General features: G+C 38.1%; 1 protein-coding gene across 1 annotated transcript; it reads left to right on the forward strand.

Annotated features, from left to right (window-relative positions):
• The first annotated feature begins 25,854 nt into the window (after positions 1 to 25,854).
• On the forward strand, positions 25,855 to 51,398 carry LOC311067197 (galactose-specific lectin nattectin-like). Its single transcript, XM_084088891.1, has 6 exons — positions 25,855 to 26,040; positions 26,422 to 26,457; positions 35,184 to 35,263; positions 35,543 to 35,674; positions 51,026 to 51,134; positions 51,244 to 51,398. The coding sequence occupies exons 1-6, from the start codon at positions 25,983 to 25,985 to the stop codon at positions 51,300 to 51,302; spliced, it is 474 nt and encodes a 157-aa protein (XP_083945017.1). The 5' UTR covers positions 25,855 to 25,982; the 3' UTR covers positions 51,303 to 51,398.
• The last annotated feature ends 20,691 nt before the right edge of the window (positions 51,399 to 72,089 follow it).

The following is a 72,089-nucleotide window of genomic DNA, read 5'->3' on the forward strand; positions in this document are numbered from 1 at the left end:
ACTCTAGATTAAATACATAGTAACAGGCGAAGAGAGTGGCCAAGGCAGTGGTGAAGTCCGCCATGTGAGCACCAGGTGGGATTACGACCCTCCCCTCGATCGACAGCATCCATTTTTTGGCAGTCAGGATTGTCTCTCCTTAGTAAAGACAATAGTCATCACAAACATTATATTTCATAGCAATACATTCTATAAAAGATTTTCTCCACATAAATTATTGTAAAAACAGGGCAGGGAGCATACATATCACATATGCATTGCATTCAAAGGATTCGTTAACATTGAATGTGAAACTTACCGAGCATGATGATCCTTGGAGTGATTGGGAGAGACAGCTGGGCCTCTGCGTCTGCGGGAGTGGTAGTCTCCTATGCCAGCAAAGAAAAGAGTTACTTGAAACAAGGTAGACGGTATATTATCTCTAGGATAGAAAAATTTCACTCTAATCAGGGAAAATGATTCTTCCGCAATAAATGTGACAATTAATTGCTGAAAACTCCAAATAAAAGATTTAAATAATTAAGGAACTTACATCAGTATTGAGAAAAAGTGACTCCTCTTGCTCTTTGAAGTGTGCCAACATCACAAGCATCGCTGCTAGACCATCAGATCCTTCTCGGTCCTTCTTGGCTTCCTTCAAAACAGCTCTTACTTCTTTCCTCCACTTTGTAATCTGACTACTGAAAAAATCCAGGAGTCTTTTACCCTTTTTGTCCATATCTTCATTTAGTCTTGTATATAGTTCAACATTGGTGAGAGTGGTGAAATGTGACAATAAAAACTTTTGTGAAAAGAGAAATGGCCACTCTTTACCCACATCCAGAATGCTTGGGGAAGGCTTTGTGTTGATGTATTCCCGCTGTTTGGCATAAGTGATTGCCTTTAGGTCTTCTACCCTTCCTCTCTCAGCGCCCTTGAGTCCCTCTCGGCTGAATATATCCATCATCTCAAGCTTCTTTTCCTCCAATGATGCTGATGTTTCCCCATCTGGATAGTCCTCTGGCTGCCAACGAACACATCCATAACTGTCAATTTTTGCACATGTAGCTACTGCTGGCTGGTCATCATCACCATCCTCATCATCTCTCTGGGTGCTTCCTCAGACGGGAAAGAGTGTTGCCTCGATTTAAATACTCTACTCTGGTTTTGAGCTTATTTATAATGCTGAAATACCCACATCCAATTAGCTCCCCCTCTTCATTTTTGTCTAAAAAGCTATTTGGATATTTTTTAGTTATAGCTTTAGCCACTACCACGCACTCTCTGCGAGTAGGGTTCAAGGAACGGTCTCTCATCGCATCAACAGTGACTTTAATCAAGTGTCTGCGCTGCGGTCATCCGGAGCTGGCCTCTCACCAGCATCTACTGCTCTTCTAAGAGTCGGCCTGACTTTGTTCCATGGCACCTCAAAACTGTTCACCCATGCAGAGATGGGACTGATAGATGATATGGGGCATGTGCTGGAAGGGGCAACTGCCAGTGGCTCAGACGTTGAAGGGCTCAGCTGGGGATTGGAAGGGCCTGCATTATACACATATGAGTGAAAGCACAGAATAGTCAGGTGAAAATAAAGTTTGACCCTAAAAAAAAAAAATATCTAACAAAAGGTTTCTTAGTGGTTTACAATAGTATCAGATGTACTCAGATGTAAACCTTTAAAAAAAATTCTAAATGTAGGGCCCTATGATTTCCGTGATGCGGAAAACGCGGACGGAATCACGGAATTTACACATGAGAACGGAAATCTCTTATACGCGCGGAATCGCACGGAATACATATATTTACATTTGCATATATTTTGTTGACATTAAATAAACTTTTTTTTTTTTACTTCCTTCTCATTTTTTCAGAGCCATATAGAGAGACATCTGTCAATACAGTTAATATACAGGGATGCAAACAGCACGCTTTTCAGTATGCACGCAAGCGTGAACCACTAGTGTTTCTTCTTGCTGCGTATCTTTTACGGTCTATGGCAGGGGTCTCCGTGGCCTGATTGGAGGTAACTAGCTAGCATCACATGTCATGTCTTTTGCACGCTCAAGTTCTTTATTTCAAATGTAGGCGCGCGGCAAGCTCACTCATAATTGAAGCGACGCGCTCATTTTATCCAGGCGCAGTGAGATAAAAACACCTCAACTGTTCAGAATGCCGCAAGCGCACCGCAGTTCATGTGATAAGAACAAACATATCAACTTCACCCTTTCCGTAATAACACTGAAAGCTCAGTCAACATAAAGGATGTGTCATGATCCTGTCATGATCCTGGCTTTTCCTTTCTTTACTCTGTCTCCCCCTTTTGGACACACACACTCATACACACTCCCACGCTCTACACGCATTCATTCATGCCGCTCCTTTACATTCTGATCATTTCCAGCTGAACCTCATTACTTTCTCTTTGTCGCCTCATTACTCTCTCACCTGCTCTCTCTTTCCCTAATAGGATTTGCTATTTATTGTTCTGACCTTCCCTTGTCTTGTCGCCAGATTATTTCATGTGTTTGTGCATACGTTGCTTCTGTGCAAATTCTGTCGTGCCGTGTCTTGTCTTGTCTACGGGCATTTTGTGGTGAGATCGTGTCCTAACTAAGAGGTATCTACTCGTGTGATTGTCATCTCCACTGAGCTATACTGTGTGCAGAGTTTCCGACTGGTGGCCGCTCCTTGTAGCTGTTCTATCCTGTTCGCTGGAGCGAATCTGTGGGCTAACGCATCTGGGCGAATACCTCTCACGCACACTTCATGCAACGGGACTTTATGTTTTCCATGTGCTTTCAACCCTGAGTCTACGGAAGGAAGTCGTTCCGATTACCCGAAGTCTACGGAAGAACTTGTGTTATCTGTTTAAGAAGTGTTTTTGTTCTTACCGCTTCCTTCTGCCAGCATACCTAATTAAAGACTGTTGAATGCTTTCTCTGCTTTTGGGTCCTTCTCTACACCTTATCACAGGATGGGGGTGAACCACAAACGCTACAGGAGCATGGTTGCATAGCAACGACAGACGCCACTGGAAAATCGGACCGAATTTCACTTTTTAAAAGATAATTAAAAGATAAGCTAATATGCACTTTATTTGTAAATGTCAGTAATTTATCTTTTTTGACTAATTCTTTTTATAAAAATGATTTAAAGGCTTAAATATGTGGTTTGTCTTTTTATAAAACATTCTTAGTGAAAAAAGATTTAAAGGCTAATTTAAAGGTCCCGTTCTTCGTGATCCCATGTTTCAAACTTTAGTTAGTGTGTAATGTTGCTGTTAGAGCATAAATAATATCTGTAAAATTATAAAGCTCAAAGTTCAATGCCAAGCGATATATTTTATTTAACAGAAGTCGACTACAGTGAACGGCTCGTTTGGACTACATCCCTCTACTTCCTTCATTAATGATGTCACTAGAACCATTTTTTGACTAACCTCCGCCCACAGGAATGCTCCCTCATCTCTACTGGCTACTTGCGCACTTCTATAACTTAGCCTACTGTGTTTACTCAGCTCTTACGGTGATTTTCTGAAGTAAAACTGACGCTTCATCTTTTGTGTGATGTACAATAAATTTTATTAAACTCTTCAGTATATGTTTCATCATCATTCAGACAGCAGACTTGTAGGCTATTAATAAATAATGGATACATAGCCTACAAGCAGATGACAAATAAGTTATAATAACCGTAATTAAACTACTAAACTATACCTGTTTCATCTCTATACAGCACTCTGACTCTGTAGGCATTATTGTCCGACTCGAAATGAACGCCGTTACTGAGCATTACTGATATTATCATCATTCCATGAGATGAAATTGTCCTGACAGACTGAGCGCGAGCTCATGAAGCTCCGCCCCCTGGGTCATCCAGCAGCACCTAATTTGCATTTAAAGGGCACACACTAAAACAGCGCGTTTTTCTGTGCCCCAAAAAATGAAAATTTAAACATGCTGTAAAAAATGATCTGTTGGGTATTTTGAGCTGAAACTTCACATACACACTCTGGGGACATCAGAGACTTATTTTACATCTTGTGAAAAGGGGCATAATATGGGACCTTTAATCTTTAATTTAATATTCATCAATCCTACCTTGTAAATGTTACCTTCATGTTACTGTTATTTTTGGCCGGAGATTTGTTGAAGGTTTGGCTGAATTTGGGAGAATTTTGAATGTGCTTTGCTGAATATATTAACAGTTTAAATAAAATAGCGGAATTGTGAGTTTGTGTAACTGAATTTCTAAAGGTCAATACTGCTTAGAAGTGAAAAGAAAACAAGCAAATCCTAAAAATCCAAAAGGGCTGAAAATACATCCCAAAAAAAATAAAACGGAATTATAAAAAAAATAAAACTGAATTTGAGAAAAAATAAAACGGATTTCATAGGGCCCTAAAAATGGTGGCCGTCAGGTCCTTATAGGTGGGTCAATATAGGGTTAAACTAACAAAATTTATGCAAAATGTTTTTTTTTTTATGGATTCTAGTACAGTTCAAATATACTAACTATAAAAAAATACTAAATAACAGACTAAAAATCTATTTAAATCTGACCTTGGGAAAAAGGTAATTTTCAAAATGGTTGCCATGGCTTTATCTCAATTACTGATCAGCCTAGATGGATGATTTGAGGTCAACTGATGGTCAGAACAAACAAGAAAATTATTTTACTTGTGAACATTGAAATATTTTTGATGATGTGCTTTTTTCAGCCGCATTGCAGGTGTATATTAAAATCAACGCGTTTTTTTTAAAAAAAAGAGCAAATGCAATGCATGACTATGTGATCTGCATGGGGGAATATGGGAAATATCTTCAATGCTGTTTTCAATTGCTATGCGACCACTGTCCTTCTATACTGCATTGCACTGTTCTTACATTTGGGCCTATAAAACAAGTGATTGGGCTCTTTGGAAAGCTGTGGGTCTGTAGTTTTGCGTGGAATAACTCTACTAGTACAGATACAGCATAACAGAGGCATGACTATAGTTTTTATTTTTCCCAGATATACCATCTTTTTTCCCTTTTTTTTTGTCTTTATATGCTGCCATTAGCAAACAGCAAACTGCACACCCAGGAAGGCATTTATTGCTGCGGGGGATTTCAATCTGAAACCTCAATCTGTCCTCAAGTTTTATCAACATGTCACCTGCCTGACCAAAGGGGACAGAATCTTGGACAAGGTATACACTAACATCCACATATAATAAGCTGGAATCAGAGAATTTTTTTTTTATTTACAAAATTATGATTGAATGATTGTTGATTTATTTAGTTATTAATTGTAGCGGATCAACTAATATATGTTAATTAAAACAAATAATCTCACCTCCTTTCAAGAAATGAATAATTTTTCTGCACTGAATGGCTGTGAGCAGATGTTTGATGTCATCTTCTTGAATAAACTGCAGATCATCTGGTCCTTCAACACCTACTTTCACCAACTCATTGACTAAAGTTTCAAGCTTTGCTTCATCTAGCTGTGGTAGCACAGTCTGTATTGCCTTCTCAATGGAGTCCATTACTCATTTGTCTGAAACACAGAATGATGCAGAGCAACAAGATTAAGACCAAATTGATTATATACAGAAAGAGGATAATAATCTGCGAGCTTCTCTACAGTCAAACACTGATACTGTGCTTCTGAGTTGCTTTGTAAGCAATAAACACCAAGATCCACAACAGGCACAGACTGATACTGCTGGACAACAAAATGCACGTTTGCCTCATTTACCAGTATCAACAGTATTTTCCCAAGTAGATACCCTGTGTCATTTCGGTCCACTACAACAGTCATGCCTCTTTTGTACAGAGTGCCTTTGAAAGTGACAGAGGGTGTTTCAATAGTGTGTTCTGGGCGGAGACCCTTGAGACTGACAGCTCTCTGAATGCCAATCTGGTAAAGTTGGTCATCAAATTTACTTGGCTGGCCCATTTGCAGAGTTGGAGGAAATAAGTTACCAGCATGTAAATATGCTTGTAGCAACTGGTGTCTTTCTGCTAAGGTACTGCAGAGGTTTTTAAAGTTATGCAGTTTCCTTGCACACTGCTTAAAATATGAGTGCTTGCTTTCAAAGCGCAATGTCCACAACCTAATGAGGGGACCAAACTGAAGAATGAGTTCTGGGTAATGGACAAGATAGTGGTGTTTGGGTTTGATCGTCTTTTCTGGGAATGTGGCAGTTCTTAGTTGGATGTATTCCTCAATGAGAATCTTAAGGTATGCTACTTGGTTGGTATGGATCTTGGGTGCACATATCAAATCCACAATTTCTCTGAGCTTTAAACACAACTGCCACACCTCATCATCAAGTGGATTTTTGATTCTGTCTCCAACCAGAATAGGAAAGAGACGTAAGAGGCACCAGTTTTGAGCAGCATGTCCTCCCAGCTTCTCCGCATTAGTTTTAAACTCACATGGCTTGTTATTTGCATCACTGCCTAGGTATGTGAACTGTGATATAGTCCAAATTACCTCAATAAGTTTCATTTTTCAGATCACAACATTATTATGTCTAAACATAACCAACACCATCAGATCACATTAGATCTTTGTTCATCTGACTGTTATAAATCAACAACAGCAGACAAGCAAAATCTAAAGTAAACATATAAGGGTCAAGAGCCCAACTAAAGCAAACACTATTCTCCATAATGGTAACTTACAATGTGTGATTTTCTCCTTCAGTGATTCTGCTTGTTATCATTAGGTGTCTTCAGTAATGTTCAATCATCACTAATTTAATCACTTAATTAGCTCATTAACTTTAACACTGCTTCAGTGTTCATTTAACACTCTGCTCAGAGTTTATATAATCCACACTCTCAGTGTTAATTTAACACTCTCAGTGTTAATTTAACACTGGGGGATTTTGCTGTGTATTATCAGAACCTCACCTGTATCTAGTCATTTAGCAAATAGAACTCCGTGAAGTCCCTGATGAAGGAGATTACATGGGGGTTCATGTATGAAGTCTTCGGCTTCACCACTCTCCCAGTTGTCTTGCTCATCTGCTCCTTGGCAGTGCACTTGTTGGAGTCAGGATTAATCCTGACTAAAAACCTATGAACATGAGTATAGGAGTTAGGGGATGGTACAATATGTACACATTAATGAATAACTGTAAGTGCAGTGAGCAATGTAGAATCATACATAAAGACCAGCAGACAGAGGCATTACACATCTCAACAGGAGTTAGTCAAGGCTGTCTACTTTCTCGATTATTATTCCTCTTCGATGGTCGACTAGATCATGCGGCCGACTAGATCATGCGGCAAGCCACTGACAACAGGCGCAATGGGATCCAATGGCATAAACAAGCATTACTCCCAGCTGGAATGTCACTGTTTGAACAGGCGAGCACACACATCACTTTTGAAGAAAAAATTTAAATTGAGAATGCGGTGCATTGCGATATCGAATTGAACTGAATCAATGACATGATAATCGTAATCGAACCGAACCGTGAGACCAGTGTCGGTTCACATTCACAACCTTAATTTTAAAGGGAGAAGATGATTTTGAACAGCTTTTCAATTGTCAATTTGCTTTTACACTGCAATCAAACTATTTAAGATAAAAAAAATACCTCTGAACAAACTCCAGTGTTGTGCTGGCTTCCAACTGATACTCTAGATTAAATACATAGTAACAGGCGAAGAGAGTGGCCAAGGCAGTGGTGAAGTCCGCCATGTGAGCACCAGGTGGGATTACGACCCTCCCCTCGATCGACAGCATCCATTTTTTGGCAGTCAGGATTGTCTCTCCTTAGTAAAGACAATAGTCATCACAAACATTATATTTCATAGCAATACATTCTATAAAAGATTTTCTCCACATAAATTATTGTAAAAACAGGGCAGGGAGCATACATATCACATATGCATTGCATTCAAAGGATTCGTTAACATTGAATGTGAAACTTACCGAGCATGATGATCCTTGGAGTGATTGGGAGAGACAGCTGGGCCTCTGCGTCTGCGGGAGTGATAGTCTCCTATGCCAGCAAAGAAAAGAGTTACTTGAAACAAGGTAGACGGTATATTATCTCTAGGATAGAAAAATTTCACTCTAATCAGGGAAAATGATTCTTCCGCAATAAATGTGACAATTAATTGCTGAAAACTCCAAATAAAAGATTTAAATAATTAAGGAACTTACATCAGTATTGAGAAAAAGTGACTCCTCTTGCTCTTTGAAGTGTGCCAACATCACAAGCATCGCTGCTAGACCATCAGATCCTTCTCGGTCCTTCTTGGCTTCCTTCAAAACAGCTCTTACTTCTTTCCTCCACTTTGTAATCTGACTACTGAAAAAATCCAGGAGTCTTTTACCCTTTTTGTCCATATCTTCATTTAGTCTTGTATATAGTTCAACATTGGTGAGAGTGGTGAAATGTGACAATAAAAACTTTTGTGAAAAGAGAAATGGCCACTCTTTACCCACATCCAGAATGCTTGGGGAAGGCTTTGTGTTGATGTATTCCCGCTGTTTGGCATAAGTGATTGCCTTTAGGTCTTCTACCCTTCCTCTCTCAGCGCCCTTGAGTCCCTCTCGGCTGAATATATCCATCATCTCAAGCTTCTTTTCCTCCAATGATGCTGATGTTTCCCCATCTGGATAGTCCTCTGGCTGCCAACGAACACATCCATAACTGTCAATTTTTGCACATGTAGCTACTGCTGGCTGGTCATCATCACCATCCTCATCATCTCTCTGGGTGCTTCCTCAGACGGGAAAGAGTGTTGCCTCGATTTAAATACTCTACTCTGGTTTTGAGCTTATTTATAATGCTGAAATACCCACATCCAATTAGCTCCCCCTCTTCATTTTTGTCTAAAAAGCTATTTGGATATTTTTTAGTTATAGCTTTAGCCACTACCACGCACTCTCTGCGAGTAGGGTTCAAGGAACGGTCTCTCATCGCATCAACAGTGACTTTAATCAAGTGTCTGCGCTGCGGTCATCCGGAGCTGGCCTCTCACCAGCATCTACTGCTCTTCTAAGAGTCGGCCTGACTTTGTTCCATGGCACCTCAAAACTGTTCACCCATGCAGAGATGGGACTGATAGATGATATGGGGCATGTGCTGGAAGGGGCAACTGCCAGTGGCTCAGACGTTGAAGGGCTCAGCTGGGGATTGGAAGGGCCTGCATTATACACATATGAGTGAAAGCACAGAATAGTCAGGTGAAAATAAAGTTTGACCCTAAAAAAAAAAAATATCTAACAAAAGGTTTCTTAGTGGTTTACAATAGTATCAGATGTACTCAGATGTAAACCTTTAAAAAAAATTCTAAATGTAGGGCCCTATGATTTCCGTGATGCGGAAAACGCGGACGGAATCACGGAATTTACACATGAGAACGGAAATCTCTTATACGCGCGGAATCGCACGGAATACATATATTTACATTTGCATATATTTTGTTGACATTAAATAAACTTTTTTTTTTTTACTTCCTTCTCATTTTTTCAGAGCCATATAGAGAGACATCTGTCAATACAGTTAATATACAGGGATGCAAACAGCACGCTTTTCAGTATGCACGCAAGCGTGAACCACTAGTGTTTCTTCTTGCTGCGTATCTTTTACGGTCTATGGCAGGGGTCTCCGTGGCCTGATTGGAGGTAACTAGCTAGCATCACATGTCATGTCTTTTGCACGCTCAAGTTCTTTATTTCAAATGTAGGCGCGCGGCAAGCTCACTCATAATTGAAGCGACGCGCTCATTTTATCCAGGCGCAGTGAGATAAAAACACCTCAACTGTTCAGAATGCCGCAAGCGCACCGCAGTTCATGTGATAAGAACAAACATATCAACTTCACCCTTTCCGTAATAACACTGAAAGCTCAGTCAACATAAAGGATGGGGGTGAACCACAAACGCTACAGGAGCATGGTTGCATAGCAACGACAGACGCCACTGGAAAATCGGACCGAATTTCACTTTTTAAAAGATAATTAAAAGATAAGCTAATATGCACTTTATTTGTAAATGTCAGTAATTTATCTTGTTTGACTAATTCTTTTTATAAAAATGATTTAAAGGCTTAAATATGTGGTTTGTCTTTTTATAAAACATTCTTAGTGAAAAAAGATTTAAAGGCTAATTTAAAGGTCCCGTTCTTCGTGATCCCATGTTTCAAACTTTAGTTAGTGTGTAATGTTGCTGTTAGAGCATAAATAATATCTGTAAAATTATAAAGCTCAAAGTTCAATGCCAAGCGATATATTTTATTTAACAGAAGTCGACTACAGTGAACGGCTCGTTTGGACTACATCCCTCTACTTCCTTCATTAATGATGTCACTAGAACCATTTTTTGACTAACCTCCGCCCACAGGAATGCTCCCTCATCTCTACTGGCTACTTGCGCACTTCTATAACTTAGCCTACTGTGTTTACTCAGCTCTTACGGTGATTTTCTGAAGTAAAACTGACGCTTCATCTTTTGTGTGATGTACAATAAATTTTATTAAACTCTTCAGTATATGTTTCATCATCATTCAGACAGCAGACTTGTAGGCTATTAATAAATAATGGATACATAGCCTACAAGCAGATGACAAATAAGTTATAATAACCGTAATTAAACTACTAAACTATACCTGTTTCATCTCTATACAGCACTCTGACTCTGTAGGCATTATTGTCCGACTCGAAATGAACGCCGTTACTGAGCATTACTGATATTATCATCATTCCATGAGATGAAATTGTCCTGACAGACTGAGCGCGAGCTCATGAAGCTCCGCCCCCTGGGTCATCCAGCAGCACCTAATTTGCATTTAAAGGGCACACACTAAAACAGCGCGTTTTTCTGTGCCCCAAAAAATGAAAATTTAAACATGCTGTAAAAAATGATCTGTTGGGTATTTTGAGCTGAAACTTCACATACACACTCTGGGGACATCAGAGACTTATTTTACATCTTGTGAAAAGGGGCATAATATGGGACCTTTAATCTTTAATTTAATATTCATCAATCCTACCTTGTAAATGTTACCTTCATGTTACTGTTATTTTTGGCCGGAGATTTGTTGAAGGTTTGGCTGAATTTGGGAGAATTTTGAATGTGCTTTGCTGAATATATTAACAGTTTAAATAAAATAGCGGAATTGTGAGTTTGTGTAACTGAATTTCTAAAGGTCAATACTGCTTAGAAGTGAAAAGAAAACAAGCAAATCCTAAAAATCCAAAAGGGCTGAAAATACATCCCAAAAAAAATAAAACGGAATTATAAAAAAAATAAAACTGAATTTGAGAAAAAATAAAACGGATTTCATAAGGCCCTAAAAATGGTGGCCGTCAGGTCCTTATAGGTGGGTCAATATAGGGTTAAACTAACAAAATTTATGCAAAATGTTTTTTTTTTTATGGATTCTAGTACAGTTCAAATATACTAACTATAAAAAAATACTAAATAACAGACTAAAAATCTATTTAAATCTGACCTTGGGAAAAAGGTAATTTTCAAAATGGTTGCCATGGCTTTATCTCAATTACTGATCAGCCTAGATGGATGATTTGAGGTCAACTGATGGTCAGAACAAACAAGAAAATTATTTTACTTGTGAACATTGAAATATTTTTGATGATGTGCTTTTTTCAGCCGCATTGCAGGTGTATATTAAAATCAACGCGTTTTTTTTTTAAAAAAAGAGCAAATGCAATGCATGACTATGTGATCTGCATGGGGGAATATGGGAAATATCTTCAATGCTGTTTTCAATTGCTATGCGACCACTGTCCTTCTATACTGCATTGCACTGTTCTTACATTTGGGCCTATAAAACAAGTGATTGGGCTCTTTGGAAAGCTGTGGGTCTGTAGTTTTGCGTGGAATAACTCTACTAGTACAGATACAGCATAACAGAGGCATGACTATAGTTTTTATTTTTCCCAGATATACCATCTTTTTTCCCTTTTTTTTTGTCTTTATATGCTGCCATTAGCAAACAGCAAACTGCACACCCAGGAAGGCATTTATTGCTGCGGGGGATTTCAATCTGAAACCTCAATCTGTCCTCAAGTTTTATCAACATGTCACCTGCCTGACCAAAGGGGACAGAATCTTGGACAAGGTATACACTAACATCCACATATAATAAGCTGGAATCAGAGAATTTTTACAATTTTTTTTTTATTTACAAAATTATGATTGAATGATTGTTGATTTATTTAGTTATTAATTGTAGCGGATCAACTAATATATGTTAATTAAAACAAATAATCTCACCTCCTTTCAAGAAATGAATAATTTTTCTGCACTGAATGGCTGTGAGCAGATGTTTGATGTCATCTTCTTGAATAAACTGCAGATCATCTGGTCCTTCAACACCTACTTTCACCAACTCATTGACTAAAGTTTCAAGCTTTGCTTCATCTAGCTGTGGTAGCACAGTCTGTATTGCCTTCTCAATGGAGTCCATTACTCATTTGTCTGAAACACAGAATGATGCAGAGCAACAAGATTAAGACCAAATTGATTATATACAGAAAGAGGATAATAATCTGCGAGCTTCTCTACAGTCAAACACTGATACTGTGCTTCTGAGTTGCTTTGTAAGCAATAAACACCAAGATCCACAACAGGCACAGACTGATACTGCTGGACAACAAAATGCACGTTTGCCTCATTTACCAGTATCAACAGTATTTTCCCAAGTAGATACCCTGTGTCATTTCGGTCCACTACAACAGTCATGCCTCTTTTGTACAGAGTGCCTTTGAAAGTGACAGAGGGTGTTTCAATAGTGTGTTCTGGGCGGAGACCCTTGAGACTGACAGCTCTCTGAATGCCAATCTGGTAAAGTTGGTCATCAAATTTACTTGGCTGGCCCATTTGCAGAGTTGGAGGAAATAAGTTACCAGCATGTAAATATGCTTGTAGCAACTGGTGTCTTTCTGCTAAGGTACTGCAGAGGTTTTTAAAGTTATGCAGTTTCCTTGCACACTGCTTAAAATATGAGTGCTTGCTTTCAAAGCGCAATGTCCACAACCTAATGAGGGGACCAAACTGAAGAATGAGTTCTGGGTAATGGACAAGATAGTGGTGTTTGGGTTTGATCGTCTTTTCTGGGAATGTGGCAGTTCTTAGTTGGATGTATTCCTCAATGAGAATCTTAAGGTATGCTACTTGGTTGGTATGGATCTTGGGTGCACATATCAAATCCACAATTTCTCTGAGCTTTAAACACAACTGCCACACCTCATCATCAAGTGGATTTTTGATTCTGTCTCCAACCAGAATAGGAAAGAGACGTAAGAGGCACCAGTTTTGAGCAGCATGTCCTCCCAGCTTCTCCGCATTAGTTTTAAACTCACATGGCTTGTTATTTGCATCACTGCCTAGGTATGTGAACTGTGATATAGTCCGATTCAGTTGACCATAGGTGAAGTGTTTGCCCACTGTCACTAAGTGCTTAATGTACATAGCAAGATCAAATGAAACAACCCCTTCAAACAGGTCATGACCCAGGCATGGAGGGAGCCCTGGCTGGCAAACATGAAAATATTTCAACTGATTGAAAATTGAGTCAAACTTTACTCCACTGTTCATTTTCTGGTCTACCAGGTCTGCCACACTGTTTCTGTAACTCTCTATGGTTCTTTTAGGACCAGATTTGCAGGGATCTGTTTGAAAAGACACTCTGTTGATGACACAGTACCGGCAAAAATGTGTGCTTTTACTGAAGTTTTCAGTAAACCCGCCAATACTGTGTGACCCCATATTATCTCCAGTAATGGCAATCACAGAGCCTTTTATTTTCTCCCCAGCACCATTTTCAATTCCATTTTCCTCCATTTCTTTTAAGTCACTGACTAAAGTGGAGAACACTTTTTCTTGTCCAAAAAATTGGAAATCCTCCTCTCTGCACAACATGACTAGTTGCATTGGATCAATGGAAGACCTGTTGTGTGGTGCAATCTCTGCAAGTGTCATGTACATGGCCAGTATTTTGTGTTTTTTTCTGCCTGAGCCGAGTGGGTTCGCAACTTCGAAAGAATCCTGATACAAGATGAGAGACAATGAAGATGGTGAATCTCGTAAAAGTATATTCTCTTTAAAGTTTCTACCATCTCTCACATCTTCCAGAACATCAGGATTTGTTTCTGTGTCAGCTTTAGCTTGGGCATACTGCTCTTTAACAGAGTTCTGAGAGAGGAGTGATTTTATTGTATCTTTGATGTATGTTTGATTGTATGTTCCATACTGCACAGCAAAAACTCCAGTGTTAAATTAACACTCCTAAATATAACCAACACCATCAGATCACGTTTTTTCTTTGTTCATCTGACTGTTATAAATCAATAACAGCAGACAAGCAAAATTTAAAGTAAACATATAAGGGTCAAGAGCCCAACTAAAGCAAACATTGATCGCCATAACGGTGGCTTACAATTTGAGATTTTCTCCTTCAGTGATTCTGCTTGTTAACATCAGGTGTCTTCAATAATGATCAATCATCACTAAATTAATTACTTAATTAGCTCATTAACTTTAACACTCTTGAGTGTTAATTTAACACTCATATTTTAACACTTTACACTCTTGAGTGTGGACTCATATACACTCCCAGGAGTGTTAATTTAACACTGGAGTTTTTGCTGTGTTATTTCATTTGAAACCACAACAAAACTATTGTACACATAAAGATATTTCCACTGGATCAGCAACTACACAGTCACCACCTGTTAAATAAAGCAACATGCAGCATATCATCAATGTTTGTAGATCTTCTCCTGGACTGAAGCACAGGCTCTACTCTTCTGCACAATGGTGACCCAAAAAACGAAATTTTACAGTAAACTACTGGCAACAGTGTTGCCAGTATAAACCTGTTTTATAACTTACAGTTTATTACTGTTAAAATACATTTTGTGGGTGTGTCTTTTTATCTTACACTGTTAACCCTTTCAACCCCACAGGGAAATCCACACTACAAAGAGTAAAAAGTAACATTGAGACAGTGTTGCAGTGAGATAATTAAGAGAATATGTAAGTGATTGTTGAGCATTAGTGATTGTGGCAATGTTAGGGCACCTTTACGTTTACTCGTTAGTTTTTCACGATTCGGACATCCAGGAAATGCACACTTTCTAACCATTGTAAACAATTACTTAGAGCGAGACCAAAAGCACGATCAATGTCGAATGCAATAGCTTACATACTGCGCGCGCGTTCACCTGCTTGTAAACAAAGTTTAGCGCTCCCGGCTATGCCAGCACGTCATCTTGTACCCTAGGTGGCGGTAATACTCCTAAGGAGTGAGCAGCCAGCAACAAATAGTAGTAGAAGAAGACCGTCGTCAGTTCAGTTCTCGCGTATGCGTCATGGAGCTCTCGTGAACTAACGTCAGAGGCCTACAAGAGAGAAAATAAATAGCTGAATAAAGTCGTTCTTTTGTTTGTTTTTTTTCGCTCGAAAAGTATTATCGAGGCTTGAGAAACGTATGGTTGAGCCACTGTAGTGGCATGGGCTATTTAAACATTTTCTTCACTGACTTTCTGGACGGACAAGTTTGGGCCCCCTTAAAGCCAATGGAGGAGTATTCCAGTGCTCATATTTAATCACAAAAATATTAATTTGTGATCCGAAGATGAACGAAAGACTTACATGGTTGGATCAACATCAGGGTGAGTAATTACTGACAGAATTTTCATTTTTGGGTGAATTATCCCTTTAAGGTAATTCAATTTCACTAAAAATATCTGTGCCTTCAATTAAATAAGTCAACAGGCTGTATCAGTTTGACATTTTATTTTCAACACAGATGTAACAATTATACCAACACAAAAGTACAATATATTCACCATCATCTGACCCATATACACTGCAGATCAAAAGGCCTGTAGAACTTCAAGCTGTTGGCTTTTACAAGATCACCCAACTCACAGCATCTCTGTACTTTAAATGTAGGGCTGGGCGATTTAAATCGCGATATTGTTATGTGCATCTTGTCAGTAAAGCCGGTTCCTTGATTAGTAGTAAATCGCCATCACCTGCTTTCAGATGGAGCGGCATTTACTACAAAGAGCCGTAGTTAAATGACAAGCTGAGCCAAATCACATCAATATCGCGGACGTATCGCCAGCGATAATTAATGCGATATGGCTCAGCTTGTCAGTTAACTACGGCTCTTTGTACACAGCAAAAACTCCAGTGTTAAATTAACACTCCTGGGAGTGTATGAGTCCACACTCAAGAGTGTTTAAGTTAATGAGATAATTAAGTGATTCATTTAGTGATGATTGAACATTATTGAAGACACCTGATGTTAAAGGTCCCGTTGCATGCGATTCCATGTTTCAAAGTTTAGTTAGTGTGTAATGTTGTTGTTAGAGTATAAATAATATCTGTAAAATTATAACGCTCAAAGTTCAATGCCAAGCGAGATATTTTATTTAACAGAAGTTGACTACTAAAAACGGCTGGATTGGACTACATCCCTCTACTTCCTGCATTAGTGACATCACCAGAACCGTGTTTAGACTAAGCTCCGCCCACAGGAACACAGGTGTATTGATGGCGAAATGTCAACAGACGGTTGATGTTTATCTATAATCGGATACCGCAAAAGTTTAATTCGAAGTTGTTAGTTTGCTCTGTCCATTTCACCACGGACTGTTTTTCTAACCTTGGATAATATCAAGCAGGCTTCTCTCAGCGTTTCATACTGACGAAGGGGGCAATTTCAACTATATTCCAGCAAGCGGTAAGTACAAGTAGTGATTTAATATGGAAGTAGCGATCAACTCCACATCGTTTCTCTTAGTAGGATGAAAATAATCTTACTTAAACTGTGATTAATATACAGAAAGCGATCAAAGAACAATCCCTTTCCAATCGACCAAGCTGTCAATCAATCACACAGCGCGAGTTTATATGGACACTTGCCAAAACTCGTTATGAAATCAATGACGCTGTTACACTGCACAACGAAGCTCTTACTGTATTTATATGCCTCATGTTTGCATTGGTGAAATCATTAGTGAGTGCAGAAACTGCGTTGCAATGATAAGATCTTTTTTCACGCGATCAACAGACTGTCATCTGTCCAACGCTCACTGCAATTTTTTATGTGATTGAAATAGATCTAAATACTTAAAAAACTTCTCACGATTCGTTAATCCCGATAGTTGTAATAGTAAAAACGTATAATAGCTGTAATAGTAAAAGTTTTCCAGATAGTTCCACATGTAATGCCAGATATTTCATATGCAAGCATGTCAGCCAATCACAGCAGAGGGCGTTTACACTGAAGTCTCACAGCAGACACACCCCTTCAAACAGAGTGTTCAAACCAGGGAATGAAATCAGGCTAGGAAATATGCCTTTTATTTCTAAATTCTAACAATTTTTGATCTAAAAAACATACTAACATTATAAGGGCACCCCTGGAAACATGATAAAATAATAAAAATAATCCATGGAATGGGACCTTTAACAAGTAGAATCGCTGAAGGAGAAAATCTCAAATTGTAAGTTACCATTATTGTGATGGGTAGTTGCTTTAGTTGGGCTCTAGACCCTTTTATGTGTACTTTAGATTTTGTTTGGCTGTTGTATCTGAGTTATAACTGCCAGTTGAACAAAGAAAAAAAAAGTGATCTGATGCTGTTGGTTATATTATGACATACATCATTTGAACTTGATCACTGAACTCATTAAAATCCTCTTTCTGACTTCGATTTATGTTGTTGGTTACAGCATAACTGTGAATCTGCATAAATGCCCAGAATTTTTGATATAATATAAAGGATTTCTTAAAAGTTGTTTTAAAAAAAAAATCATTCTTTTAGGCACACACAGATCATTCAAGATTCAGTCTATGTATCTCAACAATGGCGACGAGCAGAATATTCAATTAGGAAAAGTAAATTACATAGACAATTCAGATCATAATTTATTCATACCGCAATGCATGATGGGAGCCATTAATGAGGTGTGATTGGTGGCAGCCACTGCAACATGTTTTATTATTGTCACCATTGTTGAGATTCACAGGCTGATTATTGATGTCTGTGTTTTAAATGAATATGTCTGAATGTCTTTTGATCAGAACAATGTTTATTAAATATTTTGAATTATAAGTAAAGTACTGATAATCATAGGCTGAAGAATCACAAAACTGCTGCTAACAAGTTAAACCAAACAATCTCAATATGTTTCATTTTTCAGATCACAGCATGATTATGTCAAAACATAACCAACACTATAAGATAGCATTTTACTTTGTTCAGTTAACTGTTATAAATCAATAACAGCAGACAAACAACAGTAAATATTAAAGTAAACATATAATGGTCTAGAGCCCAACTAAAGCAAACACCCATCACCTTAATGGTAACTTACAATTTGTGATTTGTTCCTTCAGTGATTCTGCTTGTTAACATCAGGTGTCTTCAATAATGCTCAATCATCACTAAATTAATCACTTAATTATCTCATCAGCCCTAAATGCCGCTCCATCTGAAAGCAGGTGATGGCGATTTACTACTAATCAAGGAACCGGCTTTACTGACGAGATGCGCATAACAATATCGCGATTTAAATCGCCCAGCCCTATTTAAATGCATGACGTTCTAAAAAATGTTCTGTGAAAAGTTTATCGACAATAAAATACACAGTGCTGTCAATGAAAAGTAATTTCAGAATATGACTGAAAACAGGAATTTCATCCTCACATTGCATTGAGGTCTTGTCTATATTCTGTCTCATCTATTTGGACCCGGTCCATGAAATGCATGCTTGTCTGTTTGGGATTCTGTAGCATTCCTGCCAACTTTTCACCATTGTCAACATCATTCCAACAAAATGTTTTCATTGGTCCACACTCAACTCGAATCAATAGTGTTGTTTCCCAAAGATTGACAACTGATGACTTTAAAGAATTTCAAAAACATCACCAAATCTGTCAGTGTAAATTCTTTACCTCATGCTCGAAACGTGCACTGCTTGTCTCTTTTTCTGTTCTCTTATTTCCTTCAGTGGTTCTGCTTGTTACACAGCAAAAACTCCAGTGTTAAATGAACACTCCTGGGAGTGTTAAAGTTAATGAGATAATTAAGTGATTAATTGAGTGATGATCGAGCATTATTGAAGACACCTGATGTTAACAAGCAGAATCACTGAAGGAGAAAATCACAAATTACAAGTCCCCATTGTGGTGATCAGTGTTTGCTTAAGTTGGGCTCTTGACCCTTATATGATTACTTGAAATTTTGTTTGTCTGCTGTTATTGATTTATAACAGTCAGATGAACAAAGAGACAATGTGATCTGATGGTGTTGGTTATGTTTTGACATAATCATGTTGAGATCTGAAAAACAAAACTTATTGAGATAGTTTGGTTTAAGTTGTTAATTACAGCAGCTCTGTGATTCTACAGCATACGATTATCAGTATTTTTCATATAATCCAAAATATTGAATAAACATTGCTCTGATCAAAAGACTTTCATATGAATTTATTTAGAAACACAGACATCAATAATCAGCCTGTGAATCTCAACAATGGTGACAATAATAAAGCATGTTGCATTGGCTGCCACTAATCACAACTAATTAATGGCTCCCATCATGCATTGCAGTATGAATAAATTATGATCTGAACTGTCTATGTCAGGGGTGCCCAACCCTGCTCCTGCCGATCGACTGTCATGCACAGTTTATCTCCAACCCTAATCAAACACACCTGAAGCAACCAATTAACGTCTTCAGGATCGCTTGAAAATTAAAGGCAAGTGTGTTTGATTAGGGTTGGAGAAGAACTGTGCAGGACAGTCGATCGGCAGGAACAGGGTTGGGCACCCCTGGTCTATGTAATTTACTTTTCCTAATTGAATATTCTGCTCGTCACCATTGTTGAGATGTGTAGACTGAATCTTGGCGTCTGTGTGTGCCTTTTTCAAAACAACGTTAAGAAATCCTTTGCATTATATCTAAAATTCTGGATATATATGCAGAATCACAGTTATGCTGTAATCGACAACATAAATCTACGTCAGAAATAAGAGCCTCAATGAGTTCAGTGATTAAGTTCAAATGATGAATGTCAGAACATACCCAACACCATCAGATCACTTTTTTTCTTTGTTCAACTGGCAGTTATAACTGTTGTTTGGCAGATACAACAGCCAAACAAAATCTAAAGTAAACATATAAGGGTCAAGAGCCCAACTAAAGCAAACACTGATCGCCATAATGGTGACTTACAATTTGAGATTTTCTCCTTCTGTGATTCTGCTTGTTAACATCAGGTGTCTTCAATAATGATCAATCATCACTCAATTTATCACTTAATTATCTCATTAACTTTAACACTCTTGAGTGTGGACTCATATACACTCCAAGGAGTATTAATTTAACACGGCAGTTTTTGCTGTGTACAAAGAGCAAGCATGTTCTGAGAGGAACGAAGGTGACATTGAGACTGATAAGGGATTAAATATATTAAATAATAAATACATATGAACACAGTGTTAAATTTCACTGACAGTAGAAATGATGCACCCTCTCATAAACTACCCAGTTGGGTTATAATAACCAACTGCTGGTTTGACAAACTGGAATAAACTGGATTGGTAATTTTGTCTTCTGTTCTAAGAGAAAACTTCTTGAGGTGAGTTAAGGTTTCTGCAAGTCATGCTTAATAAGCTGGATGTCCTTCCTCTGTCGTTTATGCTGTTGTCTTCTTCTAGCACTCTTGCTCTTCTTCACTGTAGTCTTCGTCTATCTCATCTCTTTCAACACGTTCTCTTCACACCCATGTTATCCTCTTGATAATCTCTGTGGTTGATTACAAACATTAAGTTCAAGAACTTATCTTTCAAAAATTTTGCTCATCTCATCCTGCTCTACAAAAAAGAGGAAGTCAAATGCATTTGTTTCTACATTAACTCCATTTTCAGTAGTGTAGGATCTTTCCAAGCCGCATTCAAGCATATTTATATGGCATTAATTTAAAAGCAAGCCAATTATATTCCTCTGAAACAGGTAAATAGCAATATCAATATCCAAAACACCTTCATCAGCTGGAGAAAAATAATTCTGAAAGTGATTCCAACAATATCGCTTCTCTATGCCTATTTTCATTATAGTTGTGGTGTGAACTCTACTATCTTTAATATTTAGAACGATTTTAAGAACTATATCTTTATCGTTATCTTAATAGTTATCGTCCTTGGTGTGAACGGGCCTAATACTGTTATTTCTCACAATATGACATCTATAAAACATCAGTAACACAAAAACAAACATTAATGACACTCATCTTCATCAACCAGTACAGATAAATAACAACAGCAGCATAATATGTATTGAGATTCATATTAGAAGCAGACATATCATAGAAGAAGACATGCTGATGTTTGTATGTGTATCTAAAGTTTTTTTCTTACAATGTATTTAAAAATTTAATTCAGAATGTTTGATATCTGGCAAGAAAGCATTGCTGGTGAAAATCTAATAATAACAAGCGATCACTTTTGATCACATTAGTAATTTTTTTCTTTATGATGATGAGTGATGTGTCACCTGACCATCTTTGTTAGCTAATAGTGAACAGAGTTTCTTGTTAGTTAATAGTAGCCACTAAGCAAAATTATGTTCAAAATACATCTTTTCAATAGCTTTGTCACAAAAGCGTACAGTCAACATACCTTATTCATCATCACGTCTATATCAGACGTGCAGAACACGTCAAAAAAATACGTCATAAAAACTTTTATTCTGGCTCCTCAGTGGTTGTCTCTTCAACGTGTGACAAAGACATCGAAAAGACGTCTTTTGAACATCATTTTGCTTAGGGTAGTTACTAGAATGTTAATAGTGCATTACTCGTTTGTTGCAGTGTAGTTATTCATTAATGAAGGAACAGTATTCAAAGGTGTTACCATTCACAGTTTATTCCAGTAGGCTTTCTCGAAAACAAATATTACCCAGAATTCATTGTTTTCTAGGGTATCTAGGGAGAATGGTACACTCTCAGAAAATAAAGTACATAATTGTACCTAGTGACATAATTGTCATTTGCCTGAAAGTCCATTTCATGTCCTTTCATCTCGACGCCGGTTACTTCTATGCCTGCTTCTGATATTTTCTGAAGGACCTCCTTGGTTGAAAGCCCTGTAAGAACCATGAGTAACCGTGCTATGACTTCTTCTCCACCGATGGCCAAAAGAAAGAAAGACCACAAACTGGACGTTCTTTTAAATGGAGATTCAAGCAGCCAATCAGGGCTGGCTCTACATACACTCTCAGAAAATAAAGTACATAATTGTACCTTTAGGGGTACAATGGCTTGTCACTGGGGCTGTACCCTCAAGGGTACAATATTGTACCTTAACCTTTAAAGGAAACGGTACATATATGTAACTTTTAATGCTTTTTGATCCTCAAAAACAATATTGTTTTCAATATTGTATTTATTTTCTGAGAGTGTACCTTAAGGTCCAACAGCAAACACTCCAGTGTTAATTGAACTCTCCTAGGAGTTTATATGACTCCAGACTCAAGAGTGTTAAAGTTAATGAAATAATCAGTTGGTGTTGGTTATGTTTTGACATAATTATAATTTGACCTGATTCACTGAACTCATTTAAAGTCTAATCTCAGACTTAAATGTTTATTGTTGATTACGGCATCACTGTGATTCTACAGCAAAATATTTTTAGCATTTTCAATATAATCTAAATATTCGTAAAAGTTGTTCTGATCAAAAGACTTTGAAAAGTCCTTTATGTAGACACACAGACATCAATAATCAGCCTGTGAATTTCAACAATGGTGACAATAATAAAGCATGTTGCAGTGGCTGCCACCAATCAAAACTCATTCATGGCTCCCATCATGCATTGTGGTATGAATAAATTATGATCTGAATTGTCTATGTAATTTCCTTTCCCTAATTGAATATTCTTTTTGTCACCATTGTTGAGATTCATACACTGATTATTGATGTCTGTGTGTGCCTAAAAGAAAGATTTGTTTTATCAGAACAACTTTTAAGAAATCCTTTAGATTATTTCGAAACTTCTGGATCTTATGCTGTGGAATCACAGTGATGCTGTGATCAACAATAAACATTTAAGTCTGAGATTAGACTTTAACCTGTTAAACTGCAACCCCACTTTTGAAAAATCCCCAGAAATGACGTACCCAAACTGAAACAGATACAGTTCATGAACCCTTTGTTCTAAAAGCACAAGTATGATCTCATTTGAAAGCTGACACCTGGCAGTTTATTGTCAATGTAGAATTAATTATTGTCATAATGACAAAAATTGTTATAAATAGCTTCAAAGTTTTGTAAAGTTATTAGAAATTATTTTTTATTAAACATCCTCATGAAAATAAAATTGAAGTTGGCACTGGAGCAATCTAGAAATGCACTACAGCTAAAGTCACATGTCTGAAGATAATAGGTCCAAAACTCTGTATTTAGTTAAATGTTTTTCAAGACCATGTCAAATTAATTTATTTTGATTTGAGCTAAAATGCTACTGATGTTTATTGTCATCTTCTAACCATCTATCCAGTATATTGTCTTTATTGTTTTGTGGTGCAGACGATCCCCATTCAGTCTCAGTGTCCCCCATGCACACATTCACACCTCTCCAGCCTGGTTATGGCTCTAAATATGCATTTCTTTTGTCTGCATTATAGTTACTAACGACTGGCTATTCACAGGCTATTCATATGGTTTCAGTCCTTAATTTCTTTTCTCAAAGTTCACCTCACATTTTAAACTGTATCAAATGCATTTCTTGAATAAAGAAACATTTCAGTAAGCATTCAAAAAATAATAAAAATATAACTTCTAGGTGGCAGGTGCACCTAGAGCTAGCTAGCATGTTAGCTTAGCACACCATCAATACACAACAATTTATGAGATTAAAACCATGTTTGTGCTACAAACTTACTTTATAAAGCAAATCGAGTATTTTAAATAATCTTCTGTGATCTAATTTGGCTTCAGATAAAAAAAAAAAATCAGACAGAAAATATACTATTGGATAGTGTTCTGCACAATGCAGTCTATAGATAGATTAGCATTACATATTATAATCTATTGTTATGAAAATACCTGGCATGGCTTGAAAAACACAGGTAACTCAAATATCATTGCAAACATGTTTATTGTCTTCAAAACGTCCGTATCTGCATGTTACAGCGCGATCTCTTGTTAGCTTTGTGTGTATCAGTGACGTCCTGGAATGTGTCACATGATTATGGCACTTCTTCATGTGTCCCATATGGAATACTGTGCACAGGGCGGCGAGGGCGCCCTCAGGCTATTGGTATGAATTGAAAAAACAATATCAGATTATATAAGCGCTCATAAAGATTACATCGACGCATTTGGGTATAAATTCAATAAATATTATTCCTGTCTATAGAAATATTATGTAAATCTATGAGAATCTATCAATATTTCTCCAAATCTGCACATTTTTGAGCTAAAGCCCTGAAGGACGTTGTTTTGTGTATCGCTGTCATGACGACAGCACGGAGTTTTTTATGAATGAAAGCGGCTGACGCGCATAATTCATATTAAAGGTATCGACTCATCTTTTCATTTCATAACTCCTGACACAAATTAAGACATAACTGTCACTATGAGTTTCTCAGAATACAATAGTGGTCAAATACTGAAACTTGAGTATTATATATTTTTAATTATGTATAGTTTGTCAAGGTATAACATTAAATCTGATAGTAATTTTGAATTAAATAAATAAAAAACGCTTCAGTGCGCGGACGCACTGGCAACGGTTAACAGGTTAAATGAGTTCAGTGATTCAGGCAATTTATGATTATGTCAAAACATAACCAACACCACCTCATCAACTTTTCTCTTTGTTCATCTGAGAGTTATAACTCAGATACAACAACCAAGCAAAATCTAATGTTAACAGTTTAAGGGTCAAGAGCCCAACTAAAGCAAACACTGATCACCATAACGGTGTCTTAACAAAATTATATTTTCTCCTTCAGTGATTCTGCTTGTTAACATCAGGTGTCTTCAATAATGCGCAATCATCACTCAATTAATAATCACTTAATTAGATCATTAATTTTAACAATCTTGATTGTTAATTTAACATTCATATTTTAACACTTTAACACTCTTGTGTCTGGAGCCAAATAAACTCCCAGAGAGTTCAATTAACACTGGAGTTTTTGCTGTGTTTAATATTTATCAGTATTTAATATCAGTAAATTGACTTACAAAACTTTTATTTCCTTTATTTCAAGGCTACTCAAATATAGTGATGTTAAAATATACCTTAAATGATTAAGGTATCATTAAAACCTTAAAAAAACAAAACAAAACAAAAAAAAATTACTTAGCAGAGGCTGTCTTTTGATATTGTACCTTAACCTTTAAAAGAAACGGTATATATTTGTACCTTTTAATGCTTGGGGACATATATGTACCTTGGGGGACAGAAATGGACTCCTGCTGTACCCCTATTTCTGAGAGTGTATGTTACGGTCAGAATTTGGCCGTTTATTTTACAGCAAGGTTTTACAGTGTGCATATTTGCTGATGACCGCAACAATCCTCCATTCATTCCAGGTGAACAAAGAGCATCTTATGAAGAGTGTGAGAAATGTATAAACCATGTACATAAAACATGCACACTAATGCAATTACAAAATTACACTACTGAGTAGATGAATAATAAACATTTATTCTGTATTAAACACACATAAAACAAAAATGCTATTATAACAGAAGTGGCTTAAGCACAAACTATACAAAAACATTGTTTGTACAGGAAGTGAGAACATGAGCATGTGATGGATGATGCTGATAAACACACTCCCCTCCAGTATATAAAGATAAACCAGGGCTCTGCTCTACAACGCAATATCCAGACGTTGTTATTGATCTACTGGACTGGTTTGTGTCACAAAAATACAAAACTTTGTAATAATTCATTCTGAATATTTCTGTTTCAGTATTCTTTGAGGAACAATGGCGGTCTGGACTGTCTACCTGTCTCTCTGTCTTCTCATAGCTTTGGATGCTTCAGGTAAGAGCATTATTCAACGTTTCACATCATTACTGTTATTTTAACATGAATTGTAGCACACCTGGGACTCTGTAATGACTAATCAGAAGAATGATCTAATACAGTATGTGCACTAAAGTTAACCTGAGATTGTTTCTTAATTATTATGATAATATTTAGACAATAAAACAACAACAATTATATCAGCTAAAGTTGATTCATATTAATGTATTGTATATTTTTATTGTTGACAATAAAAAAAAACAACAACAAATACCCATGTTAAATCTGTAGTATATTTATTATTATTAGTAGTAGTAGTAGTAGAATAGCAGTGCCACTACTACTGCTGCTGCTATTAGCAGTTCTGTTTTAAAAATGTACTATTTCTTTCTTTTTAAGTGGAAGCAAAACCTGTTGAACATAAAGCTTGTAGCGGTAAGGCTTCTCTTGTCTTCTACTTCTCTTGTCAGTGTGTATACAGTCCAAAAGTCCAAAACCTTTGCATTTCTCTATCTTAACAAGTGTGTGTGATACCTGATGATCATGTTCTCCAGCATGCTTTAAAAATGTCCTAAAGAGCATCTTGGAAACAAGAAAATTTGACTGAAAAACAGGTTTGCATGATTAATGTAAACAAAAACTAAAAAATACTTATTTGATTAGTGCAAAATCTTAAATGTCTTTTCACATCATGATGTTTCTCTATTAAAAACAATGTTAAACAATGTTTGTTTATTTAAGGTACACTATGTAGCTTTTATACAATTTTAAGTTTTGAGTCAATACATCATCAATCCTTCTTACAAAACATGATTCACTGATTCACTATGGTAAGCCTGTTATAAGTGTTTATATTTTAGACCTGTCGGAATGGTTTTCATGGGGAATTTCGTACATACATCACTCGCCCGTGCGTGTCTCGTCATATACGTAAATAGAGAAAAGTTGCTCCGGCTACTTTGCCATGTGTCTGGTGTGTGAGTGGCAGGGGTTAGCTTTCACATGAGCAAGAAAGGAAAAGATGGCGCAGCAAAAACCCGTTTTAAACAAACACCGAACAGAGGAGAAAAGAGAACGCGACAGAACTCGTAATAAAACAAGAATCAACATCAGCGTTATGAGATGGAGAGAACCGAGGGATTTGAAGTGTTGTAAAAGTGAATTGAATTGAATTGAATGCCTTTATTGTCATTGTACTTTACAATACAACGAAATTGAGAGTGCTCTCCATTTGGTGTGTACAATAAATACAATAATAGTCATTACAATACATTAAAGAACATATAAATAAAACAAAATAAAAACAGAATAAAATCAAATTAAAACAGTAATCGCAGTGCAAAAGGCATGTATGAAGAGGGGTTGATGGTGTGTGTTACATCTTCTAAAGTCTATTATGAGTTCTTTTGTTTTTGCAATGTTTAGGATTAGGTTATTGGCAGAGCACCACTCAGACAGATTCTGTACTTCTTGTCTGTAGGCGGACTCATCCCCGCCCGTTATAAGTCCTACCACAGTAGTGTCATCTGCGAACTTTATGATGGAATTGGTTGGAAACGTTGGTAAACAGTCAAAGGTGTACAGTGAATAAAGGAGAGGGCTCAGCACACAGCCCTGAGGTGAGCCGGTGCTAAGTGTGATGGTGGAGGAGAGGTGGGGGCCAATTCTGACAGTCTGTGGGCGATTTGACAAAAAGTCCTTTATCCAGCTGCAGATCGGTGGAGGAAGGCTGAGAGTCAACAGTTTATTTATCAGAATGTCGGGGATAATTGTATTAAAGGCGGAGGTATAATCCACGAAAAGCATCCTGATGTAGCTGTTTCTCTGTTCAAGATGGCTCAGGGCAGTATGGAGAGTAATGGATAAAGCATCATCTGTGGATCTATTAGGCTTGTATGCAAACTGATGATTATCCAAGGAGTGAGGTAGACAGGGTTGCACATGTTTGAGTACCAGTCTCTCAAAGCACTTCATTATGAGAGGAGTGAGGGCCACAGGTCTGTAGTCTGCAAGGCTGTTTGATGCTGAATTCTTGGGGATAGGGATAATAGTTGCTGATTTCAGAGAGGAGGGGACAATGGCCTGAGCGAGAGATAAGTTGAAAATGGTGGTAAAAACAGCAGAGAGTTCATTACAACATGCTCTGAGTACCTTCCCGGGTACCCCATCAGGGCCAGCCGCCTTCCTGGGATTCACTGCTTTAAAGGTGACATATAAGGCTAAATGCACTTTTTTAGCCCTTAAATGCATTTTGTTGTATATTTGGAGTGTTTAGAAGTACAGAAAAGATTAAATTATTCTCTTCAGGTGCATCGTTGATATCTTTATATTCTGTTTTGGTCATATTTTTCAACCGGTTCAGATTTTTCTGTTATCTATGACGTTTTTCGAACTAATACGTCACAGTATTTGCAGTGGAACTGCCAAATAAGGACATTGACTTCCGACCCAACACTTCCAGCAATCCGCCATTATTATTTCTCGCTGCAATTTTGTAATCCAAGCTAAAGGGTGCAGAAGTTACGAGAGGGTAAGTTAAAATGTTCGGTTGTTGGATGTAGTAACCCACACGCTTCATTACACCGTCTAATGTAGATAAACTGCCGCATGTTTGAACTGCCGCATGTTTGACTGAAAGAACGAGCAAAGAGAGAGAGAGAGAGAAATACCAGGTCGCGCGGGCGCTCTCTTTATCTCTCGGAGCCAGGCGAAAATGTAAACATGACTTCACCGTCTCCAAAAGACGCTGCCTTGCTCTCTCTCCCTCGCACATATTAATCAAAATAAATCGACACGGTGGTAAAAGGTCGGAAGACCAAAGTTTCATGTGTAAATACAGTAACATACCATTGCAATACATCCATATGAAGACGTTGTTCTTCTGCAGGTTCGTCGTCTTCATTTTCATCTCACTCCAGCTCCGACTCTGGCTCGAACATGTAAGGCTGGCTGGACAAGTCTTCCGTTGTTGACATTTTGTTAATAACGTGTGAATAAAAAGTTTCTGTGCCGCTAGATAATCCTATCTCTGCTATCAGACTACAAAAATGGCCGAACGGGGTGGAGTTGAACCTCTGCAACCTGGAGAGGGAGCGGGGTATGAAGTGTCTCAATATTATTTAAAGAGACCGCAGTAAAACGGGTTGCTCAGAGACGCACATCAGAAAAGGGGTAAAAAAGAGGCTTGTGGAGCTATAATAATGAGGAATTCAGACCCAAGCATTGCAGTTCCGCTTTATATAGACTACAAATGTATGATTTATATGTAAAAAGGAACAATTTAAAAGCATGATATGTCTCCTTTAAAAACCTGTCTCACTTCATCCCACATAGCAACATTGTGTCGGCCCAGATCCGGCCCACATCTGGCACACGTGGAAAGATGATCTGGCCCACATGCAGCGTGGAATTACGGCACTTGAGTGGGCCGCTCCTGTTTGCCAAATCTGGGCCACAAGCAGGCCATAGCAATGCCACATCTCAGCCAAGAGCAAATAAATAAACCAGAACTGGATCTTATCTGAGCCACAAAGTCTGTGTATATTAAATATGAAGTCATCTCAGCCTTAATAAGCCTGTTAACAAGCAGAATCACTGAAAGAAAGAAGAGAACAGAAAAAGAGACGAGCAGAAACACAAGAACTACAACTGACTTCAGACACAGTCTAAGATGAAATCAACTGAAGAGAAAAGAAGACATTAAATCTGTGAAGATCTCAGCAGAGGAGGATTAAACAACTCCACAAACAGCATTACCAGCTTCACTTATTACTAACCAGACTGACTTTATTTCTGTCAGACGTCTACACAAGTTTTATTGAGAATTAACAGAGTTTAACTCTAATGTGTTTCATTTGAAGTCACCATAACAGTGGTTAGTGCTTCCATTAGTTGGGCTCTTAACTCTTATTAAATCTTTTGTCTTCTTTGGCTGCTGTGACAGTGTGTTTGTAAAACACATTTATAGCAGCAAAGAAAGCTAAAGTGAAATGAAATCAGTTGATGATGGTTACTTGTTGATGGTTTTATAATCATCATGAAATAGCCTGAATCACTGAGGTAATCTGAATCTAACAATTGTGTTGTACCATTAATATATTCTCATCACAAACCCTGCATTACTGCAGCGTGAGGTCCAGCAATATTATAACAGTCAGTTAGAAGATTTTAACAAACATGAGAATGCAAAGTAAGTCCATGGTGACACACAGAGATATCAAAAATCAGCACATGAATCTCAACAAGGGTGACAATATATATTTTTTTAGATAAACAGAATTCACAACATCACTGAAAAGCTACTAAATGTCACAACAAAAACAACAGCAAAAAAAAATAAAAGCACATATTTAGAATTAAACAAAATAATAGGACAATTCAGCTGCATAATTTATTCATGTTGCAATGCATGCTGGGAGTTTTGTACAATGATGGTACCCAGCATGCATTGCAGCAAGGTACTTTTGATTGTCACCATTGTTGAGATTCATACGTTGATTATTGATGTCTGTGTTTGTCATCGAACAGTAATGATTCGTGCTCATGTTTGTTTAAGTATTCTAACTGATTGTTATAATATTGCTGGACATCACGCTGCAGTAACACAGGGTTTGTGGTGGGAAGATATTAATGGAATAACACAATTGTTAGACTCCAAAGACATCAGTGAAACAGGTTTTTTTAATGATGATTATAAATCCATCAACAGGTAACCATCATCACCTGATCTCATTTCACTTTAGCTTTCTTTGCTGCTGCAAATGTGTTTAACAAACACACTGTCACAACAGCCAAAGAAGACAAAAATATATAATAAGAGTTAAGAGCCCAACTAATGGAAACACTATTCACTATTATGGTGACTTCAAATGAAACACATTAGAGTTAAACCTCTGTTAATTCTCAATAAAACTTCTGTAGACGTCTGACAGAAATAAAGTCAGTCTGGTTAGTAATAAGTGAAGCTGGTAATGCTGTTTGTGGAGTTGTTTAATCCTCCTCTGCTGAGATCTTCACAGATTTAATGTCTTCTTTTCTCTTCAGTTGATTTCATCTTAGACTGTGGCTGAAGTCAGTTGTAGTTCTTGTGTTTCTGCTCGTCTCTTTTTCTGTTCTCTTCTTTCCTTCAGTGATTCTGCTTGTTAACAGGCTTATTAAGGCTGAGATGACTCCATATTTAATATACACAGATGTTGTGGCTCAGATAAGGTCCAGTTGTGGTTTATTTCTTTGCTCTTGGCTGAGATGTGGCATTGCTATGGCCTACTTGTGGCCCAGATCTGGCAAACAGGAGCGGCCCACTCAAGTGCCGTAATTCCATGCTGCATGTGGGCCAGATCATCTTTCCATGTGTGCCAGATGTGGGCCGGATCTGGGCCGACACAATGTTGCTATGTGGGATGCTGTTGGACTGTGAGAACAGGCATGTCAGTGACCACAGATGGGGGTAAGTTAAATGAGCTCCTGGTCTCAAAACGGGCAAAGAAGTTGTTAAGTTCTTCTGCCAGGAGGGTGCCATTTGTTGTTTTTACTATTTTCTTTCTGCCCTGATAGTAAGTGAGATGTTGTAACCCCTTCCACACTCGTCTCGGGTCATTATCCAAGACATAGTTCTCAATTTTCTCTTTATAGGCCCGTTTAGCGGTCCTAATTCCCCTCTTCAGATCAGTCCTAGCAGTGGAATATAGGGCTATATCCAGGGTTCGAAATGACTTAGGACTCTTGGGGGGTCCCCTAAAATTTAATTATTAAATTATTAAAAATTCTTTAAAATCTAATTAAAAAGACTTTTTTTTTTCTTTTTTTTTTTGGTTTAACCTCAGAATAGTTTATATCTCGCAATTCTGACTTTATAACACGCTATTGCGACTTTATATCATGCAATTATGACTTTTTATCTCAGAATTACGTGATATAAAGTCGCAATTGCGAGATATAAACATGCAATTCTGAGAAAAAAAAGTCAGAATTTCAAGTAAGTTATATTCCTCGCAATTGCGAGTTTATATCTCATAATTTTGACTTTATAACACGGAATTTTGACTTAATAACACACAACTGCGACTTTATATCACGCAATTCTGACTTTATAACCTGCAATTGCGACTTTATATCACGTAATTCTGAGATAAAAAGTCAGAATTGTGAGATTAAAAAGTCGCAATTAACGTTACCTTGTTTATTTTTCACTCTGTGGCGGAAACAAGCTTCCATAGTCTGCTGTTAGCTGGCAGATAACGTTACAGCTAACAAGAAACGTTGACAAACGTACTCTTCTAATCATTACACTGGATATCTAGTTAATGCAACTTTTGATATAGGAACTCGAACTCCTAATATTTTACTATAAGCAATTATGAAGATAAACATAATCGAAGCACTTACAGGATTTTCATTCAGGATTTCACTCTTTGTGAGGTTTCGTTTTGCCGCGTTCAGCTACAGTGCGTGTCTGCGGGAGCACCACAACAACAATCTGTGACGCTAGAACTCACTCGGCTAATAGCTGCCCTGATTGCTGTCTCGCGCTAGGAAATAAATTAATTACTGTTATAAATATAAAACGTCACTAAAGACCTATAATTTTCACAATCATTTTTAATGTTAAAATATATTTGTCGGGGACCCCCCAAAATCCAAAAATAAATTCTTATGGGGGGTCCCTAATGACTTATGGAGGGTCCGGGACCCCCCCAGACCCCCCTCATTTCGAACCCTGGCTATATCCCCTGACCTGAAGGCCCAGTCCCGTGCTTTGAGAAGTTTGTATACTTCTGAAGTCATCCATGGCTTCTGGTTAGAAAATACCCTAATGCGTTTATTTACAGTCACATTGTCAATGCAGGTTTTTATATAAAAAAGTACTGTTTCTGTATACTCCTGAAGATCTCCTTGTTCAAAAAGGGACCATTCAGTGCTTGAGAAGCAGTCTTGAAGTTGTGACAGTGCCCCCTCTGGCCATGTTGTAATGGTTTTAATACATGGCTTTGTTATCCTTCTAAGAGGGATGTAGACAGGGAGGAGGAGCAGAGAGAGGTGATCTGAGAGCCCCAGGTGAGGAAGGGACACTGCCCTGTAGGCATGCTTTAAGTTACAGTAGACATGGTCAAGAGTGTTATTTCCCCTGGTAGCGCAATTCACACATTGATTGAATTTGGGGAGCACTGACTTTAAGCATGCCCGATTAAAATCACCCGCAATCACATGGACTCCGTCCGGGTAAGATTTCTGCAAATTACTGATGGTTTGGTAAAGGTGAGCCAAAGACGAGCTAACATTTGCATCCGGTGGAATATAGACGGCTGTCACAATTACTACAGTTAGCTCTCGTGGTAAATAGAAGGGTCTGCATAACACTGATAGAGACTCCAGATCACGGGAACAGTGACTGTCTATAACGCGGCTCTGCTCGCACCAGTTTTCATTCACATAAACACACAGCCCCCCTCCTCTTTTCTTACCGGCGTCTCTGGATCTGTCCTGTCTGTGTAGCGTCCTGTCATTCAACTCGACGGCAGTATCGGGGATCAAAGAGGTAAGCCAGGTTTCGGTGATTATCATAGCGTTGCAATTCCGTATTGAATTATTTGTGGCTAAAAGTAGCTCCAGATCGCCGACCTTATGGACAACAGACCTGGCATTTGAGAGGAAGAGGCTGGGGATCGATGGTCTGTGTGGGTCTTTCCATAATCTGACACCAAGACCCGCTCTGCAGCCCCGCTTCTGTTTTCTCTCATGCCGTCGTCTGCGTCGCTTTCCTGGGATAACAATCCACTGAGAGCCCGGCTCTCTAGTAATGGAGTCGGGTATGTTGTGAGTCCGATGAAAAGATGACATAATTGCCCTACTTTGGGCAACGCCAATGTTTATTAAGTCCTGACGACTGTAGAAGTTTGTTGACTGATACATATCTATCTGTAGCAGCGACCAAATAAACAAAATACAACACCAACTTGGAGAGCAAAGAGCCGCTGCACTCGCGCGCGCCGCCATTGAAAAAAAAAAAAGTGGAGTGGAGATGATGGTGTTTTTATTAATCAAAGGTGTTTTATTGATAGATAGAGGGCCCTATTTTAACGATCTGAAACGCAAGTGTCAAAGCGCAAGTAACTTTGTGGGCGGGTCTTGGCGCTGTTGCTAGTTTCCCGGCGGGATAAATGACTCTTGCGCCAGGCGCAAATCTAAAATGGGTTGGTCTGAAGAGCTTCATTATTCATAGGTGTGGTTTGGGCGTAACGTGAAATAAACCAATCAGAGCGTCATCTCACATTCCCTTTAAGAGCAGGCGCGCTTGTTCTAAAGCGGATTCCTATCATAACGGCGGATTTGCCAGGCGCGCGCCAGGAGCGGTTCACAGCCAAGGAGAGCAACGCTCTAGTCAGGGACGTTTGGGGATGGAGAAACCCACCCAAATTAACTTCGGTTAAAAAGGCGTATGATAATTTGGGTAAATGTGTAAGCTAGATGTATGCTTTTATAATAAATTGTCTATCTATCTATCTATCTATCTATCTATCTATCTATCTATCGTAATAATGTATGATTTGCAAAAATTAAAACTGCTGCTTCTGTGTAGATGAGAGAATCAAAGTGTATGCGCGTTGTGCACACGCTACATTGATTATGGCCAAGCATGCGCCCTTAAAATAGCATATAAATAACATGCGCAACGCGCCACTGACTTTAAACTATTTTATCCTGGTTAGTGGCGCAATTGTTTTCTAAACCTGCAAAATAGCATGAAGGAACGTTTGCGCCGGAACACGCCTCCTTTTTTGCGCTGAACCGCCCAATGAGCGCAAGTTCATTCCCTAGTTTAGCGACGTGCTTCTGTGGAGGGAAAAGAGCGCTGTGCGTCGGGTGCAAAATAGGAATGATACATGCGTCGTGTACAAAGTCAATTGCGCTGGGTGCAAGATAGGGCCCAGACTGTCTAACAGAGTTCACTGTAAAGCATCTATTGTGAAGCGTCGTCTTCATCTGCACTGTCATGCAAAGCTGAAGCACAACCAAAACAATGTTGCATGCCTTTTTGTGTTTTAACCGGTAAAGGGACAAAAGTTACATACTGTACCTTAAAATTATTAATTTAATTACATGAAAGGTCATTAATGGTAAAAAAGAAATAAAAAGTAATAACACACAAAACTTCCCTTTAACAGTGTGTCGGGCTGGATGGTCTTACTATGAATGCAGATGCTTCAAGTTTTTCAATATCGCTTACAAGTGGATTGATGCCGAGGTATAATACATTCATCTTCTAATATGACATAAAAATCATGCAAGTCAATTATCACAGGAAAATAATTTATATATATATATATATATATATATATATATATATATACATACACACACAGTATAAGCAGAACCTTTTCTACAAAAGTAGTCCCGCCTCAAAAGGCAGATTTTAGACTTCATGGCTAAAATAATACATTTGAAAGCATCACAGATTTTGGAAAATATATATATATATATTTTTTATAAATAGTGGTGTTTGTTGATGTCTCTGTCTCTACAGAAATTCTGTTTTCACGTTTATGGGAACCTTGCCTCTGTGCACAGCGATGGGGAGCACACTTTTATAAAGAAACTGGTTATTGGATCCGGACAGTCTGGCTTTAGCTGGCTCGGAGGCCATGATGCTGTTCAGGTATGCAATTCTTTTTTTTATCATGTTTTTTGTGCTACTGGGCATTAACAGTTACATTTACATTAAAACAAATTTTACATTAAAACATTTTTCAAAATGCATGAAGGTAGATGTGTTTTTATTAGTGGTGGGCCGTTATCGGCGTTAACGTGCTGCGTTAACGTGAGACTCTTATCGGGCGATTAAAAAAAATATCGCCGTTAATCTATTCTCAAAGTTGGGTTGGGAGCTGGGTCTATACTACGCAAGCTATGATGGCTTTCACCTTGATATTTTAGCATGGATTCAGTTCAGTGTTCGGTACACATTTTCAAACCGAACGGTTCGTTGGACCATTTTTCCTGCCGACCAACATTTCGTTACTTCAAATGTAGGCGGGTCGCGCGTGGTGTAAGGCCCGTGAAATTGGTCCAATTGCCGGTTCACCAATAACACAGGGAAGGTTATCACATGTTCGGTCCTTACTCATGCAACGTATTGGTTTGTTAAATTTATAATACATTTAGTTATGTATTCTCTCGTTAATTTCATCTGACTCCATAAATGAAAGGTTTTAATAATATCTGTGCCTCACTGAAAGTGAGCGAATGTTTGAATATTCCTTTTAACCATTAAATGAACAACGTCAAGATCAGTTGGAATAATCACGTAACAATTTATTATGTCAGGTAAATGTATCATGCCAATTTCATAATCAATTCAAAGGTTTTCGATACAAAACATCAAATTCTCCGGAATAAAGAAAAGATGCAAACCCAACATTAAGAAATACATGAGGCTGAGAGATCTCGGTCTCTCAGCCTCACGGGCCATCTGAAGTACAGAAAAAGGCCCCAATCTCCCTGCTGTACTCCATTAAATAGCCAGACCTCTTTCACATGTAAACATGTGCTAACAATAGAAATTTGCATTCAGAGGTACACTGTAGCACCTCTTGGGGGTGCGTGACCATTTGCTTGAGAGACCAACCCCTCCTTGTCAGAGGTGGGTAATCCAGGGCCAAAGAGTAAAAGTCCTTGCCATATGTTTATTCCACCCATGAACTCAGTCAGATGATTTCACTAATTAGCTCTCTCTCCTGTCTGAATTAGCAAATCCAGGTGATTGGAACAAAATACTGAGGAGGAATTTTACTTTCTGAACCTGGACTTTACACCTCTGCATAGCAATGCCACATGTCAGCCAAGAGTAAAGAAATAAACCAGAACTGGACCTTATCGTAGCCAAAATAATCTGTGTATATTAAATATGGAGTAATTTCAGCCACAGCCACAGATGAAATCAACTGAAGAGAAAAGAAGACATTAAATCTGTGAAGATCTCAGCAGAGGAGGATTAAACAACTCCACAAACAGCATTACCAGCTTCACTTATTACTAACCAGACTGACTTTATTTCTGTCAGACGTCTACAAAAGTTTTATTGAGAATTAACAGGGGTTTAACTCTAATGTGTTTCATTTGAAATCACCATAAGAGTGATTAGTGTTTCCATTAGTTGGGCTCTAAACTCTTATTATACCTTTTGTCTTTTTTAGCTGCTGTGACAGTGTGTTTGTCAAACACATTTGCAGCTGCAAAGAAAGCTAAAGTGAAATGAGATCAGGTGATGATGATTACCTGTTGATGGATTTATAATCATCATGAAATAGACTGATTCACTGATGTCTTTTGAATCTAACAATTATGTTATCACATTAATATTTTTTCACAACACAAACCCTGTGTTACTGCAGTATGAGATCCAGCAATATTATAACAATCAGAAGACTTTAACAAACATGAACACGAAAAAGCCAGTTTATGCTGACACACACAGACATCAACAATCAGCGTATGAATCTCAACAATGGTGACAATCAAAAGTACTTTGCTGCAATGCATGCTGGGTACCAGCATAGTACAACACTCCCAGCATGCATTGCAACATGAATAAATTATGCAGCTGAATTGACCTATAATTTTGTTTGATTCTAAATATTTGCTTTTATTTTTTGCTGTTGGTTTTGTTGTGAATAAGTAGCTTTTCAGTGATGTTCTGAATTTATCTGTTTATCTAAATATTTGTGCTTGTCACCATTGTTGAGATTCATACGCTGATTGTTGATATCTGTGTGTGTCAGCAAAAGCTAATTTTTAAATTTCATGTTTGTTAAAAGATTTAAACCGATCGTTATATTTCTGGATCTAATGCTGCAGTAACACAGGATTTGTGACGTGAAAATATTAATGTGATAACATAATTGTTAGATTCAAAAGACATCAGTGAAACAGGTTATTTCATGATGATTATAAAACCATCAACAGGTAACCATCATCACCTGATCTCATTTCACTTTAGCTTTCTTTGCAGCTGCAAATGTGTTTGACCAACACACTGTCACAGCAGCCATAAAAGACAAAAGGTATAATAAGAGTTAAGAGCCCAACTAATGGAAACACTAATCACTGTTATGGTGACTTCAAATGAAACACGTTAGAGTTAAACTTCTGTTAATTCTCAATAAAAACTTCTGTAGACAGAAATAAAGTCAGTCTGGTTAGTAATAAGTGAAGCTGGTAATGCTGTTTGTGGAGTTGTTTAATCCTCCTCTGCTGAGATCTTCACAGATTTAATGTCTTCTTTTCTCTTCAGTTGATTTCATCTGTGGCTGTGGCTGAAATTTCTCCATATTTAATATACACAGATTATTTTGGCTACGATAAGGTCCAGTTCTGGTTTATTTCTTTGCTCTTGGCTGACATGTGGCATTGCTATGCAGAGGTGTAAAGTCCAGGTTCAGAAAGTAAAAGTCCTCCTCAGTATTTTGTTCCAATCACCTGGATTTGCTAATTCAGACAGGAGAGAGAACTGATTAGTGAAATCATCTGACTGAGTTTATGGGTGGAATAAACATATGGCAGGACTTTTACTCTTTGGCCCCTGGATTACCCACCTCTGCTCCTTGTATGCTAGTTATCCATAAACCTTTAAAAACCTTATTACCTTGTGTTTTACTTATTCTGAGATGAGAGTATTGTACCAGTCGCACTGTGACATTTTAAAACGATACCAAACATGAAAATACTCTGTGATAATCATTCACATTAAACTATACATTTTCTTGGGTGAAATCAGGTGATCGTCTGAGCATGAGAGAGGGGTGAGGGGAGAGGGAAAGAGATGTAGATTAGGATGACTCGGGGGTGAGACTTCCGTCTCGATGGTGCATGAGAGTCAGTTCAAATGCTAATCTCCAGAGAGGTCCTTTTGTCCTCTCATGGCCTGGTCACCCCCAAAAACAGACTGCCTGGAATTCCTTAATTTATCAATTCTTACAGTGGCAAGCGCGCTCATAATGTAAGAGACAATTGTCCGACATCAAATGGCAAACGTAATGTAAGCGGAACGAAACTGAGCTACTCGTTATTGTGTGGTTGATGGACCATTGTTTATCAGTTTGGACCAAAGCAGCGCAAGCCGATCTTGATCAAGCAACACTGTTAGGGGAGAGCCGGGACATTTGAAACATTTTTCAGATAAATGTTGTTTTCTAAGATAAGGTTACAGATAGATTTTTAATTTTTTTGTGATTAACATCTCACATATGTGTTCTCTTACACAGCAAAATCCCCAGTGTTAAATCAACACTGCTCAGAGCAAATATCGTCCCACTGTACTGAGTGTTAAAGTAACACTAAAGCGGTGTTAAAGTTAATGAGATAATTAAGTGATTAATTGAGTGTAGGGCTGTCCCCGACTATGGATTTTCATAGTCGAATCAGAATCGTTATGTCTTGCCTATAATTGACTAATAGTCGAATCATGTGTATGGGGGCGGGGCTTTAACGTTTCAATGAAATGTACAGAAAATCATACAGAAAATCACAAAAAGATATAGAAGAAAATGTATAAAAACATTTTTGATCCATAAAACTAAGAAATAACATAAATGACTCCAGAAAGGCCACACTGCAGATTTGCATTTCACATGCAAATCAAATTAAATTGGCTAAATTACCTGTGCGAACAGGCCAGCCTACACTGCAAAAAGAGATGTGTTAAAAATGACACATCATGTGTCAAATTTTAACACATGTGGTGAGTGTGTTCAGGGACTACACATGTTGTGTCAAATTTAACACAATAAATGTGTAAGTCATTTTAACACACAAATTGTGTCATTTGAAAAAATAAAGCGAAAGGGCCAGATGCAACAATATTAACCGTTTAATCAATAGACGAGTACAGAATGCATGTGCACACAAAGTACAACACAATGTTTCAAGCTCAATGACTGACAGACTCACTGTACTGGACATTATTCAGTTATTCACGCTTCAACCCCTAATTGATAATGCTGCTTTTGACAAAAGTTCATGAAGAGATCACAGTTAACAGAGTTTGCACTTTGAATTTAATTAAATTAAAATGTAAAAACTGACAAAATATTGTATATTAATAACTTTTATTTCCACTGGCCTGTTTGTTTGAGAACATAGCAAACACTGCATACCATTCACAGTGATGGTGAGTGTCGGTGCGCTCTTATAAAATGATGAGTTGAAAACAACACAACCTCTAAAAAGAGATGTGTTAAAAATGACACATGTTGTGTAGATTTTAACACATGTAGTGTGTGTGCTCAGGGACAACACATGTTGTGTAGATTTTAACACATGTTGTGTAGATTTTAACACATGTTGTGTAGATTTTAACACATGTAGTGTGTGTGCTCAGGGACAACACATGTTGTGTAGATTTTAACACATGTTGTGTAGATTTTAACACATGTTGTGTAGATTTTAACACATGTTGTGTAGATTTTAACACATGTAGTGTGTGTGCTCAGGGACAACACATGTTGTGTAGATTTTAACACATGTTGTGTAGATTTTAACACATGTAGTGTGTGTGCTAAGGGACAACACATGTTGTGTAGATTTTAACACATGTTGTGTAGATTTTAACACATGTAGTGTGTGTGCTCAGGGACAACACATGTTGTGTCAAATTTAACACACAACCTGTGTCGATTCTTAACACATCTCTGTGTTTATAAGGACTACACATTTTGTATTACCTTTAAAGGAGAAGTTCACTTTCAAAAAAACTTTTGCTGATAATTTACTCACCCCCATGTCATCCAAGATGTCCATGTCTTTCTTTCTTCAGTCGCAAAGAAATTAAGGTTTTTGATGAAAACATTCCAGGATTTCCCCCCATGTAATGGATTCTATTGGGACCCAAACGGTACAAGGTCCAAATGACAGTTTAAGTGCAGCTTCAAAGGGCTTTAAACGATACCAGACGATGAATAAGGGTCTTATCTAGCGAAACGATCGGTCATTTCCAAAATAAATAAAAAAGTTTAAGTTTTATAAGCACAAACACTCGCCTTGCTCTGTTCTGTGATGCGCGTTCGTGACGTCACGTAATACGCAATTACGTTGAAAAGGTCACGCTTGACGTGTTTACAAATGTGCGGAAGGAGGACCATATACACATTTTCAAATGTATTTGTGTCAGTTTATCGTTTAAAATGCCCATTTCGTGTGCGTATCCTGGGTGTTTTAATATTAAAAAGCCAAAAAGAACATTTTCTTCAGGACAGAAATTTTTCAAGCGTGACCTTTTCAACGTAATTGCGTATTACGTGACGTCACGAACGCGCATCACAGAACAGAGCAAGGCGAACATTTGTGCTTATAAAACTTAAACTTTTTTATTTATTTTGGAAATGACCGATCGTTTCGCTAGATAAGACCCTTATTCATCGTCTGGTATCGTTTAAAGCCCTTTGAAGCTGCACTTAAACTGTCATTTGGACCTTCTACCGTTTGGATCCCATTGGAGTCCATAATATGGGGGGAAATCCTGGAATGTTTTCATCAAAAACCTTAATTTCTTTGCGACTGAAGAAAGAAAGACATGGACATCTTGGATGACATGGGGGTGAGTAAATTATCAGCAAAAGTTTTTTTGAAAGTGAACTTCTCCTTTAACACAACTAATGTGTTATTCCTCTTACACAGAAGTGTGTTGAAACCTTTTACACACTAATGTGTTATAGTTACACAACTTGTGTCAGATATGTGTCACATGTGACTGTAGTCGGTGTGTATTTGCCAGAGTCACTTCCTGTGTTTTTACAACTGAGTGTTTGGACGAACACTGAAACGTATTGTTAACTTGTGTTTATGTAGTCCAGTGACGTTTAATAAAGAGTTTGTTTGAACATTTGGATGTTTTAGACATCATGAATCTACATAGACAAGCTCTTATTGAGAATTAACTGAGGTTTAGATGTTGATGTTTCATTGAATGTTTTACTGAAGTCACCAGAATCGTGATTAATGGCTCCTTTATTTGAGCTCTTGACCCTTTACTCTTCTTTTAGTGTTTCTCTGGCTGCTTTAACTGTATTTAAGGCGAGACACGGCAGGCAAAAACATAGATTTTCATGCAGTGGTCAGTTTTGAGATTTTGGGCTAGTTTACTCCTTCAATATGTGTTCTTTCAAGCTGCTATAAAGAAAACGTTGAAAATATACATTAAGATGTTTATTTTATTACATTTTGTTTACTTGCGGCTGTAAGTTTCTCCCGAATTTACCAGGAAGTTAGCATTACAACGCGACACGCCGAGCTCCGTGACGGCGCTGATCCACTTGTCCGTGCGTCACTTCTGTCGCGCCGCGCTCCACTATATTCCTATGGGTGACGTCAAGCGACTTTGACGCGCCCGCAAAGCATTCCGGGAAGGCGGCGCTTCATTTGGAAAAATGCTGCGCGTCAAAAAGCTGGCCGATGCCCATCTTTATGCAAATGGAGTCCGTTAAACGCGACGCGTCTATCCAATAGAAGTAGAGTATATGGAGACGGAGGGAAGTCTCTCGCAGGTCCTCTGTTCTAATACGCTACATTTCCCGCTCGGTCAAAACCACGCCCATAGCGGTTAACGCCCATCAACGTACCAATGTGGGGAGGCGTCGCGACACCACGCGACAGTCGTGTCGGACAAGTGGATCAGCGCCGTGAGCCTCCGTCTGTTTACTGAAGTCTGTCATGACCGGTATCTTTGTGAGGCTCTGAGTCTCCTGCACAACGCTATGTAACCCAAATATGGGCATTTCCTTTCCATCAGTAACCAATCGTGAATGTCCAAAGGGGGATTTAAAGCTAACGCCGATTTCTCATTTAGAGCTATTTAAATCTTTAACTGCCGTTTTCTCAAAATTAGTTTTTTGTCATTCTCCAGTAGAAACATCTCAGCCTATGTAGCACCTATGTACACCAAACTTTCCAGTTATACACTTAGCAGTATTCTGAAGATATTTTCAGAGGGATTTGTTAATAAATCATTCCTGGCCTGATTTATGTGATATTTTAATAAAAAAAATATGGCTAAAATCTATTTTTTATGGCTATGGACAGTATATTTTGATTCCCTAGGTAATGAAAGCATATATCCTGAAATCCCTCTGAGTTTTTATTTTCATCTTGTGTGTAAACAAAATGAAAAAAGAATTTTGCACCTGGCTTTATCATATGTTCAGATCTATCTACCGAAAATATATGCAAAATTGTGCATATTTAATGAGATAATGCCTAATTTGCATAATTAAACATACAAATTTCTAAAACTTGTAATACATTTTTTTTATATACTTGTGGAAGTAATCAACTGAGGAAGTTTCATGGTGATATCTATTATTTAAAAATTTTACCCTATTCACCTGTAGTGTCTCGCCTTAATAAAATACATTTGTTATGGTGAGAGAAAATATGATCAGATGTTTCTTGATGATGCTATAATCAGCAAGTGCTGATCTGGTCAAGTTTCTGAGTATATCGATGGTGCACATTATTTTAATTTATTTATGTGCTATTATGTATAATGATCTTGTGACACTACATCATGCTATCCAGCAGTGCAGAATAAAAAAATGTTTTCTGTAAATTTTCATCTGCAGCAGAAATTAGTCAAACACAGACCTCAAGAATCAGCGTATGAATCTCAACAATGGTGACAAGCTAAAAGCTTCATGCCGCAATGCATGCTGGGAGTCATGGATGAGATTTGTACTATGGTGGCACCCAGCATGCATTGCGGCATGAAGCTTTTAGCTTGTCACCATTGTTGAGATTCATACGCTGATTCTTGATGTCTGTTTGATACCATAGTCTGTAAGGTTCTGTTCAACATGTGTATTTAAAATTTTAAGCTAATTGCAATATGCTAATCTGTTTAAATATGATCTTTTATATATTACACTCATCTTTGATATATTAAACTCTTGCTGAGCTTAACAATCTTACATGTCCATGATGATAATATTATCATCTGAGCATGTTTTTCTCATGATTATTTCTGCTGTTTCAAATGTGCTATAACTCAAACATTTACAGCAATCAGAGAAACCTAATGTTAAAGAGTCAAGGGTCAAGAGCCCAAATAAAGCTGACACTAATCACGATTCTGGTGACTTTAAATGAAACATTCAATAAATCTTCAACACCAAAACCTGTTAATTCTCAATAAGAGCTTCTGTAGAGTCTGACAGAAATAAAGTCAATCTGGTTATTAATAACAAGTGAAAGCAGCATTTGAAAAAGACATTGAAAAAGAGGCATGATGTGATTGGCTGCAAAAAAACACCCGTTGATCTTTATTTTCTTTAGTTTTCATGAATTAAGATTTAATTTATTTATTTGAATGTATTGCTTTATTTATTTTAGAGCATTTTATGGGATACTATATAAAATATACCTATAATTTTTTTCATAAACACAAACTCTCCTCCACCCAGTGCTATTCTATCCAGAGTTACATTTTAACACACATTGTGTGCGAAAATCTACACAACATGTGTCAAAATGCTATCTACACAGTCACATGTGTTGTTTTTTGACACATCTCTTATTGCAGTGAACAGCACAACATCGATGCACCGAAAAAATAAACAATTAATTTCCTAAATTAAATGAGAACAGAATATAGGCCTACCTTTCTAATAAATAAAAATACAAAACGAAATAATTCAGAATCAAGTAACAGGATGAGGAGCAAATGTGTGTAAAATGCCTAAAGTGCAGGGGAACATTCAAAACACAAGCCACAAATAGTTAGATTAGATAACTCTGACAGATCAATAAATAAAATTAAAATAAAGAAATTATTAAAATAACGATAGTAGCCAGAATTTTCAACTTTGTCTTTTTAACTGCAGAAACAACAATAAATGCTAAACTGGAGAGGCAGTCTTTTTAGCTAAAAATGTTCACAGCATCCAAAAATAAAATTAGAACCGGCTGAAACGTTTTGAAATCACTTGTACCTGATCGAGAGAACAAATCCAGTCTTTCACTCCGTCTGTGTCCGTTGGAGTCTTTTCAAATATTGCGCGCGGATAAAATACATTCTAACGTGAAACCCAGTCTATGCGTGAAACATGTTAACGTTGGCCGGCAGAAGTGCGATCATGGTTTTCCTGATGCTAAATCCAGCCTTGGAGAATATTCTTTCTGACGGTGTATGTACAGTACACACTTTATATTTTCTTATCCCAGACATTGTTAAAGATTTAAATCCTTGCCGCCAAGACGCTCCTCTGTCGGTCACGGATTGAAAGTGAAACTTAAATCTGTCACGCGGACGCGGGGTGTTTGGATTTATTCACGCACGTTAAAAATTTTTATTAAAAGCTTCTTTCTTTGCACATTTTTATATAGGCCTACAGCATTATCATAATAGGCTGAATATTAACGTATTGACATAAAAGCTAGTTCTATGTGAAATCAGACATTGAGCGCCCTCATATAGCCAAAGTGGCATGATCCTCGTTTCATAACACCTCTGCGAAGATTCGACCGTGAGATCAGTAGTCGAATCAGGCTCCTCCAATCGAAGCATCGAATCTTCGACTATTCGGGGTCACCCCTAATTAAGTGATGATTGAGCATTAATTATGAACACCTGCAGTTAACAAGCAGAATCACTGAAGGAAAGAGAAACACAAGAACTACAACTGACTTCAGACACAGCCTTAGATGAAATCAACTGAAGAGAAAAGAAGACATTAAATATGTGAAGATCTCAGCAGAGGAGGATTAAACAACTCCACAAACAGCATTACCAGCTTCACTTATTACTAACCAGACTGACTTTATTTCTGTCATATGAACAGAGGTTTAGATGTTGATGTTTTCATAGACAGTAAAAGAAATGGACACAGCGACCCCATTGGAACTCAATGGAGACAAGTGAAGCCCATTTTCAGCGATTTCTTAGCACTTCCTTTCCTGACGCGCAGACTCAAACCGAGCAAAGCGTTACACGGACCACTTGAGCAACCTGTCTGTCTTCTAGTAGCTGTGCCAAGAGAAATCTGAATCATTCCCTTCCGAATCTCACAGAGACGGAGAGCGTGAGTAGGAGCTGTCCATGAGATAGCAGCAGGAGAAACTTTTAGTAGGTGTTCTGATTAATTACTTTGTCATTTTCCCTCCACGTCTCCCCGATTCCACGCGAGCTTATCCTTCTGTCCATACGGTAATCTCTCTACTGTGCGACAGAGAGTCGTGTGGGTATGACGCAATCGTTAGCCTTCTTTTACAAAAACTGCTTATACGGGGCCATAACATAAGCTACAAGGTAATTGAGCATTTTATACATTGTCGTGTTTCTTTAGAAATAAATAATGGACAAATGGAGTCTTCAAACGCCTCAGATGTAAAGTTATTCACTGTCAAAGTGACGCCAAAATGAATGGAAGTCAGTGGGATGCTAACCCAAGTGAAGTTCCGATAGCCAATGGCGGCACCCGGCCGACTTCAACTTCCGGTCGGCTTCCTTCCCGCTTGGATGTTTTAAAATGTTTGGCCACCATTGTGGTGATCCGTGTTTCCTTTAGTTGGGCAGTTTGAATCTTGGCATTTTAAGTAAAATTTTGGTCTTTTTGGTCAATTTTGGCTCACGTTTCAATCGTCCCGCCTCTCCCCTACTACACAGCGCTAAGAGATCCAGTAAATAAATCATTTGAATTCGCCACAGAAGTAATAACATTGCTGCGAGATGTAATGAGAAACATTCACATTTCTCCGTTATTAACGGATCAAACAGCGCTGACGTGGAAGCCAGGAAAAAACATTATGCCATGAATGAACTATCCAGTGTCCACAGATCTGCAACATTCAACATGGATTTACTGTAGTAGCCTAACACTAACTGCAACCTTGGAAGTTTGGCAGGAATAGTAGGCTATAATGCTTGCTTTCAAGTAACATTACGTTGGTTTTATTTTTTATTTATTTTGACATTATGAATAAAATTTCTGCCCTCAAATGTTAATCTGAACTAAAAATAGACCTTTGTTTATAACCAGGCTACTACAATATTAGGCTACATTTAATTTTTTCCAAGGAGCTGTTTTGTTTTATATGCTCATAAGAAGAGTCTATTATAGCTCCATCATTGCCCAAAGTAAAAAAATTAAAATAATAATAATAAAAAAATCCTACTTTATTATGTTAGTTTTAATAAAATAATAATAATAATAAAAAAATCTCTGGCATTTCTTCACAAGTTCTTTTAAATGCCACTTTGTATTTAAGAAACATGTGCCCTTTAGTCATTATTTGGGTAGCGCACATATTCTGCATGCCTTCGGCAGAATTCAAATGAGCCATTTTAATCTAGATTAATCTAGATTAATTCCAAGATTACAGTGAGATTAATCTAGATTAAAAAAATTAATCTATGCCCACCACCACACTATATATATATATATATATATATATATATTAATTTAGCCCTGCCTTAAAGGGACACTTCACCCATTTGCATTAGGCTTTGCATTGTTAGAAACCCAGTCATACTATTGAATGGTCATGCAACATTTTTTCATTTTCCCCCGAGACGAGAGAAATCTGTATTTACCTCTTTACACTTCCTCCTACAATGATGCAAAAATCGTCATTTTGCGTCATTGTAGGAGGAAGTGTAAGAGGGGGGGATTTCTGTTAAGACTACAAGCACTAGATCCACCCTTTCAAACCCGCCCATAGGGGGTTGGACCTAATGCGCTAACAGACCTATCACAGATCAGTGCGAGTGCGTTTGATTTCAACGGCAGAAACCTGCAGAAAACAGGGACGAAGAAAGCTGAGTAGTACGGGTTACCATACTTTATTTCCCGGACATGTCCGGCCGTCGAGATCGACAAAAATGTCCGGGATTCAGCTTTTGCTTTCTGCGGTCGCCATCCATTGTTTACATGCTCACCTTTTGTTTCAATCTCACTGAATTCACCCCGATTGGTGAATCTGAATGTAATGTTTACATGAATTTAAACAAGTGATCGGTTGATTTGCGTTTTAGCATTGCTAAGAAAATACCCGCACCTCCGTGAGAGATAGCCCATGAGACCGGTGCATCTCACAGGCGCGCTCATCAGTAATCACAGTAATACAGGGAGCAGGACGAGGCTAGCGCCGCGGGAGAAAGACGCGAGGCCGGTGGCGTGATCGGTTGAAAGACGCAAGGCCGGTGGCGTGATCGGTTGATGTGTGTTTTACCATTGCTAAGAAAATACCTGCTCCTCCGTGCGAGATACGAGAACAGTGCCTCACAGGTGTCGGTCGTCGTCAGTAATCACGCCACCGGCCTCGCGCCGTTCTCCCGCGCCCCTCAGCCTCGTCCTGCTCGCCACAGTAAACATGATGAATGGCGACTGTAGAACGCAAAAGCCGAATCCCGGACATTTTGGGCAAACTCGTCACGGAGACTCACTCGTAGCCTAGCCTTGCCTTGATGTTTTTGTTCTCAACTGCGCTGTCTTACCGGTAGGTGTGGCTTGAGAGTGGCCTTGTAGGGCAGCGAAGCAAGTGCATTCTGGGAGTTGTTGTCTTTCATCCACATAAGCCAAAAATACATTTTCTGGCTTTTCTCAGTCTAGAAAGCTCCAAATTCAAAAATAATTTCACATTTCTTCTACATAAATGACCCACTTTCAATACACATTCATGTCTCCACGGGTGAAATGACCCTTTAAAGTCCACATGAAATCAAAATTGAACATATTTACTTTGTTTGCCTAAATTGATCGTTTTGTGGTGAACAATTCATCCATGCAAGTCAATCCACACAAAAACATGTTTTGGCTTCGTAATCTTTAATCAAAATCTGAAAATGCCCCTCCCCTTTGCATTGGAGGACCTTCTCTGATGACATAGGTTTGAGGAATTGGTTTGGGAAACGCTTAACCACTCCCCTCAAACCGTTACCCCCAATTTCCACCAGATGCGTAACGGCTGCGGAACGGCTCCGCTGCGTGACAGCTCCGTGTTCCGTCGTCCGTCAATACCCACCAGGTCCGGATTTGTTGCGGAACGGCTGCGGTCATGACTGACAGCTGACGTCACGAGGACCCACGAGATCTCGCTAATTCACGTATGATCGCGCGATATATAGTTTCTATAAACAGAACGTTATGAGGAATGGTATATTATGACGTTTTCAAGGTGTAGTGTAGGGAAATATGATCCGCCATGATCACGGTGTATTTTATTTAGAAAATTAACCGGATCTTTTATTTTGTTTTGTTTTGTTCTGTTTTTTTGATCGACTTCCTGTCCTGCGCACTCTGCCCTGTAGTGCTGCGGAGCTCTCCGGCATCCGGCAAAAATAGAAGCTCTGCGTATCTGCTCCGGAGGGCTGCGGATCGCCGGAGTCGGAACGCAGCTGTACCGCATTCAGTGGAAATACACTCATTGACTTTAATGGAAACCTATTGACTCCGCCGCCGTGCCGGAGCCGTAACGCAGCCGTTACGCATCTGGTGGAAATTGGGGGTTAGTCTGTTATGAGCGGAGATGGAGAGGAGGAGCGCTGACACTAAAACCCTGCCCTCTGTTCAATATTCCCTTTCACTGGGAAATACGTCACAGCACTGGAGAAAAGTCGTTTGCAACTTCCGGTTCACGCGGACTTAAAGAGCACCTATTATGGCATTTAAAATGTTCCTAATATTGTTTTAGAAGTCCCCAACAACAGTTTTGCATGCATGCAATGACAAAAAACACTTTAGTTTTCTTATAATATGCATTTATTTTTACATGTTTTGACCGCGATTCTCAAATGATTCGTTTAGTGAATCACTTTTCAAAACCCCGCCTTTACATGACGCTAATCTGCGGTGATTGGTCAGATGACCCAGTCAAATGTTAGCAGTGTTTACAGAGATAATACTTATATTGTTTAACACGGCGTACAATGATGCTTTTATCAATTAAATTGTGTTATAATAATGATTATAGTGCACTGCTTTGTAGTTTGTAGTAAAAAATCAAAAATAAGATAAGGAATTTAATGTTATGTTAGTGAGCATAGCCCAGAGATATTGTAAAAGCACAATCAGTCTTTGTTTGCGCTAGCCCGATACATAAACATAACGTTTTAAAAATAATAATAATAATAAAAAATGCAGTACTACCAGCTATTACTCTATTCTTTAAGACAACTCCGAAAACAATGACAAACACTTCACATATCTCAATACAACTGTCATTGAAGACCTAGAAGCTAAACGGTGCTTACAGAACAAACAAAATAATTATTAAGCATGCTACATAAAACATAAAAGCAACAATTATTAATAACACTTACAGGTTGTGATCCTATGGTTGTGATACGGAGGAAGCTGATGGAAATATACTTGGAACTGAACCTTCCTTTAATATCAGCCGGCTCGCGAATCCAAGTTTGATTGCATTTAAGTTGGTAAAAAGCAAAGCAATCATCTTCAAAATGGCGTGAACAAAGCACAACAAGGCTCGGTAGCCACAAATGCTCCTTCTTGTGCAGATGAAAAAAGTTTGTTTTTGAGTCGCACTTCAGAACAGTGTCTCGTCGCCATGACGTTTTCACTGGCGTCTTGGAGCGCAATAAGTGGGCGTATCGTATTCAAATAACTTGACAAGTTGACGTCATCTAGTCAGAGAAAAAGCTCCGGTCTTCTAACGATTCATAAAAATGACTCAGAGTCGACTCTTACTTTTGAAAAGCAATAACTTTATATACGGTGCACTTTCATATTTAAAACTTTGCAGGATGTTTTTGTTCACTTAGATCTATGATACACACTACATGAAAGGTACATTTCGAAATTCCATGATAGGTGCCCTTTAAATATTTTTCACATGTTCTTCACTGATACCATTTCTGTGAAATAATTTCTATTCATTTCTGTTTAGATTTCTGACATTTTTAAAGTGGAGATGCGGTTAGGGTTCATGAGGAATCATCTTTTAGATGAGTAAAGATTAAATTCAGCTTTGTAAGCTGTGGACATAAACCAAACTCTGTTCACAGGAGGGAGAATGGCTCTGGAGTGATGGAACCCAAATGAACTATAAACTATGGGGGTCTGGACAGCCCAGTAACTATGCTGGAAAACAGCACTGCCTTGCGATGTACTCACGTAAGTTACTGCTGTTAATGCTCATAAACTATCTAAATAAACTAAAAACACTTGTTTTTTCTTAATCCACAAATGATTAAAACAAATATTTTGTTCTATCTTGCAACAGATATCAACTGGCATGATGAAGAATGTTCTAATAAGAAGCCGTTTGTGTGTGTGTACTGAACCAGCATGAGAAAAATCAATGTAGAAGAAACAAGCTTTGACTCATTTACTTCCCTTAGAAATGTTCAATGGAGGTAATAAATGTGTTTTAAAGAAGTTTATTTGTGTTTGTTTGATTGTGTTTTGTGAATAAGTTAATGACTCAGTGACTCCTGTTAAACACCATTTTATAATTTGGGTATCACTCCACACACTCTCTCTTTTCACACTAACACACGTTAGAATAAGTAATTTGTCATCCTAAAATGGCTACCAACAGTAAAACAAAACCCCAAAACACATGGAGATTGCTAGAATAAATCCCACAAATAAATAAATAAATAATTAAACAAGTAAAATTATCATTTGAAAAAGTTAGTCACACTCACCAAATATATTAAAGCCAATCTTATTTTGTGTCTCACTACCAGGTTATTATCATGTACCTTCAATAAATGTCAAGTATTCACTCCACTTTCTCCAAAACCAAGTAGTCTACATAATATTTTTCCGAATGCTGCAAATTTCTAGCCTAGAAATCTAGACGCACCCTAGCGGCAGCAAAATGGCCCTCATTTATCAAAAGTGCGTACACCAAATTTCCAGCGTACACCTGGCGTACACCCAAAACCACGGTGACATTTGAATTGTAGGCATATGTATTCCTTCAGTTGCGAGCCTGTGCGCTTTACCTGACGTTACAAGCCTTGTTTATACTTTCGCTCGGCTCCGCAGACTGTGCGCGCACCTCCCCAAACGGACGAGGCGTTTATACTCGACGCGCTCGCCGTTGTACTATTCTTTGAAACGATGCTTAGGCCAGGGTTAGGCCCGACAGGTGTGCACGGACTGGGTTTAGTAATGAAAGGCTTTCAATGACCAAAAAAATTATTCATACTGACAAAATAAAGACATTCTTCTTCTTTTAAATAATAATAATAATAATAATAATACAAATAATAATAATAACGACATTCTTCTTCTAAATAACAATAAGCGTCAATTAATAATAAAAATCTAGAAATCAATTTTGTTTCTTTCCACTTCCCTGGTTTCGCTTTCTCTTTCTCAAAGAAGTTTCTCTTCTTTGCCGTCTTCCGTGTGTCCATGGCGTAAAATGAGGGCGTGGGGGGAGCGGAGACTTGAATATATAGGGGCGTGTTATTCTAATGACGATCGTTTTCAGCCGTGGCATTTATCAAGGGCAAGTAGCGTACACCTGGATTTCAAAGGTACGCACAGCTTCATAAATCAGGCGATGAGAGGAGTGTAAGCATAATCTTAAGCCAATATATACGCCCGTTTCTACGCAAGAATGATAAATGAGGGCCAATGTATTTTGTAGCCAGGCAGTCTAGCAACTCTCCATAGACTTTCGAGCTGCAAAAACCTACATTGGGTCAGGCCAATCACGTCGCGTATAGAGTACGCAGGGTGGGCTTAACATATGGCGACAGAGTTGCGACGGTTCCCTGACTGCTACTTGAAAACAAAAGGTGCGTTCCATTCGACAGGGTCCATACGCAGTGTTCACTGCTCCCCTACTCCCTGAGCACGCTATATCAGTTGAAGTGGACTTCACTGACAATAACCACTCATTTGAAACGCCCTGCAAACGTCATCAAAGAAAGTCAACAATGGGGTTTTGATATAACATAAATATATATATAAGACTACATTCATATTTTAATTTGTATTATTATATTATATATTTACAATTATATTACACTATTTTACAACTACCTAAAATAAAAAACACTTTACTTCACAAACTAGCTAAGCTGGCTGCATTCACTGAGGTAAATTATAATCATCTAAAATAGTATACACAGCAAAAACTCCAGTGTTAAATTAACACTCCTGGGAGTGTATATGAGTCCACACTCAAAAGTGTAAAGTGTTAAAATATGAGTGTTAAATTAACACTCAAGAGTGTTAAAGTTAATGAGATAATTAAAGGCAGGGTAGGTAGGATTTTATAAAAAAAACTTTTTTCCAAATTTGTTTAAACTTTCTATATATATCAATACATAATTAAAATGTAAGTACTCTGAAAAAAAGAGTATAAAAATCAAGTGACTCTAGACCGTTTAATCTGCATTAAACACAGCTCATTATTTCCATTCGGGACGAAACAAAGGATTTGCTTAGGCGACTGTCACTCTCTCTCGCAACCATGGCAACCACCCTTTTGCCATGTGATCTGCCCACTTGCGCGCGCACGTTTGATTTGAGGAAATCAAGAGGCACAGAACCTAGGAATAGCAAAACAATGGCAGAGAAAGAGCAATTCAGCAAAGGCAAACAAGGCAAAAAAAGAAGACCGTACAAGAAAAGGTAATGAACAAAAAGTCTTTGGATAAACAAAGAAATAAAACGTGTGTCAATATCAGCGAGGCTTTCCAGCGACCACCACGTCCTCGGCCTCTACTTCCTCGGACCCTAGTTGCACGCCAACTACCTCCTCTGCTTCGCCCTAAAATTATTTTTATTTGATCATATGTCATTTTACAAAAGGACATTTTACAAACCTACGTTTCGCGCATGTGCTCCTGCACGCACTTTTCCAGTCACAACACCGCAATCAAAGGAGGACGCGCTGAAAACTAATGCTGTTCTCCTCCTTCATAAATCGTACTGAGAAGGATTGAGTTGCAAAGGAATTTGTGACAGTTTCACCTGTTCAACCACATCAAAGTTTCGTAACTAGTAAGTCCGTGCTTTTTCTCTTTTTGTTCTTATGTGCTGAAGGGCCGCTGTGCCTTGGTGAAACGGTGTTTGTATGTGAAGAGCTCTTTTCCAAAACGCCATAAACCTAAAAAGCTTCCTCAAAGAACCAGCAAAAGTAATGATTATGAATATGTAAAATATTGCAATAAGACATTTGAATTGTTTATTAATTTCTGTGTCGGCTGCAAAGATGAAGTTGACGATAGGCTATTCACCTTATTTTCGAACGCGGAAGTAAACATGGGTCCAGTATCCGGTTTTTGTGCGGCACTTCCGTTTCCTCGCTTCCCTGGGCTAACTAACGATATCAATCGCAAAGGATTAAATGCAGAATTGACAGAAAAATGTTACACATAACGTAACAGATGAATACAACAAAGATCTAAAGCCCCGCCTCACCCAGTTCGGGTACCGGACCTGGTTGAAAACACTCATGCATCTAGCTGGCAGAGTGCCAACTTCGCCGGCGCCTTCAGCACCGCCCTAAACACGGCCGAGCCAGCGCTGGACTAATATATCTATGGAGGTATTTTTGTCATGTCGAATGTATTAATAATGCCATCAGAATGCAACCAAAGCACAGGACAGCAATAAGTAGATGTCTATAAATAATTGTAAATCATACAAAATAAACGCCATGATGACTAGATTTTATACAGAGGTTACTATGATTTTGTTTCTCCTTAGAGTTTTTTATTGAGACTTCATAGCCCAGCCACTTTTCTGGTATCGGGTGGTCTTCTGTAGGTCTTGTGTTCACGAAATGAAAAGAACAAACATACGGTCGTTTCGGTGGTTTCTTCAAATGTAAAGCTTTTAACCACAGGCGAAGGGTAAAGTAGGTTTTATGTTGGACATTCGCCAAGCAAATTAAGGGACTGTCTTAAAACTGCACACACACACAAATAAGCATTCCAAGGTGCGAAACCACGCAAAGCATACTAATAAAATGTAAATATGTGAATTAAGTGGACAACCTATTTTGCGTCAATACTGCCGACGTTGTCTTTGCTGCTATATATTTATGTTTAACATAGGCCTTCCACAACTCTCTCCCCATATGTCGAATATATCACCAATGAGGCTTATCATATGTCACCAAGCAGCAGCAGCGCCGCGTCAGACACGTTTGGTGTGCAGAGATATAGAAAACGCCACGCAACAGAAACGCCAAGTAAATCTTTCTTTTGTACCAGTTATTATGACAACCTCTAACTGCACAAACAATCCCGGTCTTCCTTGAAGCCATAACGATGAGTTAGTTGTTATGAATACTTGTTTGATTAACCGCTACGGTGAGCTCGCCAGTAACCGGAAGTGCCTGACCGGAAGTCTCGCACAAAATACCGTCAACTGGCTGCGTCCGTATTTCCGTTAAAAATAAGGTGAATTGACTCGCGATCGTCGCAGTAGGCTAGTGAAGGCACCGGAGAAATGCACATTTATTAGGCTACATAGTTTTATTTTGTTTTGGATGGTTTTGTTTAGAACCAGATTTCTGTAAATATATTTCACATTTGTTAGGCCTGTGAGGCGAGGCTAGTTCGATATAATCTCCAGTTCAAGCACCTTATGTTGTGATTGATAGTCTATATGTTTTAAATACAGGAAATTGGTTAATGAAAAAAATATTAAAATTAAGATACAATTAATACAAAACGAAATTCGTTTTAAAGAAAGGCTTTGTGCTTTCTGTTTTGAGGTCTCTGAAAGTTTGAAAGTCTTAGTGCCGCTTTCGCGCTCGCGTCCATAATGGAGAACTGTCACGTAATATTGTTTTTTCCTCATAAATGCAAACACGAAAAATAAAAGACAAAAGACTTTTTTTTAAAAAGACAAACCATACATTTTTGAGAAAAAAAAAGATTGAAAAATTGATCATCAACAATATTGTTGTTTGATTTAATAATCACTGTTGCAAGAAGTGCTAGTGAATTATTTTTTTTTGTAAGTGGAAAAAGTAGGGGCTGCCACAGATTCTGTTTAGTTAGCTCCTTTATTGTTTTTTCTATAGCCTACAATAATAGGTCAAATGCAGCAAGTCAAAAGACCAACTGGACCTTCTTTGCCAGTTTGCACACATTTCTTTGAAGGATGGCAAAAATATCGCCTGAATATCGATATCTAGATATTGGAAAAAAATATCGAGATATTCATTTTTGTCAATATCTCCCACCTCTACATGCAGAACACCATATATGTTATGAATCTTACAAGAAATCATCTTCATCACAATGTAACTGATGGTAATGGAAAAACGTGTATCAATGCAACCTGTTTTTAGCTTTTATAACTAGCTCGTTAGCGAATCAAAAAATATATATTTTAAATTTAAACTTTACCAATATCAATATGCTAGCTTGATAGTGAGTACTAAAATACATCTTATTTGTTTATATTCATAAGCAATTGGCATTAGATTGTTTTTATTACATGTGATTCTGACATGATGTCACTACATGCACAGTGCTCCTTCCTCTCTGCTCGTCTAATAATGCGTCTTCAGCTCAGCGGTCGGAGTCGCGCGTTCATGTGTTTTGGGGGCGTGGCTTTGGAACGAGCCCAGAAGGGAGGGGGTGGAGTGAATGGAAATAATGAGCTGTCTTTAAAACAGTCGTGAGAGGTCTACAGACACTCAATTTTTATACTTTCTTTTTCAGAGTACTTACATTTTAATTATGTATTGATGTATAAATAAAGTTTAAACAAATTTGGAAAATAAGTTTTTTAGTCAAATCCTACCTACCCTACCTTTAAGTGATTAGTTTAGTGATGATTGATCATTATTGAAGACACCTGATGTTAACAAGCAGAATCACTGAAGGAGGAAATCACTAATTGTAAGTTACCATTAAGGTGATGGGTGTTTGCTTTAGTTGGGCTCTTGACCCTTATATGTTTACTTTAAATTTTGCTTGTCTGCTGTTATTGATTTATAACAGTCAGATGAACAAAGAGACAATGTGATCTGATGGTGTTGGTTATGTTTTGACATAATCACGGTGTGATCCGTAAAACAAAACTTATTGAGATGGCTTAACTTGTTAATTACAGCAGCTCTGTGATTCTACAGCACATGAGTTTCAGCATTTTTCATATAATCCAAAAATATTTCATAACCATTGTTCTGATCAAAAGACTTTCAAATGAATTTATTTAGAAACACAGACATCAATAATCAGCCTGTGAATCTCAACAATGGTGACAATAATAAAGCATGTTGCAGTGGCTGCCACCAATCACAACTCATTTATGGCTCCCATCATGCATTGCGGTATGAATAAATTATGATCTGAATTGTCTATGTAATTTACTTTTCCTAATTGAATATTCTGCTCGTCACCATTGTTGAGATGCATAGACTGAATCTTGACGTCTGTGTGTGCCTAAAAGAAAGATTTTTCATTTTTTTCAAAACAACTTTTAAGAAATCCTTTGTATTATATCTAAAATTCTGGAAATTTATGCAGATTCACAGTTATGCTGTAACCAACAACATAAATCTAAATCAGAAATAAGGATCTTAATGAGTTCAGTGATCAATTTCAAATGATGATTGTCATAATATAACCAACACCATCAGATCCCTTTTTCTCTTTGTTCATCTGGCAGTTATAAGATACAACAGCCAAACAAAATCTAAAGTAAATGTATAAGGGTCTAGAGCCCAACTAAAGCAAACACCCATCACCATAACGGTGGCTTACAATTTGTGATTTTCTCCTTCAGTGATTCGGCTTGTTAACATCAGGTGTCTTCAATAATGCTCAATCATTACTAAATTAATCACTTAATTAGCTCATTAACTTTAACACTCTTGAGTGTTAATTTAACACTCATATTTTAACACTTTACACTCTTGAGTGTGGACTCATATACACTCCCAGGAGTGTTAATTTAACACTGGAGTTTTTGCTGTGTATGTAATATTCACAACAATAACCGTTAAAAATACTGTCATTTGTATAACAATGGCGAAATGTATGAATACTTACACACATACGTAAACTCGTTAGTTATGACCGTTCTGACTGGGCATGACGTGATGCGCGCAATGACAGTTGGGTCATCAGCGCTCTCCACTTCCTGTGAAGTGATGTATCAATGTTCCCTTATTCCCTATGCCTTGCAGTCCACTTCGCAGTCCACTTACAGTCAAATGGAACGCACCTAGAATGACGGCTGCTGGAGAACATCTTTCGAATCGGCTTTGACCGCGACTCTGGAGGAATTGGAGTTAAGTTTTTCTTTGAGAAATGAGCAAAGAACGGCACTTAAGTCATTCTTAAAAAAAGGAAGACAGCCGTTTATCCCGCTCCTCGGATTGAACCGTGTCTATGGTGAGTTGCCAGACCTAACATCTTGATGTAGGTCTGGCTTGCCAGGCTAGCAAATTTCCCCAATTCTGTAACCCTTGAAGGACGGTGACCACGGCAAATCCACAGACTAACTAGTGAAAGCTAGTTGAAAAACACAAGAGGCTTGACGTGATTGGCAGCCAAAAAAACACCCGTTAAGGTTTTATAAATTTTAAATATTTATTTGTTTATTTATTTATATGTATTGTTTTAATTATTTTATAGTTTTTATGGGATTCCAAATAAAATATACCTATTATTTTTCATAATAATGCACTCCACACAGCAAAATCCCCAGTGTTAAATTAACACTGCTCAGTGTTTATGTTACGTATCAGAACGTAAGTGTTTATATTGTGTAGAACAAAATAAGTGTGCGCATGTTTCTTGTTTTCTTTTTGCTCTCTCTCTCTCTGTCATTTTGAGCTCATTTGAGTGTCACAGGTGCAGCTGATTGGAAGGGCGGGGCTGATGGATTCCTCGTGTGAATATAAAGTGTGGAATGCTTGTACGTCGAGTTCCCCCTCCTGCTTCACGCTGTTGTATAGTGTGTGATTAAGAGTTGCTGTCATGTGTTTTCCTTTCTTTAGAGTAAGCTGCTGGTGTGCGGCATTCCTGACTGTTAGCGGTATAGGACGGTAATTGTGCAATCTTATAGCTTTAACTAAAAATATTGAGAGGTCTGAGGCCCTATTTTCCTTTAACTTTTTCTCCTGTTTACTGGCTAGCAGGGAGGTAAGAACATTAACCATCATCCAGTATCATGCATTTAGATCATGTTAACCTCAGATAAAACCAGGCCTACAGCACCTCACTATCATGGCAAAATGTAACTTTATGGTTTCTTAATTTCTATGGTATTTGTATAAAAAAATTGTAGCCTAAATATTAAATATGTTATTATATTCAATTTGTCCTTTATTACATTAATTAATAATATAATACAATTCCATATGTATATCCCACATTTCATGGTGCAGTTGATATTACTAGGCAAACGTTACAGTAAATCCATGGCAAATGATGGGAATTTGTAGAGGGAAAAGCCTTCTGACTGCATCGTTGCGCACAGTGTTTCTCCTGTTTGTCAGCGCTGTTTCATCTGCCTTTAAACTGGTTTAAATCAGAGACATTTGTGTTCTTCGCTGAACTCAAGCTCTTCTCACTGGATCTCGTGTCCGAGACCGATCAGAGTAAACGCATCTGCTCTAGTGAGCTCTTGCTGCGCTGTAGTTTGTACCAGAGCCGTTGAAAAACAGAGTTACGACACTCCCATAGACCGCCATAGGAACTGAGGAATGCGGAAGTAAAGTGTTTTGTGGAGCAGCCGATAGTTCCAAACACTGGCAGTTCCAGCACTGAAACCCGGGGTGCTTCTCAATATCCCTCCTCGTCTCCTCGTCTCCTCGCTCCTCCGTCCTCCATCCTATGACCCGGAAACCGATCGAGCTCAGCCATCTTGAAGGACATCTCAATTCTCTAATTGCACCGCGAGGAGTCGAGGATCGAGGAGTTAGGAGGCTTCCTGAGGAGTCATGAGTGAGGATACACAGGTGGATCCTATGCGGAAGAGTTTTATCGACTTAAGCCTGTTTTATGCTTCTGCGTCAAATCGACGGCGTACCCCCGCGGACCCCTCTGCGTCGACGCGAACCTCGACACGACCCCTCCGCCGTAGCTCGACGTGCACCTCCAAAAAATTGTAACTACGCGTCGCGTTGACGCAGACTGCAGGGGCTGTGATTGGTCAGATTATACATCATTTCCGGAGTGTAGCTTTTCCGGTTTCCCCCTCCCGCTATACCGCCATTTTTAAAGTGACCATCTGGACCGCTGCACTGTTTCAACAATGGATCAAGTTGAGGAACGTTTGATCGAGGAAGTACGAAAGTATGACCACCTGTACAATTCCTCTTCAGCGCACTACAAAGACTGCCAGATGGCAAACAACTCATGGAAAGAGATTGCCCAAAATGTTGGCTTGGACGTCGCCGACTGCATGAAGCGGTGGAAAAACCTGCGTGACAAATTTGTTCGTCTCCACAAAAAGCTGGCGCCAAGAAGCGGTGATCCAGGCGGCAAAAAGGTGCCTGCATTTTACCATTTTCTGTCCTGGCTGGCACCCCATGTCAAGCATCGAGAAACCGAGTCGAATTTCGAAACTAAGGTAAATATAAGTTCGTTGTTGTACCTCTTTTTGTGTGTGCTACTAAGCTAGCTAGCTAACAATGCTAGCTATCAGGCTGTCCTAATGCATGTCGTCATGTTTCGTCTGTAACGTCTGTGCAAACAAAATGTAACATAACATGCTGAAAATATTGTTTTGCTTTGCTGGTTTCATGCGCTGCTAATTCCATATCTTATACCAGACCTCTGGTCGTAAATCAGACTGCATAGACAACACTGTAATTACCTGCACAGACAAAGACCAATCAACCAGTCATCGTTGTCTTTGTACCTGTACTATGCACAATGACAAAGTTGAATCTAATCCAATCTGCTCTGTCTTTAACAGGAACAGACCTCACCATCTTCTGATTCCGACTCCATGCCATCCACTTCATCATCTGAGTCATCCTCTGTGTCCCCCCAGCCACCAACCTCACCTGTACGGGCATTCTCTTTGTCTACTCAACCACCACCTGTGCCTGCTGTGTGTAGCCCACCATCTTCAATCCTTGCCGAGTCACCTGTGTCCAGAGTGGGGTCTAAACGGAAGAGGAACCAGGATGACTGGTTAATAAAGCAGATGACGCAGCTGGACGAACGCCGCATGGACCTTCAGGAAAAGCTTGTGCAGGACACCAGCGACGAGTGTTGCCGATTTGGCCAGACAGTGGCTGATCTGCTTCGAAGAGTGCCAGAGGGGCGCAGGGCTGATGTTATGTTTAATGTTCACAAGATGTTGTATGAGAGCAGAGACTGAACATTTGCATCCTCGTCCTCATCCTCGTCTGGGGTGTTCACACACTGATTCAGTGCACTTTTATAAATATTTGTAAATAGTTGATTTTCTTAGATAATGTTTTATATTACAGTTAACTTATATTGTGTTTTATATTTATATTTCTTGTGCCTATTACTCTTATATATATTATTTTTTATTGTACTTAAACCTTTGCCCTTGGCACTTTTATTACTCATTGCACATTAATAAATCAACGTTTTGTTTTGAAAAAAAGTTTGTTGTTTATTTACAATACAATGTTCATGGTTACCTTCAAAGCCTTCAAGTGTTCACAAGATGTTGTATGAGACTGAACATTTGCACCCTCATACTGATAACTATAATACACTTATAAAGACAGTAAATAAAGAATTAGTAAAACTAAAAATATGGATGGATATTAATAAATTATCTTTGAATTTAAATAAAACGAAGGTAATGATGTTTGGTAATTATAAAGAAAACGCAGAAATATTATTAAGTATTGATGGTGTTGCATTAGAAATAGTGTCAGAAGTTAAATTCTTGGGAATAACTATTGATAGTAAATTATAGGGATACTCCACTTTAAAGTGAAAATTCTGTCATCATATACTCATATACTATTTCTTCTGCTGAAAAGAAAGGAAGATATTTAGAAGAATGTCAGTAACCAGAGAGTTTCTGGGTCCCATTGACTTCCATAGTAGGAAAAAATATAATATGGAAGTCAATGAGACCAGAAACTGTCTGGTTACTGACATTCTTCTAAATATCTTCCTTTGTGTTCAGCAGAAGAAAGAAATTCTTACAGGTTTGAAACAACATGAGGGTGAATATATGATGACAGAATTTTCATTTTAAAGTGGAGTATCCCTTTAAGCTGGAAACCACACATCAGATACATACAAGGTAAAGTATCTAATAGTATTTGTATAATTAATAAAGTTAAATGTCTTGGAATATAATATACTCATTTCATAGAAATTTGTGGCAATAATTATAAAAGTTCACTACATACCCTCTAAGCATATTTTTATACTGCTCAATTCTTGTATAAAGCCCACAAAAATATATGCATATGTATATGGGTGATAAACTGTTTGTTTATTTATTTTTATTGTGTTATACACTACTGGTCAAAAGTTTTAGATCGGTAAGATTTTTTATGTTTTTAAAATAAGTCTCTTCTGCTCACCAAGGCTGCATTTAGTATATAAAAAACAATAAAACAAAACATATTTTATGACAATTTAAAATGACTGTTCTCTATTTCAATATATTTTAAAGTGTAATTTATTCCTGTGATCAAAGCTGAATGTTCAGCATCATTACTCCAGTCTTCAATGACACATGATCCTTCAGAAATCATTCTAATATGCTGATTTGATGCTCAAGAAACATTTATGATTATTATCAATGTTGAAAACAGTTTTTTACATTTCTATTTCATGATGCTATGCAGAGGTGGGAGTAAGTCACACATGAACAAGTCACAAGTCTCAAGTCTTAACCTTCAAGTCTCAAGCAAGTCCAAGTCAATTTTGTGAAAAGCAAGTCAAGTCAAGTCAAGTCACTGCTTTATGTCAAGCAAGTCAAGTCAAGTCGTAGCTTGGGTCACAAGTCACTGGCAAGTCATACAAACGTTTGATGATTTCACTGAATTTATATATTAAAATAAGTTAAAACTACATAAGTTGTGGACTATGATTTTATTTGAAACATTTTTTTTTAAATATGCATTTCCACATGCTGAGTGGTTAAAAATCTAAAAAAGAAAAAAGAAATAAAATTTCAAACTACATAGCCTAAAATGTAAATGTAATAGCAATTAGGCCAACATTAAAGCATGAAAAATAAATATGCCTCAAACATTGCAGAAGACCATTAAAAGATATTAAATAATTCACAATTCAAGTATAATTGTTCCTATGCCACCAAATGGCATTCTTCAAACTGGCATCCCCTTTATGGAACATGAACACATCCTTAACAACAAGTTAGATCTTTCCTTTTTAACAAAAGAATAACAAGAAAAAACAGTAATAATTTAATTGACACAAAACTTACACCTGTCAATCAGGTGGATTGACTATTGTACATTATTAATCTGTGTGAGTGAGTGATTTATTAATATTTGTGAATGATGTGTGTGCATGTGTACACAGCAAAAACTCCAGTGTTAAATTAACACTCCTGGGAGTGTATACGAGTCCACACTCAAGAGTGTAAAAGTGTTAAAATATGAGTGTTAAATTAACACTCAAGAGTGTTAAAGTTAATGAGATAATTAAGTGATTAATTGAGTGATGATTGAGCATTATTGAAGACACCTGATGATAACAAGCAGAATCACTGAAGGAGAAAATCACAAATTGTAAGTTACCATTATGGCGATTTGTGTTTGCTTTAGTTGGGCTCTAGACCCTTTTATGTTTACTTTAAATTTTGTTTGTCTGCTGTTATTGATTTATAACAGTCAAATGAACAAAGAAAAGTGTCATCTGATAGTGTTGGTTATGTTTTGACATAATCATGTTGTGAACCTTAAAAAAGAAATTTATTGAGGTATCTTAACTTGATAATTACAGCAGCTCTGCGATTCTACAGCATATGATTATCAGTATTTTTCATATAATTCAAAATATTTAATAAACATTGTTCTGATCAAAACACTTTCAAATGAATTTATTTAGAAACACAGATATCAATAATCTGCCTGTGAATCTCAACAATGGTGACAATAATAAAGCATGTTGCAGTGGCTGCCACCAATCACAACTCATTAATGGCTCCCATCATGCATTGCGGTATGAATAAATTATGATCTGAATTGTCTATGTAATTTACTTTTCCTAATTGAATATTCTGCTCGTCACCATTGTTGAGATGCATAGACTGAATCTTGACGTCTGTGTGTAAAAGAAAGATTTTTTTATCTTTTTTTTTTTCAAAACAACTTTTAAGAAATCCTTTGTATTATATCTAAAATTCTGGATATTTATGCAGAATCACAGTTATGCTGTAAACAACAACGTAAATCTAAGTCAGAAATAAGGATCTTAATGAGCTCAGTGATCAAGTTCAAATGATGATTGTCATAATATAACCAACACCATCAGATCACTTTTTTGCTTTGTTCATCTGGCAGTTATAACTCAGATACAACAGTCAGACAAAATTTAAAGTAAACATATATGGGTCAAGAGCCCAACTAAAGCAAACACAAATCGCCATAATGGTAACTTACAATTTGTGATTTTCTCCTTCAGTGATTCTGCTTGTTATCATCAGGTGTCTTCAATAATGCTCAATCATCACTCAATTAATCACTTAATTATCTCATTAACTTTAACACTCTTGAGTGTTAATTTAACACTCATATTTTAACACTTTTACACTCTTGATTGTGGACTCGTATACACTCCCAGGAGTGTTAATTTAACACTGGAGTTTTTGCTTTGTACACATGCACACACATCATTCACAAATATTAATAAATCACTCACTCACACAGATTAATAATGTACAATAGTCAATCCACCTGATTGACAGGTGTAAGTTTTGTGTCAATTAAATTATTACTGTTTTTTTTTTTCTTGTTATTCTTTTGTTAAAAAGGAAAGATCTAACTTGTTGTTAAGGATCTGTTCATGTTCCATAAAGGGGATGCCAGTTTGAAGAATGCCATTTGGTGGCATAGGAACAATTATACTTGAATTGTGAATTATTTAATATCTTTTAATGGTCTACTGCAATGTTTGAGGCATATTTATTTTTCATGCTTTAATGTTGGCCTAATTGCAATTACATTTACATTTTAGGCTATGTAGTTTGAAATTTTATTTCTTTTTTCTTTTTTAGATTTTTAACCACTCAGCATGTGGAAATGCATATTTAAAAAAATGTTTCAAATAAAACCATAGTCCACAACTTATGTAGTTTTAACTTATTTTAATATATAAATTCAGTGAAATCATCAAACGTTTGTATGACTTGCCAGTGACTTGTGACCCAAGCTACGACTTGACTTGACTTGCTTGACATAAAGCAGTGACTTGACTTGACTTGACTTGCTTTTCACAAAATTGACTTGGACTTGCTTGAGACTTGAAGGTTAAGACTTGAGACTTGTGACTTGTTCATGTGTGACTTACTCCCACCTCTGATGCTATGATGTGACACTGAAGACTGGAGTAATGATGCTGAAAATTCAGTTTTGATCACGGTAATAAATTACACTTTACTGTATATTCACATAGAAAACAGCTGTTTTAAATTGTAATAATATTTCACAATAATACTGTTTTTGTTTTGTATTTTTAATCAAATAAATGCAGCCTTGGTGAGCAGAAGAGACTTCTTTTAAAAACATTAAAAATCTTACCGATCTAAAACTTTTGACCGGTAGTGTATGTATATATTTATATATATTCTTTTCTTTCTTTTTTTTGTTGCTAGAAATAAACTTCAATCAATCAAATCAATGTTTGTTTTGAAAAAAAGTTTGTTGTTTATTTACAATACAATGTTCATGGGTACATCATGGATATCAAGTAATTAACCAAGTCTGCCACGGGACACTACATTATCCTGCCATGGCACAGTTCCATGTGGAGACTGAAAAAAAGCCTTCAAGTCATTCCGAACAGCTATGGCAGCTCGGGTGGAACGGGCCTTGGACATCCGTGTCGGTTCTATGGGGACAAAGTTTGTGTCGTCTGCCACCATTCTTCGCCACTCTCCAGGCTGCACAGTCCCTTCAGAGTCACAGTCTGTAAAATGTGGTGGTACATATCGGCTCTCTGGGCTGTTCACTTCGTCTGTGTAGGTGAGGTAGTTGTGCAGGACAACACACGTTTTAACGACACTCACAGCTTTGTCTGGATGGAACTCAATTGGTCTTCCCAGGATTCTCCACCGGGCAGCCATGATGCCAAAGGCATTTTCAATCACCCGCCTTGCTCTGGACTGGCGGTAATTGTAGATTTCCTTGTCCCTCGTCATGTTCCCCCCTGTTTCAGAAAACACAGTATTAATCACTGTACCACAATCATAGGCATAACAAACACGTTATGAAGACACAATGTAGGCCTACTATGTTTTAATTTCATTACATACCTGGAAAGGGACGCATGAGATTGCAGTGTAGGGGGAAGGCAGCATCAGCAACGATAACGTGAGGGATTTGGACTCTGGTCCCAGGCAGTTCAGCTGGTTGGGGCAGATTCAACTGGTGGTCCAGCAGCCTCGACCCAAATGTACTCGCTTTGAAAACGCCACCATCGCTTTCCCGTCCATATCCTCCCACGTCCACCATCGTGAACCGATACCTGGCATCGCAGGTTGCCATGAGAACAATGGAGTGATTCCCTTTGTAATTAAAATAATCACTCCCTGCGTTTGGTGGTGCCTTGACGTTAACATGTTTCCCGTCGAGGCTTCCAACGCAGTTTGGGAAGTTCCAAAGCCGCCAAAAATCTGAAGCAATAGCTTCCCACTGGCTGGTTGAAGGGCAGGGCAAAAATTCGGGCTGCAGCGCAGTCCACAGCGCTTTGCAGACCTCCGATACTATGCGGGACACCGTGGTTGCACCCATTTTGTAGCCCAACCCGGTGATCTGTTGGTTTGCACCCAAAGATAAAATCTTTAAAGTCACTGCCAGTCTCTGAGTGAGGTCAATAGGCATACTGTGTGTAGTCTGATGCTGTATTAATGGCTTTAAACAATGAACAAGATCGTCAAATCGACCTTTCGACATCCGAAAATACTTAAAGTGCATTTCTTCATCCAAGTCCCTCAGCGGTCGAACAACCGTAACAAATTCGCCAATCCTTCCTCTGTCTTCGTGCACTGGTCGTACAGACCACCTTCGCTGACGTCTTATTTTTCTTCTACGATTAAACATTTGCAATAAAATCATTTGTTGTTCAACGTTGATTAGCTCCAGCTGCAACAACACTCTCTCTCTTTCGCTCGCCATTGTCGGAAATGAAAAAGCGGAACCGGCGCACGGAACCAAAACAAACTAGGAAAGAGATTCGCGAACCACACACCCCCCCTAGTGTTCTGGCGGTGAAATGCACCGCGATGCAACGGAACCCGACGCAGAACCATAAAACAGTCACGACGCCGTTGGAGTGACGGCGTAGCTACGCCGTGGAGTTGACGCAGAAGCATAATGAGGCCTTTAGGATGACTTGTGATCCTCGCGTGAGCGCGCCGCGCACGCACAGATGAAAGAGAGTAAGAGACACTGCGCGGAAGTAGGAGATGGCCGCTCCTCCGCGGATTGCTACAGGACACTACACGGTTTAATTTCGTGCTGTTTGTCTCTTTTCCTGTTTCATCCACCCCTTGACATGTATGTTAAGAGTGTGCTTGTGCGAACTATCCATAAGGACTACTAGTCCTGTGCCTCGGGATTTCCTTCTCGCATCGATCCGTCGTTTAGGCTACTTCACCTGGACATAACACACACCCTCTGGCAGACGTTACAACCTCTCCGTTTTCCACAAAAGTTGTTTTCAGCCAGTTCTACTGCAAAGATGTCACTCTCTCCATAAAACTATGAAAGAAAGAGCAAATAAATAAATAAACTAAATACCATCCACATGAATTCCAAAGGGATCTGATAAATTCAAATGTTTTCTTAATGAAATGTGAGTATTACATTATTTTCAAGGATGTTTGTGCAAAAGTAACCATTCAAAATACAACTACTGTACATATAAGCTGAGTATAACTTCACAAGCCTTTGTTTATACATTTAACACAACAACAAAACTCAGCTTGAACAAAAGCAGCAAGACTATTACCTGGCTGCGTCACTTCAAAATGAACTCATGAGGTTAGTTAATGTAAATGCTTCACTGTCCCTGCCACATTACCATGTACTGCTAAAATACAAATGCATGAGCAAAAAACTCTCTAATGATGATATAATGGCATTGCAATGCAAGTTTAAAAATATTTGGTAGTACAAGTACATGTTATTATTGCCACCTTGTGGACAAACTCAGCACAACAAACTAACTGGAAAATAACTGTCAGTGTTGCAAAGTTCTCAATTTCAGGTATAAAGCAACTGCAGAAGATAATGTCATTATTCAGCTCAAATCAGTTCAAGTTTTGTTCTCATCTAAGTTAGATTATACTTTATAGCTCTCTTCTGGCCTAATCGAACACAACACAAGATGATTCCAGGCTGCATTATAAGTCTGATTTATGTGGACTGATATTATTCAGAATTTTCTATACACCTCCTTCTGACTGGAGACTGCAATACACCACAGAGAGGATAAGTTCATTGCTGAGTCGTAGTATGTCCGGCAGGTTGAAATGTTAAATTGGTAACTTAGCCAGACTTTACTGTGTGCATGATGATCTTGCTAGTCACTTAAATGTGCAATGTGTCCCTATCTGATCCTGACGCATAATAAATAACACTTGTGTCATTCACACACAGCAACAATGGCTCCACCCAGACGTCAACGACGCGGAAGCATGGTGGAACCCATTACCATGTCGTGAGAGATTGTTATTGTTTTAATATTTAATGTTTATGTTTGTTGTGGCTTTCCCCTTGATGCAGAGGATTAATAAAAACCCAACCCAGCTCATTGGAAGAGATCATAGTTAGAAAACTCATAGATAACATTCAAGTATCAGTTTTCAAATCTCACAGCATGTTAGAATTGTAAAAAAAAAAAAAAAAAAAAAAAAAAAAAAATTAATAACATAATATTGCGCAAGGAATTGTGTGAAAATTTGACTTTCCTAATCAAAACTCTGGCTCTGTAAGTCATACTCTGTGTGAAAAGCAATAAATGTTGTCTGGGTTTTACGGCCTCTAGTGTTCATTTCAACTGGTAACGGCAGTACGTATAGGTACAGTTTTTGAGCTTTGCTTAAAGGGATACTTCACCTCTGGAAAGATGGATGTGTATTTAAAATAGGTAATTTATGTAGAAGAAATGTGAAATTATTTTTGAATTTGGAGCTTTCTAGACTGAGAAAAGACAGAAAATGTATTTTTGGCGTATGTGGATGAAAGACAACAACTCCCAGAATGCACTTGCTTCGCTGCCCTACAAGGCCACTCCCAAGCCACGCCTACCGGTTAGAGAGCGCAGTTTAAAACAACAAGGCTAGGCTACTATTGAGTCTCCGTGATGAGTCAGTCTGCCCGGGATTTCAAGATCGTCCAAAATTATTCGGCTTTTGCGTTCTACAGTCGCCATTCATCATGTTTACTGTGGCGAGCAGGACGAGGCTGACGGCCGCGGGAGAACGGCGCGAGGCCGGTGGCGTCATTACTGAGACGCGTCGGTCTCATATCTCTCACGGAGGAGCGGGAATTTTCTTAGCAATGTTAAAACGCACATCAACCGATCACTTGTTTAGCGTTCATGTAAACACTACATTCAGATTCACCGATCGAAATGAATTCAGTTAGATTGAAACAAAAGGTGTGCATGTAAACAATGAATGGCGACCGTAGAAAGCAAAAGCTGAATCCCTGACATTTTGAACGATCTCGCCTGCCGGATAAGTCCGTGAAAAAGAGGATGGTAACCCCTACTTACTCAGCTTTCTCCAACTACTCAGCTTTCTCCACAGAACAAGAGCCTGCTAGCTTAGCTTCCAAAGAAAGACGGCTGACACTGTGTGTACATTCTGTGAGTGAGATCCCACCCTCTATGGGCGGGTTGAACACATGCGGGACAGCTCCTTCTACTGGCTGTAGTCTTTAGCCTCTGGCCAGAAAATCCTCCGATGACGCAAAATGACGATTTTTGCGTCATCGGAGGATTTTTTCCAGACAAAAAATACATAAATCTCTCGTCTCAGGGGGATATGAGGGTGGAAATTGCACGGTAATTCGAAAATACTAAAGGTTTTCTACAAATACAAAGCTTAATGCTATCCCTTTAAGTATCCCTTTAAATGTAGGTAGAGGCACGTATTTCCAATGAGCCTGGGTAGATATAAAGTTTTAAAGTATCAAACTTTCATCTATACATATAAGCTATAACACACGTTTACCATAAATGTACCATAACATACAGAACATACCGTATAAAAATCCCTGATATTTCTGTTTTGTTTTTTCCTTTAGATCTGATGTTATTCATCTCTATGAGGAACTGAATAGACTCAATAAGGACTTTTCTCCTGAATGCAACAAGCATTTGAGGACGATATCTACTCTCATGAATGGGTTAAAAGAAGTGTGCATAAGTGCTGTTTGCAGCTCTAACACAGGAGCAAGAATGGGAGGATTGGGACTGGCAATCCTGTTTGTGGGATTCGCTTTATTTTTGTCTGATGAAGAGGATTCTCTCATGGTTTCTGTCATTGTTGCTGGAGTCGGGGCAGGAATGGCTGTCGTTGGTGGATTTAGATTTGCTTTTGGGCAATACAAGAAAAGACAGCTGAAGAACATAAAACGAAACATTGAAAAGGAACTTCAGGGAATTAAGGATCAATATAGCCCTATTATTGACATCTTGGAAAAAATCTGTCACCATACTGAGGAAATACTGAGAGACGCTTCACCATCAGACCACAAAGCCCAGGTGTTGAGTGAACGACTTACCTCCTGCTTTGATGAAAGGCACTTCTTTCAGGATCACGACAGCAGTAAAGTAGACGACTGGATGTCTAAAAGTGTGCTTTTGTCTAGAAACCTTTCAGAAATGATCTCCAAGATTTGTTCTGTGCCTGAAATCCTCAAAGAGATTATCGAAGACAACAAGAGGAAACGAGACAAAGCCGCAAAACCCACACATCAACAAATAGAGTTCAAGAAGAACGCAGAGAAAGTCATTGATGAAATACGGAGAGGAATTTGCAACTTAAAAAATGGAGTAAAGAGAATCAACCAAATTGCAGAAAGAATATCAGATAATTTGACTTTTGATTTTTTTGGATTATTTGACTTTTAATTTGATTTTAACCTGGCAAAAAGTATGAACTGCTGAGACAACTTGTTATTGGATACACCTGACAGATGATGAGAAAAATGGGAAGGGTTAAAACCTTCCTTAACATCCTCACCAAGAAAAATAAAAAACAAGTTTTTTATTTAGTTGGGGTGAAAGAATCAACGTTTACTGTTATACTGATTTGAAAAGACAGAAACAAAGATGATCAGATGATATAGTTTTCAACAACATAAAAGTAGAATAATTCACTAATCTCATCACTGACCAAAAGTGGTTATTTGATATCTAACAATACTCTCTTGCCACAGATCGGACATTCTGAATTTTGATTTTTAAAGTACATTATGGGGAATTTTATTTTAATACATGCATGAAGCATGTCACCATTGTTGAGATTCATATGTTGATTATTGATGTCTGTGTATTAAGAAAAAAGTGTGAAATCCAGTACGGTTCGCTGCTGATATGAACGCAGTTGTACTAAATCGCGGAAGTGATTTACTTAACTGTGTGTGTGTGTGTGTGTGTGTGTGTGTGTGTGTGTGTGTGTGTGTGTGTGTGTGTGTGTGTGTGTGTGTGTGTGTGTGTGTGTTTGTGTGTGTATACACACTTATCTTGACGAAAAGCGGGATTGACGCACTGCAAGCGATTTCTGACTGCCTCCACAAAAATTGTCTTCGGCGGACAGCCCACTGTCTTTGGAACGATTTTAGTACTTTTGCGGCAGACAGACACAACTGTGTTTCAATCGAACCGAAGTGTGAAAGCGCCCTAAGACTCTATGAAGTTCATGGTATTACACACTCCTGTACAGTTGGTGGCAGTATAATACAAAAGTAGTAAT

Source organism: Abramis brama (genome assembly GCF_963993115.1).
Source record: "Abramis brama genome assembly, chromosome: 1".
Lineage (NCBI taxonomy): Eukaryota > Metazoa > Chordata > Actinopteri > Cypriniformes > Leuciscidae > Abramis > Abramis brama.

Coding starts and splice junctions, on each gene's coding strand:
- LOC311067197 (XM_084088891.1), top strand. CDS start 25,983: ATGGCGGTCTGGACTGTCTACCTGTCTCTCTGTCTTCTCATAGCTTTG. Junction 26,458..35,183: donor TGAACATAAAGCTTGTAGCG/GTAAGGCTTCTC, acceptor TCCCTTTAACAG/TGTGTCGGGCTGGATGGTCT. Junction 35,264..35,542: donor ACAAGTGGATTGATGCCGAG/GTATAATACATT, acceptor CTGTCTCTACAG/AAATTCTGTTTTCACGTTTA.